Source organism: Macrotis lagotis, chromosome 2, assembly GCF_037893015.1.
Source record: "Macrotis lagotis isolate mMagLag1 chromosome 2, bilby.v1.9.chrom.fasta, whole genome shotgun sequence".
NCBI classification, from domain to species: domain Eukaryota; kingdom Metazoa; phylum Chordata; class Mammalia; order Peramelemorphia; family Peramelidae; genus Macrotis; species Macrotis lagotis.
In genome coordinates, this window is record NC_133659.1 from 102208119 (window position 1) to 102269066 (window position 60948).

At 41.9% G+C, this 60948-nt stretch overlaps 3 protein-coding genes across 6 annotated transcripts; all 3 read right to left on the bottom strand.

The window, feature by feature from the left end:
* Positions 1-13539: 13539 nt before the first annotated feature.
* Positions 13540-19775, bottom strand: LOC141512980 (tubulin alpha-1D chain-like). The gene is made up of 5 exons (XM_074222389.1): positions 19646-19775; positions 19269-19491; positions 17573-17721; positions 15932-16612; positions 13540-14766 (listed from the first exon to the last, which is right to left on the bottom strand). Exons 1-5 carry the CDS (start codon positions 19646-19648, stop codon positions 14473-14475), a joined length of 1350 nt encoding a protein of 449 aa, XP_074078490.1. The 5' UTR covers positions 19649-19775; the 3' UTR covers positions 13540-14472.
* Positions 19776-24277: 4502 nt separating this feature from the next.
* Positions 24278-28098, bottom strand: RABIF (RAB interacting factor). 2 transcript variants are annotated; one of them, XM_074222393.1, is made up of 2 exons: positions 27896-28098; positions 24278-25270 (listed from the first exon to the last, which is right to left on the bottom strand). In XM_074222393.1, the coding sequence occupies exons 1-2, from the start codon at positions 28019-28021 to the stop codon at positions 25025-25027; spliced, it is 372 nt and encodes a 123-aa protein (XP_074078494.1). In that variant the 5' UTR covers positions 28022-28098; the 3' UTR covers positions 24278-25024. The 2 variants fall into 2 exon arrangements, 1 of the variants encoding a protein (XP_074078494.1); XR_012475653.1 differs by lacking the exon at positions 27896-28098 and adding an exon at positions 27148-27484 and having other exon boundaries at positions 25182-25270.
* A 547-nt stretch (positions 28099-28645) lies between these two features.
* Positions 28646-60530, bottom strand: KLHL12 (kelch like family member 12). 3 transcript variants are annotated; one of them, XM_074222391.1, is made up of 12 exons: positions 56726-56815; positions 55723-55844; positions 47728-47881; positions 46102-46319; positions 43973-44122; positions 42226-42340; positions 38236-38342; positions 37424-37619; positions 34944-35105; positions 33227-33325; positions 31886-32072; positions 28646-31720 (listed from the first exon to the last, which is right to left on the bottom strand). In XM_074222391.1, exons 3-12 carry the CDS (start codon positions 47825-47827, stop codon positions 31594-31596), a joined length of 1461 nt encoding a protein of 486 aa, XP_074078492.1. In that variant the 5' UTR covers positions 47828-47881; positions 55723-55844; positions 56726-56815; the 3' UTR covers positions 28646-31593. The 3 variants fall into 3 exon arrangements, with proteins under 3 accessions (XP_074078492.1, XP_074078491.1, XP_074078493.1); XM_074222392.1 differs by lacking the exon at positions 55723-55844 and adding an exon at positions 60297-60530 and having other exon boundaries at positions 28647-31720; positions 34944-35102; positions 56726-56959; XM_074222390.1 differs by lacking the exon at positions 55723-55844 and having other exon boundaries at positions 56726-60077.
* Between the last annotated feature and the right edge of the window lie 418 nt (positions 60531-60948).

The window sequence follows — 60948 nt, forward strand, 5'->3', positions numbered from 1 at the left end:
AAATGGGAGGCTAGTTCTTGTAGTTGTACTGTCCTATAAAACTTATTTCTTCTTTACTCCTTTTCCCCAATTAACACCATGAAAAAAAGGATATCTTAACTGTCCTAGTTAAATAAAAAAAGCATTTAAAAGTATTTTACTATCTGAATTATCTCAATGAAATCATGGTTCTGGGATGCACAATGAGTTCTACAAATTATGGTGTTGGTATTATGATCATTGGCATTTTGATAGAGTCTATATATCATGACTGCATTTACTAGAGCCTAGACATTTGGGAATTTTTGACCACACTAATGATAGATTGCCTGACAATCCATCAAATGGAGTAGATGATGGCTTAAATTAGCTATGAAAGGACCCTCAAAAAAAGCAAGAATGACTTTGCCATTTTTTCTCCCTCTTCCCTTCTTCCCCTTTGTTTATCTAGATTCTGTCTGTGTTAATCCACAAGCAGCAAACTATTATGATCTCCCTAAACAGGCTCTTTGCTGCCAATTTAATATAAGTTCCAAGGAGCTGTTGTACTCAGCACAGTATGTTTTCTTATTTTGTGGGGAAGGGGGGAACTCAGGGCAATTTTCCTGTAGTAATTCTTTGAAAATGATGTCAAGGTTCTTTTCCTGATCATGACTTTCAGGTATTCCAATAATTTTTAAATTATCTTTCCTAAGTCTGTTTTCCATATCAGTTGTTTTTTCAATGAGATATTTCACATTTTCTTCTAATTTTTCATTTTTTTGGTTTTGAAGTATTGATTCCTGATTTTTGTTAAATTCATCAATCTCCCTGAATTCTATTCTTTGTCTGAAGGATTTGTTCTCCTCAGAGAGTTTTCTTATCTCTTTTTCCATCTGGCCAATTTTGCTTTTTAAAGCATTCTTCTCCTCAATAACTTTTTGAACTGTTCTATCCATTTGACCTAAGCTGGTTTTTAGCATGCTATTTTCTTCAGCATTTTTTTGGATTTCCTTGACTAAGCTGCTGACTTCATTTTCATGTTTTTTCCTGCATCTCTCTCCTTTCTTTTCCCAGTTTTTCTTCAACTCCCTCATTTGATTTTCAAAGTCTTTTTTGAGCTCTATCATAGCCTGAGCCCAATTTCTGTTTTTCTTGGAGTCTTTAGATGCAGAAGCTTGTGCTTCCTCGTCTTCAGACTGAGTATTTTGGTCCTTCTTGGGCTCATTTGCAAAATATTTCTCAATAGTCTTTTTTTTGTTTCTCTGCTTGATCATTTTCCCAGCCTGGGCCTGGTTTGGGGTGTTTCTTGAGTTTTTGGGACACTCCCACAAGGATCTCAGTGTGTGAGGTTCTGTCCTCCCTCCTGGTCTGTGAATGACCATAAGCGCCCCCCTCTGCCAAGGGGCTGATGTGGGGGGGGCTGCTGTTCTATGGGGGGGCCTAGACTGTGGTCAGGATCTGAATGTGGTCAGAGCCCCAGAGTCCTGTTCCAGGGGCAGAGGACAGAGCTCTGCAGTCTCTCTTCACTCCCCTCCCTCAGCTCAATGGGCTCATGCCCTGGGGGCTCCTGCTTACCGGCTCTGCCTGCTTCACTTTCCTGGATCAGGACTGGGGAAAGAAGATGCTGCTTGCTGTGCGCCCTGAGGGCTGGGCTCCACGTGCTCGCTCTGGCAGAGGTCCCCACTGTTCCCCCACTTTGTGCCCGGTGTTCCTCGGGGTGTAGCTCAGGAGACTCCCCCACTGCTGTGAGCTGAGACCCCCAGCGCCCTGTGGCTGCCTCCGGGAGGCTGAGGTTCTTTGGCTCTGGTGGGCCACCCCTCTGGCGGGCCGCCTCTCTGACCCCGGGGAGCAGAGCCTTTCTGCTCTTTTCCAGGTTACCTTGAGTAGGAGAACTGCCTCACTGGGTCCCTTTGTGGGTTCTGTCTCTCGAAAGTTTAGTTAGAGTCCTTAGCTGATGAATTATATCAGAGAGCTCCTAAGACTCGATCCCTTCTTGTCGCCATCTTGGCTCCGCCCCCAGAAATTAAGTGATATCAAGCAGAAAAAAGGTAATTGCAAACCATTACCCTCCTGGATCTGTCAATGATTTGGGAGGCAAGCAGAGTAAAATAAAAGATGCTCTCATCTAGCATTCTGCAAGAATGAAGAACAGAAGATACCAATGACAACAAAAGTAGAGATGAATATTATTTTTAATTTAAAAAAAGACTGGAAAAGAGACTGTGCCAAATAACTAAGGTTTTTTTGATTTAAGTAGGATTAAATATTGCTTAGGCTTATAAAATGCTCTCCTCACAACTATGTGTAGTTTTTACAGATGAAGGAACTGAGACTCAGAGAGGGTAACTGTCCCTAAATCCAATAAACTCTTTCCACTATTATATATATATCAAGACAAAGTAGCTTGCATTAGAGGAAAGCAACATGAGGATAATGGATGGTGGTGTACTGGACCTGGAGTCAGGAAGACCTGGATTTAAATCCTGTCTCTCTCTAATTCACTAGCTGTATGATCATGGCTGAGTCACTTAACTCCATTGTCATTGCTTTCTTTCTTTATTAAATGAAATAATGATATGTGAGGTATCTGCTTCTTAGGGATGTTATAAAATTGAAATAAGATTATAGAATAATATTAATAATAAAAATAGAATTTATATAACAGTTTAAGGTTTGCAAAGAGCTTTACAAATATCTTGTTTTATCCTCATGTTAACCATGGGGAAATAAATACTGTTATTAACTCCATTTTAGAGATAAGGCAACTGAGACAGAAGTCTAGTGACTCAGTCTGCGTTACTTATCAAGTAAGTGTCTGAGCCAGATTTGATCTCAGATCTTTCTCATTTCAAGTCCAGGACTCTCTATTCATATCATCTAGCTTCTCTTTGCAAACTTTAAGTGCTATATGAGTGTCAGTTTTTATTATTACCAGATTGCTGTAGAATTTATCTGGGTTAAATGTGAAAAAAGAACTTTTGTGTCTATCAAATTGGAAGTGGGAGGTAGTGAGGTCCTCTGGAGAGTTGATCAGTAGGGAAATACTGTTGTAGTATAGAACTGGTTATAATAGGATAGTAGTTTAGATGAAATGACCTTAAGTGCGATGTGGTCATCTATAATACTACAGGGGTAGATAACTGGATATAGAAATCACAAGTCCCAAGAGCCCATTCTGCTTCCAATTACACCTATGTGCAATTCTCCCAGATTCTGCTGAAAAGCATCCCTCAAAGAAGACAGGTATCCCACCTATCTCCTTCTGAAATTGTTTCCCTTTGTGGGGAACTAAGCTCAAAATTAATAGGGATGCACTGACATTTCAGAAGAAGGAAACTGGGGTTAGGCAGAGGAGAAACTATTTCTCAGACATCTCACTTGGAGCCTAGATATCCCTCCATCTCCAGCTTTTCTCTCTCTCCTTTTTCCTATTTCTAGGTGTGGAGACATTTTAGAAAGCTAGAGGTGAATCTCCCTTCCTTTCAGAAATAACTTCCATTTATTCTGTATCTTGTATGTTCCTAGTTATTCATCTCCCCATTAGAAGGTGTTGTCTTTAAAAGGGACTATTTTTGTCTTTCTTTATATCTGCCCCTCCCCCATTCACCCCTCCACTCCAACTCCAGAAATTATTAAGGATTTAACAAATGTTTGATTGGTTGAGACAAGGAATATATTGTCAGACTTCATTGATATGTTGAAAGTTGCCCCCTAATTCATATTTTAATTCCCTGGGAGACATCTATCCCAGGTTCCAGGTATTCCTAAAATTAAAATGTCACAAGCCCCCACTAATGTGTTTACTTCTCAATAGTCAACCAGGGGACACAATTAGTTCAAGGCAAAGACATTTAAAAAGAGTGGCAACAAACCATCTTCCCTTTAAAGTTGGGATATGATTCCGGGTGTACAAACAGCATCAGCAAGGAGAATGAGAACTCACAGAGGTTGGAGCAGGTGCCCAAGCAGGCATGATTTATGTGTGACCAGAGAATATGTGTGGAGGAGTAGATTATACCTATAAAGACTGCCAGTTATGAGTCTATTGATGTTTTTATGTGTTTCTTACTCAGTCTCTGATGAATGTTGATTCCCTGGTCTTCTCTCCTTGATGGTTAGTCACTGCTCAGCCTTCAGGCTTGTGAAATCGGGTTATGCAAAATTGTCAGTTAGGGTATTTCTATAGTCTTTTATTAAGAGCAGGAAACTTTGCAGAGGCAGCTAGGAATAAAGTAGGTCAGAGGTTAGGAAGACATGAGTTCAAATCAAGTCTCAGACACTTACTAGGTATGTGACCCTGACCAAGTGTCACTTTACCTCAGTCTGCCTCTGTTTTCACAACTATAAAAATGGGAATAATAATAATGATGATGATGATGATGATGATGATGTTATGAAGATAGGATAAGGTAAAGTTTGTGAAGAGTTTAGCACGGTACCAGATGCTTGATAATTGATTGCTTCCTTCTTTCCCTAGGACCAGTAGAAGTCTCCCTAGTTCTTTACTCTCCCAGAATTTATTTACTAAGACCTGCATTTCCTAAGCAGAAAAAGGGAGAGTAGTGTCACTCAGCAAGTTAATTACTTTAGGGTTAACCATTTAAATTTCTTTTGTAGGGTCCTGGGTTTCCTTTTTCTAGTTTATTTATTGCAATCATCACATACAAATTGTTCATCTCTGCAGAATGGGTTAAAAAATAGTTAATGGTGGGGCAGCAAGGTGGCGCAGTGGATAAAGCACTAGCCCTGGAGTCAGGAGTACCTGAGTTCAAAGCCGACCTCAGACACTTATTAATTACCTAGCTGTGTGGCTTTGGACAAGCCACTTAACCCCATTGCCTTGAAAAACTAAAAAAAGCTAAAAAAAAATAGTCAATGGTTATTTGCCTTTTGTTGTTGTTCAGTCATATCTGACCTCGTGATATGGCAGAAAGATACTGGTGTGGTTTGTTATTTCTTTCTGCAGTTCATTTAGCATATGGGAAAACTGAGGCAAACAGGGTTGAGTGACTTGCTCTTGGTCACCCAGCTAATAGGTGTCTGAGGTTACCACAGTAGCTGCCTAATTGCCCTGGCTGCCTACTAATTATCAAACAATTCTCAGGCTCAGGGGTTTTGCCTTCATTTGCAACCCCTAGTAATAAGCACATGATGCCCTAATAAATGCCAGTTTACAAGGTGGTTGAGTATTCTGAAGTTTTTAACTTCTAAATCTCACCCATTTTTTCCATGTAAATTAGTGGGTGGAGAAAAGGTATAGGAATTATCTATGCTCAGGGGTCAAGTTCAGCTTCCCAAACTGTCCTGCCACATTCCTAACCTTTTCTAATGTAAACAGAGTCACTAAAAATTTGAAAGAGATTTTTTTTTATGTTTTTGCAAGGCAAACTGGGTTAAGTGGCTTGCCCAAGGCCACACAGCTAGGTAATTATTAAGTTGAACCCAGGTACTCCTGACTCTAGGGCCAGTGCCTTATCCACTATGCCACCTAGCCGCCCCTCTGAAAGAGATTTTTGTTCCATTCTAAGGCAACTCCTAAATTCATTCAAAATCTAAACAACAACTTGTCACTTAAAATCTGAAAGGAGAAAATCTTTTCTTTTTTTTTTTAAGATTGGATATCTCTAGATTTTCCTCTGTATCACTAACTATTCTCCCTTTCAAACAGCCATCCCTTATTACAGAGAAAAAAGGAAAAGAAGAAAAAATTCAGCAAAACTTTTTAATACATTAAAAAAAATATGAAATGTTAAGGGGAACATCCTTTAGATTTATTTTCTCTGTTATTATTTAGCCAGCGGCTCCCTTATATCCTGCAAAGTCAAATGCTCCAAGACTGAAAAGGCACAATCTTACAGTTTTTCTGTAATTCTTATCTTGTTGTTTCATTTTTTTTTATTTTTTGAAACAAAGAATTCTAGATGAGTTAAAAAAAGGGGGGGAAGACATTCAGAAGTGAAGATGTACCAACAAATAAATAAGTAAAAAATTAAAAATATAAAGAAGAAAACTGAAAGAAGCCTTCAAGTTGTCAGAATATTGGAATTTTATTGTTTAAAAAAAATCATCAATTAGTGCTACCTAGATGTGAAAAAGAATCAGTAGTGGTCATCTTGTGACATCAAGCTTGAAGATGTCAAAGGAGGAAAGCCTCGCTTTCTGGCACCCTACAGTACTTTGAACTAGTTTTAGCTGTATGGAAGATGTTACTGTCTTAATTTGACTCTTGGCTAGTTCCCCTTGTTGCTCTAGATTCTGTCCTTTGGGGATATAAAGAAGAAATCTAATTCCTCTTTCATGTGAGTGTCAAGAAGTCACCGTTTGCATTTTCTCTTCTACTGGTTATACATCCCCATTTAGTGAAATTAATCCACATTTGATATATCTCAAGGTCCTTCACTAACTTGGTTGCCTTCCTCTAGAGGTTTTTTCAGTTTCATCAATATTCTGTCTAAAATGTGTCTTTAGAAACTGTACAAAATTGGCCAGATATGATCTGACAAGAGCAGCATATACTGGGACCATCACTTCCTTATTCCTGTAAGCTTGTCATCTTTTTACACAGTAGTTTTTTAAAATTGCTATGACACAGTAGATGCAGAAAGAGAAGGGGAACAAAGATTTACTATGTGCCTATTGCCTTCCAGATAGTATAGTAAGTTCTTTACAAATAGGATCTCATTTGATCTTCACAACAACTCTTCAAAGTATGTGTTATTACTTTTATAAATTTATCAGTGAGGAAACAGAGGTAGGCAAAGGTGAAGTGACTTGCCCAAGTCTATATAGTTAATAAGTAAGGTTGGATTTGAGCTCTGGTCTTCCTGACTCCAGGCCCAGATTTCTATTTACTGAGTCATCTAGTTGATAATTCAATTGATTTTTGCAATCCATTAAAAGCTCCAAATATTTTTCAAACTTCTGACCATGCTTCCTCCATTTTGAACTTAGTGATTTGATTTTTAAAATTTTAGTTTTAAGATTTTTTTGCATCAATTCCTATTAAATTTTATCTTAGCTGATTCAGCTCTATGTCTTTAACCAATCAAGAACGTTTTGGATACTGATTCTGGCAACCAATGAGCACAGAAAAAATTCTTTTACTATCCATATTTGTACTGAGTATCAATTCCCTATTAGCCATTTTTTGGTTCTGTTCTTTCCAATCGTAAAGTTATTTCCTAAGACGGAGAAGACCTAAATAAAGTGGAGAAACTCTCCTTTCTCCCTGTTGTCTTGTACCCCAGAGAAGAGGTCCTATCTTTCTTTGATCTTTTTTTAAAAAACCACACAGCTAACAAAAATTTTTTTGTTGTCCTTAGCTTTCTTTGACAATCACAATTCATTCTAAATTTTTGGCATCTTTGGCCCTATTTTATAGGACTGTGCCATATCATTTTTTAGTATTTAGTTTCTTTTTTTTTTTGCAAGGCAAATGGGGTTAAGTGACTTGCCCAAGGCCACACAGCTAGGTAATTATTTAGTGTCTGATACCAGATTTGAACCCAGGTACTCCTGACTCCAAGGATGGTGCTTTATCCACTACACCACCTAGCCACCCCAGTATTTAGTTTCTGTTACTAGTCTTAGCTTCCATTTTGTTATTGAGTTGAGTCCAACTCTTCATGACATCCTTTGGGGTTTTCTTGGCAAATATACTGGAGTGGTTTCCCATGTTCTTCTCCAGCTCATTTGAAAGATGAAGAAGTTGAGGCAAAGAAGGCTAAGTGACTTGCCCAGGGTCAACCAGCTAGTAAGTGTCTGAGGCCAGATTTGAACTCAGGAAGATGAGTCCAATGCTTTATCCACTGTACCACCTAACTACTTCTTCCAGCTTCTACTTGTCTTTTAAAATAATTCAAGTTGGTGGTTATCTCTGAAACAATTCTTTTCAAGCAACTCCCATTTTTCCTCCTCATATTTTCCCAGATTTCATTATGGAGATCTTTTTTCCTTTCTGCAATGACCACCTATTCTTCCTCAGAATTATTTAAAAATCCACTCTCCAAAATGTAGGATGCATGTCATACTCTGATTTTCCTCTGTCTCACAAACCTTAAGTGAAAATGATCATTTCTTCCTAAGGTTCTCATAGTTTCCACTCACAGCAACTAATAAAGAGAAATTAGCTCCTAAATAGAATTTACCCTTTGTTGATTATTCTATTATTTGAAGGATGAAACTAACTTTAGAGGAAATTAGGAAGCTATGATGTCTAATACCAAAGTTAATGGACTTTAGTCAGATGAATGCTGCAAAGTCAGCTCAAACTGGTTTATAAAAAGCTGATTGTTAAAATTTCAAAGTATGCATTTATATCTGGGACAAACATGAAGACAAATTAGTTGATTTATTGTTTTGTTGACTGCCTACCCTTGGTATCAGATTCAAATAGAAATGATCCTTGTTGGCTACAAACTGATTTGGAAAGCCCATAAATTAACAAGATCTATGTTACTTTTATTTCTACTTATTTTTATTGAACATTTCCCAATTATTTTTTAATCTGGTTCAAATGTGATGCCTTTGGTGTAGACCAGGGTAAACCCTGTCCCAAGAAGAGCCCAATCTGCCTGTTTCTGCAAGCTAAGAATGGTTTTTACATGATTAAATACATTTTTCATGTTTAAATAAAACCATTCTTTGATGGACCCCACAGAACCCTGTGGACAACTGGATTTGACTATCAGGTCAAAGTTTGGTCTACACTTAAGCAAATGATAGAGAAAATATTTATAAATTAGATTAAATTTCAAATTATCTTTTTTTTTTAGTTTTCTTGCAAGGCAATGGAGTTAAGTGACTTGCCCAAGGCCACACAGCTAGGTCATTATCAAGTGTCTGAGGCTGGATTTGAACTCAAGTACTCTTAACTACAGGGCCGGTGCTTTATCCACTGCGCCACCTAGCCTCCCCAAATTTTTTTTTTTTAGGTTTTTGCAAGGCAAAGAGAGTTAAGTGGCTTGTCTAAGGCCACACAGCTAGGCCTCCCCAAATTTCAAATGATCTTAAATCAATTCTTTTTCTTCCCTTTTTTCAGAAGGTCAGTTGTTAAACATTTATCAGCAGAACCCTGGTTGTAGTAGACATTGTAATGGACTTGGACTAAAAAAAAATTTTGCTTATTAATAAATGCTTGTTGACTGACCCACTGCAGGCTGAATCTAAATTTGTTTACTCATTTGTAAAACAGGAATAATAATGATTTAATTCTGGCTTCCCTGGGTTGTTTTGAAATTCAAATATATATATAAAGCATTATGTGAATCTCTGTTCCTTTATTAACCCATTCATATAATTTTAGGTGACTCAATGAATAGAGCCATATGTCTAGAGTCAGGAAGACCTGAGTTCAAATGTGGTCTCAACTGTTGTTTGACCTTGGGCAAGTCTTAGCTGCTCTTTGCCTTAATCTACTGGAAAGGGAAATGGCAAACTATTCTAGTATCTTTGCCAAGAAAATCTCATGAATAGTAACAATCCATTGGGTCATGAAGAGTCGGGCATGTCTAATCTACTGAATGACAATAAATTATTTTGGAGATGGAGAAACTGAAGCTTAGGTGGGGGAAAAGATTCTCTCTACTCCCACCTCTCTCTCTGGGCATAGCTAATAGCAGGCTCTGCCTATGAAATCTCAGTCTCTAGTTCAAGTCCCTGAACTACATTATGCTATCTTGCCCCAACCCCCAAATTATCTGGGGCAGGGAAGCTTGGTGAGTGGGAAGTCATTTCCTGATTCCCTCTCAGAATCACTTTCAAGTAAGCTCTAGAGTCTTCTCTTGGAAGATCTAGACTAGGTCCTCCTAGAAGTGACACTCCTCAGGCAAATGAGTCATGATAACCATTGAAATAATGAATTGATTCCTTGTGCCAGATGCTATTAGAGGCTAGAGAAACAAATATGAAAAGGGAGACAGTCCTTCCTAGGTGTTTCCTTCTAATAGGGGTAGATAATATATATGTGGGAGTGGTGGCTAAGGAGGCAATTTTGTCAGTGGGGGGTTGGTGATGGAGTGCTTGGTTAAGGGGGAGGGGAAGGACTTTTGGGAAAAGCAAATTGCTCCATAGGGTAATCAGTAGGCAAAGCCTTTCCAAAATCAATACTATTGATTTGATGACTGTCTTGAATAAGGAGGCTGGTAGTGTGCATACTGTTGTCAACAATCACACCATCACCAGACTTATGTGAAAACCAGGTTTATTACAAGAGATATGAACATGCATGTGGAACCCACACAGTTCACAGTCCTTATGGAAGTTTGCATTCTTATGACAGTACAGCAAAAGGAGAAAATAGGAAAGGGTATGGTATGGGACAGGGAGGGGAAAGGTGTGGTAACCCCTCCCAAAGGGAGGAGCAAGGTCATGGCGAAAGCTGCATTCTTTTCCCTAGGAAATGGCTAGTCTGAAGCTGGGAGGGTCCCCTTATTGCCATCTGCAAAGAACCCCAGTGGCATACACATTTTCCCAGCTTGGTACAGAAGGTCATGCTAATGCGGGTGTGCATGCATTCTGCCTCCAACCCTGTCCCTGTCTTTGCCAGACTGCCTACCCATCCCCCTCTGCCTAGAACTTGGGCGCTGGTGCCTATCTTGCCTCCCAGGGACACAGGGAATCCAACTTGGGGCGCAAACAAATTATGTCAGCTGGGGGAGGGGTTCATCCTTGACACATGCGTGCTCTGAGGACCAATATTTCTGAGAAAGTGGTGACTCAAAAAAGACAAGTGCCTACACTGCTGGAAGATGATTCAAATTCCCCTTCAGATACTTGGTAACCCAAGTCCCTGTGTCTCAGTTCCCTTATCTATAGAGTAAAAGGGAGGACATAAATACATTTCAGGTTCCTGGCGGCTTTAAATTTATGATCTTATAATTCTTTTATGGGCAGCAGCAAATAGAGGGCGCGGGGGTCTGGAGTCAAGTAGGTAAATCGTCCAGAGTTCAGATCTCTTACCAGTTCTGTGACCGTCGGCAGGCAAATCATTTAAAAAAGCCAACCCCTCTAGTACTTTTGCTAACAAAACCCCAATTGGGGTCATGAAGAGTCAGATATGACTAAACAATAAATTCTATTATAGCTGGTCTTGATCTAGTAGGAGATAGCTAGATATAGGTGTTAAGTAGGTATTGGGTTAGATAGGACTCTGGAGCTTATCAGCTCCCAGGGAATCAATTATCATTTCTATTTATGATTCCAGGTCTTCTTATCCAGACCTATTCTTTCTCCTAACCTCCAGTCTCTCATCTGAAACACAATGTCTACAACTGAACTCAGCCTCTTTCTGCCTCAAGACCCCTCATTTTCCTGATTTCCTCCACCCTTCTTCAGGTCACCCAAGTTGGCATCCAACAAGTCATTCTCTATTTCTCTCTCCTGGCCCCATAGCTAACCAGTTCCCAAGTCCAGTCAGTTCTACCTTTCCAGCATCTCCTTTACACTGTCCTTTTCTCTAATGCTGCCACACCCTGACTCCAGTCTTTATCATCTCACATCCAAAGGCTCCCTGTCACCTTCAGGATTATATAAAAATGCTTTGTCATTTCTTCCTTTGTAGTCATCTTTTATCTTATTCCTTCCACTCTCCTGTCCAGTGTCCCTCCTCTCCATACATTCTCATTATCTTATGACAATTTTCATTTTTGACCCATCCTCCTTAACTTCCTTAAAGAGAGCTACTTTCTCTTTTCCCAATGCTCTTAAACTTTAACTTTTCCTCTGATTACCTCCAATATATATATCTTATTTGTATAGTTGTTTACATCATCTTCTTCATTAGATCATGATTTGAGAGTCAGGACTTTGTTTTTGCAAGATTATTGATATTACTTAGGACTGTTTGAGTCTTTCTGAACCCATTTGGCAAAGTTGTTGGAGTGATTACCATTTCCTTTTCCAGCTCATTTTACAGATATAGAAACGGAAGCAAACAAGGTGAAGACACTTGTCCAGGTAGTTTTTGAGGTCAGATTTAAACTCAAGCAAAAGAGTCTTCCTGACTCCAGACACAGATTCTGGACTGTGGTGCCACCTAGCTAAAGGTCTTAAGTAAACCTATTTTCTCTTGTGCTCAGTAGGGACTTTTCTATTTGGATGACTGAAACCTCACAAGTCGTCTTCCATCTTACTTGGCTTTTGGCCAAGGAGAGCTTACTCAGATTGGTTTCAGTGCTATCTCACAGGTTTTTTTTTTGTTTTTTTTTTTGCCAAAATTCATAGAATCACTGCTCTGTGGAAATGTAACTCAGAAGTCAGGAGTCATTCTTCATTCCCCTCTAAGAACTGAAGAACAAGGCAGTTGATGGATAGTTGGCTTCAGTGTCAGAAGATCCTACCTATGATGTACCCTAGTTGTACAATCTGGGTCAGTCATCTAATTTCAGTGTCTCTAGGCTACTCTCCAAGGCCAAATGTGGTGGAACTTCTTTGGATAACAGAGTTTCTCACACTAATGAAATCACGGCTCTGACTTTTTCTGGGACACATGCCAATGAAGATAGACTTGTTGGAAGTACTTTGACATGGAAGGAATCAGGAATGATCTTCTACTTTCCCCTACATCATCACAACAGAGTTTTTTCCCTCTAAAAGAGAAGACTTGCATTTTATACAATTGAGTAAGAAAAGGAAGACTGAGTAGTTCAGTCTGACAGAACTCCCTAGGACCTTGGTGACAATGCCAATCTACTAGCTGTACCAGTTTTGAGCCCCCATTCCCTTCCTCCTTATCTTATAGATTAGGGGGCTAGGAAGTCATTTAGTCTGGCACTTCCAAGGCAGTAACTGCAGGTGGAATTTGAAATTCAATAAATCTAGGAGCATTTTAAGGGTAAATTATTTGACTAAACATAGGTAAATTTTGGTCCTTGGCAGAAAAAAGGTTCCCCATCCATTTTAGGCAATATTAACTTACAGGGCCAATGGGAATATTGATGTCAGTTATAAGGAAAGATCATTTCCACTTTCCCCAAGGGAGATGGAAAGGAAGAAATCTAACTGAGCCCAAAGGACTTGAGTAGTATGAGTTCTTGAGGTAGAGCTGAAAGGTACCCTCAGAGATCATCCAAGACAATCAAAACTTAATTTTTATGGAGGAGGGAGCCAAGGCCAAGGTAAGTTTAAGGAACTTGACAAGCCTTACAAATAGAAGGTCTCAGGTCCCCTGAGTCTGGAGCTAGTCTTCTTTCCACTATAACCTGCTGTATTTATCTATGCAGGAAACATTTCAGAAACCAATGGAAAGGAGGGGCAGCCGGTTACACAGGTTTGACAATGCATACACCACCTGTCAGGGAGATGGCTGCCAAGATTCTATAGGCAAAAGTAGATCAGACCTCCCTCACCTCTTTACATTTATTAAAAGCTTACTACTTGTCTGGAGGTGAGATGTTTCTCCAAATCATTTCCCCCTTGATCTGTCCTAATCCCAGGGATTCATCTTTGAGGAATGATGGTAATCTAGTTAGCTGGGAAAAACCTTGAGGGAAGAATACAGAGCAAGTGTAGAAAGACTTCAGTTGGCCAACACAGTATTTAATGCCAGGGGCCACATGGGTGGGTAATTCAAAAGAGTGGAGATATATATATATACACACACACACACACACACACACACACATAAAACAAGGAGTAATGGGTGGCTGAGTGGACTTGAGACAAGGGGAGAAGAGACCAAAGACTGAGAGGCTGAAGGTTCATTATGGATCAAGTAGTCATTCTTCCGAGGCATGTGGGGAAAAGTCTGACATACTTCATGGAAGCAGATTGATAGGAAGAGAAAAATAGAATTGAAAAGGGGAAAAACAAGATGGTAAAGGGGAACTTTTACTTGAAGCTTCACAAATTAATTGAGACATCCTCCTTAAAACTATGTTGAGTGACATAGGACTATACAATTTTGATTGAGAATTCCCTAGGCATGGGTAGGTTCTGATCCTACAGATAAAGGTAGCCACAGGTGGGACAAGCCTAGGCTTTTAACTATAACTATTTTGGAGCAGGAAAATCTGGTTATAAGGCAATCCTAGACTGCAGAACTGGTACGACACCTGATACAAACAGTCCCAATACTGAATGGAAGTAGAGGCACAAGGGAAGTTGAATTCTGTTCATGAGAAGACTAATCTAAACCAGAGGCAACTGTCCTGTAAGGTGGGACAGGCTTCTGACAGCCTCCCTCAAGGACCTCCAAAGACACAAGGAGAATGATCCATTTCATTGTAAAGATGGAGAGGCAATGGGAAGAAGCACCGGGTTCCATTTGTCCACCTTCAGAGCTCTCATCATTGTCTTGTTCTACTTTCACTCAAGTTAAAAGGGAGAGAAAGAATAAAAGAAAAGGTCAAGAAAAGTAGTAGCATCTATAAGCTTCAGTGGTACAGCCATGCCAAAAAAAAAAAAAAAGTACCTATTTATTGCAAAAAAAGAAAAGACTTCATTTTAGGGTGGAAAGGAAAGATAAAGATACAAAAGATTGGCAGGCCAGGTGAGTTTGCTCCCTGATGTCTTTTAGAATTCCTCACTTTCATCCTCGCCCTCTATAGAGTCTGTGCCCACTTCCTCATAATCCTTCTCCAGGGCAGCCAAATCTTCCCGAGCCTCAGAGAATTCTCCTTCTTCCATGCCTTCACCCACATACCAGTGCACAAAGGCTCTTTTGGCATACATGAGGTCAAACTTGTGATCTAGACGGGCCCATGCTTCAGCAATGGCCGTGGTGTTGCTGAGCATGCACACAGCTCGCTGAACTTTGGCCAGGTCTCCTCCAGGTACCACAGTCGGGGGCTGATAATTGATACCAACCTGAAAGAGAACCGAAGGAGAGTTAGTTTGGGCTGAGGGGTCCTCATTGCTCCCGCTGACTAGCCCTAACCTGGAGCTGTGTTGTGGTGGGTCTATAGAACATCCATTCTGACAAAACTACCATCAGACCTGACCACCTTCCTCCAACAAAATTTTTAGGATAAACTTGCTACTTTTAGGATGGTGAGATTCCACTTTTTTTTTTCCCCCCACAGTGGTTACTTTAAAGAGAATTGTTTCTCTGAGGAGGAGGTCAGGACTTCTCATCACTTAATTGTTCATGGTAGTTTTGACTTAACTTTCCAATAAGTCAAGAAGCTACACTTAGAAAATACTCTATTACACATTACCTCTAAAGTCCTAGTGATTAATTAAAGGAAGACAAATAGTAAAAAAAGATCCAAGGAGTCTTTTCCAAGGGCTTAAAAAGTAAGCACCTATTATTTGAGAGACTGTCAGTGGTGGTGGCAAGAGGCAACATGGTGGTGTTGGGGATGAACTCTGCATGGTAATGACACCACCTAGCTGTGATGCCTCAGGCCCAGAGAAACCTATTAGGTCACCAATTTTCTTTTCTGGGGGTTAGACTATATATGATTCAATTTCTTTTCTTTCTTTCTTTCTTTTTTTTTTAACAGAAATCAAGAATTCCAAGGTCTGGGTTCTAAAACATCTGAGAGTCAAGGGAAGTCAAAAGTATCAATCTCAGACTGGGAACCCTTGAACACCATGGGTAAGGGGAGAGGGGCATGAGAATTAAAGGGGGGAAGATTTTTTAATTCAATTTAATGAAATGCTAATATGTATGGAATACTGCTAAGCTCTGAGGATACAAAAAGAAGCAAAAGACAGGCCCGTGATCTCACTAATAACGTGACACCAATAACTCGCTATCTCCATCTCCGATCTATTTACCAGGAGACATCTAGCCTACCTTCTTGGTCTCCATTGCCCCAGATCAAAGGGAGTGAGTTTGATTCCCCGTATGCAATAACTTCTCTAATCACTCTAGAAGCTGAGTCTTCTTTTACTCCTCTGACAATGCAAGCTCAGGGAAGACAACTCTTTGGACTCTGGTTTATGTATCACATATTTAAAATGAGGGCAAATATTAAGAATTTTGGCATCACCCACTGTATTGTTCCCTCTGCTGCCTCCTACTTGCCTTGAAGCCAGTGGGACACCAGTCTACAAATTGAATTGTTCTCTTGGTCTTGATTGTGGCAATAGCAGCATTGACATCCTTGGGGACCACATCACCTCGATACAGCATGCAACAGGCCATGTACTTGCCATGACGGGGGTCACACTTCACCATCTGGTTGGAGGGGTCAAAGCAGGCATTGGAGATCTCTGCCACAGAGAGCTGCTCATGATAGGCCTTTTCAGCAGAGATGATGGGTGAGTAGGTGACCAGGGGAAAGTGGATTCGAGGATAAGGCACCAGGTTGGTTTGGAACTCTGTCAAGTCTACATTAAGAGCACCATCAAAACGTAGGGAGGCGGTGATCGAGGAAACGATCTGGCCAATGAGCCGGTTGAGGTTGGTGTATGTAGGGCGCTCAATGTCCAGGTTCCGGCGGCAGATGTCGTAGATTGCCTCATTGTCCACCATGAAGGCACAATCTGAGTGCTCCAGTGTAGTGTGAGTGGTAAGGATGGAGTTATAAGGTTCGACTACAGCTGTGGATACTTGTGGGGCTGGATAGATGGCAAACTCCAGCTTGGACTTCTTGCCATAGTCAACAGAGAGTCTCTCCATCAACAGAGAAGTGAAACCTGAACCTGTGCCACCCCCAAAGCTGTGAAATATCAGGAATCCCTGTAGTCCTGTACATTGGTCCGACTGGGGAGGGGGGGCAAGAAGGAAGAAAAAGGCATGTCAAGTGGAGATGGCAGGTGAGAATGAACACAAAATCTCCTATTGGTACAAGGATGACACCCCCCCACTTCCCTTTATTTGGGAAGTTAATTTTCTTTTAAAAAACATAAAAACATAGTCTCATCCCTCTTTTCCCATCTCACTAGTTTTTAGGGAAGAGATTATCTACAAAGTATTTAAATGGCTTCAGGGGGCTGTAGGGGCATGATGGAGAGAAACCATGGCTGTTGGCTGGATCAGTCTTTATTGGACAAAATTAATTACTATCTTTCTAGGCTGGTGAGTATTGCCCTGATTTCACATCTGGCTAAACACAAAATAATCACAGAGGTGTGGGGCCACTGATTCTACTGACTCCCATTCTGTAAGGAAGGAATATGGACTGTAAAACTTATATATGGGTCAAATAGACTTTCAAACTTGCCAGATCTAAGGTAGGACTGAAAAAAATTGATAGATCTCCCCGAGTGAGAAGAGAGCCAGTTCATTTTAACTTGAGATTCACATGAAAGCGAGAGAATTTCCCTCCTGGCAGGACTTAGCTTGGGAGTCCAAGTCAAAAATGTCCTGTGAAGGGATCCAAGAAACATGTGAAAGATGAAGAAGTCTTGTTCCAGGTAAAGGTTCTAGAGTTAGCTAATGTCCTTTAATCACTACCTGCAAGCATTCTCCTTCAAAAACACTTCTCCTTGATGTTGACCCCCCCCCCAAACGAGGGAAGACACCAGAAAAAATGACTGGACAGGTCAACTTTGAAGGAAGACTCTGGGCACCACTGGCTTTGGCAAAGGTCAGTGGAAATCTGGTTTCCCTTTAATGCCTACCCTTGAGTTCCAAAGATCTCTGAGGAAATGATGATGACAACCATCCAGGAAAAGAGAGTGGGAGGGAGCTAAGGAGAGAAACCAAGCTTGCCCAGCTCACCAGTTTTCTGATGCGCTCCAATACAAGATCAATGATTTCTTTCCCAACAGTATAATGGCCCCGGGCATAGTTATTAGCAGCATCCTCCTTGCCAGAGATCAGTTGCTCAGGATGAAATAGCTGTTTATAGATACTAGTCCGAACCTCATCTGTGGGGAGCAATAGATCAATCAATGCAAAGAAGGAAAGAAGCATTTTAAAATCACCTACTATATAGGAGACAAAATTAAAATGTTTTATAATTATTCTCTCATTTGACCCAACAATCAACAACCCTATTATGATTCCCATTTTGCAGTTGGAATATAGGAATTAAATGTCTTGCCCAAGATCACACAGCTAGCATCTAAAGCTGAATTTAAAGGAGTCTTCCTCAGTGGACTGGATTATGATTTGCAAATAATGGAGTAACCTAAAATTCTTAAAAATTTACTGTAGAGGGGTGGCTAGGTGGCGCAGTGGATAAAGCACCAGCCCTGGAGTCAGGAGTACCTGGGTTCAAATCCAGTCTCAGACACTTAATTATTACATAGCTGTGTGGCCTTGGGCAAGCCACTTAACCCCATTGCCTTGCAACACCCCCCCCCCAAAAAAAAAACCCAAAAAAACAACTCACTGTAGACAGAAAACATAAGATGGGAATAAAGAACCTAGTGGTAGGTAGTTGGGTGGCTAAGTGGATAGAGCATAGGATCTGAAATAAAGAAATTAATTGTATCTGGCTTCAGACACTTATAAGAGGTTGGCCCTGAACTACCTTAGTTTCCTCATCTATAAAATGAGGATAATAATAGAACCCACCTCCCAGGATCATCATGACGATAAAATGCAAGTAAAGCACTCAGATAACTTTAAAGGGATGTAAGTTTTTGTTTTGGTTTAGTTGTTTTAATCCTGTTAACTCTTCCAAGAGCCCATTTGGGGTTTTCCTGGCAAAGATACTGGAGCGATTTCCTTCTCCAGCCCATTCTGCAGAGAGGAAACTGAGGACAACAGGCTGAAATGCCCTGCCCAGAGTTAGCTGGATTTGAACCAGGGTCCTCCTGACTCCAGGTCTGTCTCTTCTTCCACCGGGCCACGCCCAGCTGCCCTTTTGGGTGTGTTCCCTATCATTAAGAAATGCCAAGGATTCTTTATGTGATGGGGCTCCGGAGGGAAGAACCGTCTCAACAAACAAAGCTCTAACAATCCAGGTCCCTGCTTGTTATTAATGCCGATAGTGGTCATAATAGACAGCAGGCTGACAGCTCCCCACCTTGACACCTGCTCTGCAGAGATGGCTTTGGAGCAGCGGGAGGTCCACGGGCAGGAGGCCAAGGAGGCCAGCCCGGGTGGCTAGTCCGACCCGGGGCCCGTGGGAGCCGAGCAGCCCGTTGCCCCCGGAGGAGCGACTCTAAAGTGCGTTTTCTCTGAGGGGGGCGGCATACCCACCTGCAGATGGGTACGCCCCCCGGGCTGGGAGGGATGCCCGGCCGCAGATGGCGCTGTTGCTCGTGGCCGGCGGACAGCTCAGATGCCCCGGCGGGCTCCTTGGGGACTGAGGCCCGGCCGGGAGTCCAGGCGGGGCGGGGCTGCCCCTCTCCCTCCTCTCCCGCGGCTCCCTTCCCACTCTTTAGGAACTCTCTCTCCCGTTTTGTGCTTATTCTCTACGGACGTTCCTAGTTTTGTCCCTTTGCCTCCCATCTTTGCCCCTTACCTATGACGGACGGCTCCAGGTCCACGAAGACGGCCCTGGGGACGTGCTTGCCGGCCCCGGTCTCACTGAAGAAGGTGTTGAAGGAGTCGTCCCCGGCCCCCAGGGTCCGGTCGCTGGACATGGTGCCGCTGGGCTGGATGCCGTGCTCCAGGCAGTACAGCTCCCAGCAGGCGTTGCCCATCTGCACGCCGGCCTGGCCCACGTGGACGGAGATGCACTCGCGCTGTGGGGCAGAAGCGCGGGGGGTACGGGTGGGCGCGGGTCGGGCCCTTCCTGCCATCGCCTCCCCCGGGGCCCCGCGGCCCGCCGCACCAGCCGGCAGGGGGCTGCCCCGGCCCCCCCAGCGCGCTGCCCACCCTCCCCGGCGCTGCCCTCACCATGGCGGCTGGGCGGCGAGTCCACTGCACGCAGGGAGCGGTGCCGGGTCCGGGCCCACGCGGCGAGTCCCGGGGCGCGCCCGGGCCGCGGCTTATCTAGCCCCGCCGGGCCGCCGGCCCTGCCCCGCCTCGGCTCCCATTGGGCCGCCGCCCGAGCCGGGCCCCGCCCCCCGCCCCTCTCACTGGCCCGGGCCCCCAAGAAGGCCGCCCCTCGCTGCCTTACTGGGCAGCCGCTTGTGAGACAGCGGCGCCGGCGCCGCTCATTGGACAATTCGTAATAGGGAGGGGGCGGAGGCAGGGGCGCCCCGGGACCTGAGCCTCTCCCCCGCCTCCGTAAAGGTGGGTCGGTGGGGGAGCTGGCTCCCCGAGTGCCCCCTGCCGATGGGCGCCCTTTTGACTCGAGTGCCCCCCCGTACCCCCGCTTGCGCCCGGGAATGATGTTTTTAAAGTAACCGGGGTTATCCTTTTCTTCTTTTAGGTTTGTTTTTAGTTTTTGTAAGGCAGTGGGGTAAGTGTCTGGCCCAAGGTCGCAGGCTAGGTGATGGTGAAGCGTCGGAGGCCACACTTGAACTCGGGCCCCCCGTCCTCTGCGCCACCTGGCCGCCCCAGGGTTTGTCCTTTTTCTTTTCTTTCTTTTCAGACCTTGGTCCAAGGGGCAGCCTGCACGCCACCGCGCCCCCTCGCAGTCCGGTCCGGTCCGGTCCGGGGGCGGCCCGAGCCCAGCTGTCCGCGGGCCCGCCCGCCCCTGCCTTTGGGAACTTCTCCAGCGCGTCTCCTCCGTCCCCAGCCCCAGCCCTCCTTAAAGAGGAGCAGACAGGTGTAAGGGATAGGCTAACTAAGGGCCTTCATTCATGGAGTGGGGTTCCTTTGGCCCAGGTGGGCTGGGGAACATTCAAAACATTCCCATTTGCCCAGAAACAGTTGTAAAGGCGCATCGTCCTCAAGCACCTCCAGGAGGTACGGGTCCCAGGACACTTGTACGTGTGTCGAGAAAAAGTCTGCAATGTTTCAAAGTCACCGCTGTGGTGAGATCCTGACTGTGCAAGTGAACATTGTGAAAGGGCTTTAGGTGGATAAAGTATGCGGGAAATGTGAGGTATTAGTGAGCCCTGGTGGCGACTACCAGGGAAGAAGAGTTCCCTCTCCCTCCCTCCACTTTTAGCCAAAAAAATACTTAATTACTATTTGGTGTGGAAGAGGGCTCTTCCTTCTGTGGAGATTAGTTGGCAACATTGATACTATTAACATTATGTCCTTCCCCGGTCTCTCTTGCACAATATTATGGTGTATGTTGCCAAATATAATTTAGTCATTCTTCTTTGTGATTCTTTAAGTTTTCTAGGCAAAGATACTGGAGTGGTTTGCCATTTCCTTCCCCAACCATCCAGGAATTCTCAATCTTTTTGGAACAGACATTTTGTTCCATTCTGGAACCAACTTTCCTAGCACTTTGCATCTCATGTTCTGTTCTGATTCCTATTAGGTTTTTAAGTTCCATAAGGGCTGGATTCAGGTCTTAATTTAAACTTTTTGAATCCTATACTAATGCAAACTACATAAATACCTAGAAAAACCACATGGTAACATCTATGTTCTATTTTGTTAAATATTTTTAAATTATCACTGGTTCAGATCTCACTAGGGAGTGTTGACAGCTGTGGGTTTTGACATGTGTTCTAAGGAGGGCCTCTAAGAAATGTTTGTTAAATTTAATCCGTCTTACAACTTTTTAAAGACAAGTGTCTTGGATTTCTTTCTTCATTCACAGTCTTATCCCATTCCCAAATTTAGTGTTTTACAAATTCAACCTCTTGTAATTTCTTTTTTGATTTTTGCAAGGCAATGGGGTTACGTGACTTGCCCAGGGTTACTCGGCTAGGTAATTCTTGTCTGAGGTTGGAGTTGAACTCAGATCCTCACTCCAGGGCTGGTGCTATATCCACTGCACCAACTAGCTGACCCAAAACTCTTGCAATTTCAACAATTTATATGTTTTCACATGCTACCACCCTGCAGGTCAGGTCACATTGAAGGAGGGTATTAGGGCATAGTGAACTGGACCAGGAGTCAGGGAAACCTGAGTTCAAATTTGGCTTCAGACACTTAGTTGTGTGACTGTGGGCAAGTCACTTTTACCTCTGTTTGCCTCAATCTACTAGAAAAGGAAATGGCAAACCAGTGCAGTATCTATGCCCAGAAAACCCAATGGACAGAATGGTTCAGTATCACGAAGAGTGAAAGATGACTGAACAACTAAACAGCAATAAATTGGGACATATCTGTTACAGAATTTAAAGTGGTACAAGGAGCTCCCTTGTATGTGCCAAATTGCTTCTTTTTTTTTAGTTTTTTGCAAGGCAAATGGAGTTAAGTGGCTTGCCCAAGGCCACACAGCTAGGTAATTCTTTAGTGGCTGAGACTGGATTTGAACCCAGGTACTCCTGACTCCAGGGCTGGTGCTTTATCCACTGCACCACCTAGCCGCCCCACCAACTTGCTTTTGAAGCAGACCAAGCTCCAGAGCCCTTTGAGAAAAGAGAAGTTGGAACCATTGTTTACTTGTTCCATACCTTTCTCTTTTGCACGACAAAATAGATACTGAAATGAAAAACACTGTCTAGTTCAGTTGAGATCAGAGTGAACTGAGATGGAAAGATTCTGGGAGAACAAGCATATCCTGTTCACCAAGAGGCTGAGTTGAGATAAAACCTTAAGACTGCCAGGCCTCTTGTGAGCTGTCGGGAAGGTATCTCTTGAGCTTCTGGCCCTTAGCCCTCATTCATCTCTAGATATATAACCTCTTCCACTCAAAAGGGAACATCTGAAAACTCTGCCATGACAGCCAAGGAATGCTCAGAAGCAAACCTGGGCTTTCCTTAAAAAAGTCCCAGCTCAGCAGTTATCAGCTTATTGTTCTCTCCAGCCTTAGCAAACACCCTTCTAGTCTGCTAGCTATCCTAGTCTTTGAAAAGCATACAAAATATTTTCTAGCCCTTCCTTGCAGACCAGACATCACTAGCATATACTGACCCAAAGGACTAAAATTTTTCCTGCAAAAACTTTTACATGTCTCAGTTTAATGAATATGCCAGAAAATATCTTTTAAAAGTGCAATAACTTTGGAATACTACAGAAAATTATTTTCTTTTGGAGATGACTGTTATAGAATTTTATCTTGTAATGTCCTTATGTCCCATTCTGCTCAATAAATCTGTTAACTAGCTAAAATGAAATACTAAGTGAAGAACTAAGTCCAGAGGGAAGAAGCTGGCTCTTGTGTAGCAGTAAAATGTACACTGTAATGCTGTGACCCAAGTGCCTTTATTCATATGATGCTGACATGATATATAGCAGCAGAGTAGGTTCAGCTCTCATTCTTTTTGGGATAGACACAACTTTCTAGTTGTAAAAGACCCTTGACCAAGCCAAATCACTTCCCAGGAACAACCACTGGGATCTGACCACAGAAATAAGCACAAATTGCTCTTTCAGACCTAGTGGAAGTGACTCATTCATACATTCAGGGACATTTACTTACTGCTATGTAGAAGGTATTGTGCAAAGCTATTAAAAAAAAAGTTTTCTTTGATCAAGACTGAGCACCAAGAAGCCAAAGCTGAGTTGAGGCTCCCTGATGATTTGAGAACCTGATAAGTCAGAGGAGGCAGGAAAACTCAAGGCCTAAGTGGCCTGATCTGTACATTGTTTCCAAGGATTCACTTGAGGTCTTTTAACCACTGTTCACATTTTTACAAATTGTCAGCAAATCATAAAAGACGAAACAGTAAATGTCTTGTATTTTTGGCTACTAAAGCAAAAACCACTTGTCAAGGTTTGGCTGGTGGTATGAGGGGCCAACATGCCACTAGATGTACTTACTTGGCTTTGTTTCTCTGGTCCAAGTGTGTTTACATGAATAAAAAAAATCCTTAGTTGTGTTCCTAGCAACTCTATTAGCAATGTATCTAACTTCTTGGATGTTCAGAAAATCTAGGTAGGCACCGTTCAACTCTACTAATAGCAGCACTTCAAGGGTTCACTTTGTGGGGAGGTGAGTTGGTTAAAGGTTTATGTACAATTTTTTTTTTAGGTTTTTGTAAGGCAAATGGGATTAAGTGGCTTGCCCAAGACCACACAGCTAGGTAATTATTAAGTGTCTGAGACCAGATTTGGACCCAGATACTCCTGACTCCAGGGCCAGTGCTTTATCCACTGCTCCATCTAGCCACCCCTGTACAATGTTTTTACCTCAAAGAGGGAGCTCCCTCTATAAATGTGTTAAAGGGAACAGGAGAGAGGGAAAGGAAGAAACGAGAATGGAACAGAACACCAAACCAAGTTGTTTGCACTTTGAATAACCTGTATTTCCTTTCCACCTCAACTTTTAGCCCCTGGAGTTGTCCCAAGAGACTTCCATAAACCTTACTTTATATACCATTTAAGAGAAGGTACCTTCACCTAGTTCAGTGGAGATAACAGAGTAAATAGAAACCACGGAAGAGAGTAAAACAAGGATGCCAACTCATTCATATTTAATGCTTCTTGGATCAGTAGCAAACCAGAAGGATAAAGAGTTTCTCTAGCAGTTAGGAAACATGAATTCACTTGAATAGGAATACAGGTAACCAGAGGGAAAGTTTGCATTTCTGGAATTTATTAGGATAGTGAGTGTTAAAAGGAAAATTTCATCTCACTAAATATTCTTGCCCTGCCCCATGTCCATTAGGCTTGGTAACTCTGTACTGATAATGCTTTCTTTGGTCACAATTCTTCCCATGAAGAAGGGACTCAGGTATCTGTTCAGACATGAGCCAAGCCTGTAAACTTCACACACCAGTTATCAGGGGTTCCTCCTTTGTGTTCTCCACCCTGATTCTCAAAGGAGAATCTTCTACACATCTGGTAAATTACTTGCCAGAAGGTGCTAAAAATATAATTCTCTACTCACATAAGTAAGTGTGAGGGGCTAGACCACTGATGAGAAGCCACATGAGATCTTCAAAAAACTAAAAGGGTCAAACAAATCAGAACAGTAAAAATCTGACTGTCAACCTAGATAGCACCTGGATAAGAAACATAAATACACAGCCAGGCCAGTGGATGAATTCTAGGAGGCACCTGGCTTCCCACATCACTCAAACCAGAGAGGGGACAAAGAGGAAGTATTGACCACAGGGAGAACTACTGTGAAATGTGCACTTGAGGTTTCAAGGAAACAAGTTAGGGTAAACCCTTTGTATGTTCAGGTAGACATTGTGGAACTCACAACTTTACGTTAGTATAAAGAATAAAACAGCAGAACAGTTAGATCAGGTTAGAATGACTGCTGTTTTGGGGAGATGTTTCCACCATGGGAAACTGTTGTTGAAGATCCCATAGTCACTCGTGGGAAACCCTCTCCAAAGCCACATAGAAACTATTTTTGTCATCCAGGCAGTGCCAGCCGATGGGTCCAATTTCACAATCTGCGCAGACCAGAAATTTGATGTTCCCCACGTCTTTGGTGAAGCCCACATTCTCAAATGTGAACATGTCATCAACCAGCCAGTGCTCTTGAAGGAAGTCCCCTTCTGGGTTGCTGTCATCAGCCAGAGCTGGTTTCTTTCTCATGGAGGGAAGGAACAGCTGCCATGCAAGAAAACAAAGAGTCACATGGGATCACACATCACCCTGTTTCTTGATCATACTCACTGCACTGCAACTTCATGTCATAATTCAAAAAAGGAACATTTGGCTTAATTTAGGATTTTAGATGGTTTGTGTACTGTTCTGGTGCTATTCTGGTATATCCAAGTTACTACTGATATCTCTGTAGGAGTACAGTTTCTTAGTTCTTAATCCCAGGAGTCCTTGAATAGACTGGATATACAACATTATATGAAGTGTTCCCAGGATTTAGAGGCAGCCCCAGCACTTGGGGCTCTATGCCCAAGAGAATTCCACCCTTTCAACTTTCAGGATTCACCATCAGCAGTCCAGAGAACCAAAGGGCCTTTTGTAACCAAAAAAAAACCACTTTTCCAATGTTGCCAAGTTAACTCTAACATCTGACCAATCCTACATGTCACTAAAGTAAGTTTCCATTCTGTCTCTCATCCTTATAGCTGCTCACTTCACCATTTCCTCTAGATTTTAGTGATCTCTTTTATAAAATGAAAGGATCAAACTCTCTAAGATCCCTTTTACATTTAAATTCCTGGTGTTTCTATGATCACCAACTAGTCATGAAAGAGGATAATAGCTTCAGTGTACTGATATGACTTTGGGAATGGCTGAAGTGGAAATCTTTATATGGCAGGTGATTTGACAATGTGGAGGGCAGGAAGAACAGGATAGGTAAGTTCATTCCAAAGTATAATCATGAATTGTGCAAAAGATGCTGATAACTTCCTAAGTTTGCATTCAGGAACCTCTGTGTGGAGAAGTGGAAGCATGCTAGTGACTACTTCAAGAGTTCTTTGGGAAAAATCCACATTTCCTAACCCTCCCCTGCCTCCAGGTACTTACCTTTAGTTCAAATAGATGTCTGTTTCATCCTAATATATATAGACATTTGCAAATTTGGTTCCCTGAAAATATTTTCTGGTCACACACAATCTTGTGGACCATATAACAATATGTAAAGGGGCAGGGCTACTGGTAATCTCAGAGATTTAAATTTTTGTCAAGACCTTTGATATCCACAGATTAAGCCATGATGTATAACAAAGGGACATTAGGGAGGTGATGCCAAGACAAGCCAGTGAATTGGATTTGAGTTGGGGGGGAGGGGTTGTGTTGAGTTATCAGTTTCACATTCTCCTACAGAGCTATCTTGAGTCCAGTGGTCCGGATATGGCTCAGAACAATTGAAGATGGCCCTGGATGAGAGGCTATCAGGGTTAAGTGACTTGACCAAGGTCACACAGCTAGTTAGAATCAAGTGTATGAGGCTGGATTCAAACTCTTGTCCTCCTGACTCCAAGGCCAAGGCTCTAGAACAATCAGTCTCATTTGTGGACCAATATACTGCAACTTTTCCTTGACTTATTTACTCTAGTCATATATATATATATATATATATATATATATATATATATATATATATATATGATAATACTGAATTTTCCAAGTGTCCATTCTGTAAGGTAAATTCTTAACTGAATGTTCTCATTAAATTTGTTTCCTTGCTAGTCAGGACTATCGTAAGTGGTAGTTATGGAGGAATATTCTGAACTAATTATTGCAATGTTAAAGACCTCCTTCAAATGCAAGCCAGGTAATGGCAAGCATATTTTTTTACTGGCCAGAGAGCTGAATCACCTGGCATCCAGTCTCTAATTGTGTCCAAAAAACAACAACCCTTCAGCAATCAAAAAACCTAGTAGCATCTTCCTCACAAGGATGCTGTGAAGCTCAAAAAAATACAAAAGATACTTTGCAAACCCTAACTTAAAATATAAAGGGAAGCTTATCTTCTTAGGGGAAATGATGCCTTTGGAATAGATTCAATAGAATCGTACCAGGGTTCTAGAGTTACTTTTGCATAGGTTAGAATATTCTCTTGGAAGCCAAACTCCCTTTGAAGTGCAAAGGCTGCCTTCTTTAAAAAGGTTTTTCCTAATGCCCGAGGTTAAGGCGTCTCCAGGTGATCATGCAGTTATTTTGCATGTAATCAGGCATTTACTTAGTAAAACGGCAGAAACTCTCCCATTTCCCCCAAGTCTAGCAGCAGACACTCGGCAGGGGACCCCGCTTTGCTTCTCTCTCACTTCTGAGACAACAGACTATTTGTGGCTGCGCTGAGACGCGCGGCCTGTGCGGCCCCGGCCCCGGCCCCGGCCCCGGCCCCGGCCCCGGCCCCGGCCCCGGCCCCGGCCCCGGCCCCGGCCCCGGCCCCGGCCCTCACGGGCTCCGGTAACTAAGCCCGGGGCGCAGCCCCTCCTGCCCGCCTGGGCCTGCCTCCGCCTCTGCCTGCGTGTGCGGCCCGTGTCCGGGGCGCGGCGGCTTCGTCACAAACGTCCGGATCACGAGCGCCTCGCGGGGCGCCGGGCGTGGCTGCGGGCCCGGCCCGGCCCGTTTCCCGGGGGCCGCCCCCGGCCCAGAAGCTGCCCCGGGGGGGGGGGGGGCCGTAGGCTGGGAGCGCTCACGTGACGGGGCGGGGCGCTCACGCGGCGCGGGCGGGGCCCGGGGGAGGGGCGCTCACGTGGCGCGGGCGGGGGCTCCCGACTCCGCGGCCGCCTCCCCTCGGCGGGCCGCCGCGCTCGGTACCTGTCTGCGTGAGAAGAGCGCGGCGCCGGGCTGCAGCACCCGGGAGCCGCAGCGCTGGCACAGCACGGCCTTTCTGTTCCGGCCCTCGGCGGACACGAGGTCGTTGGCTCGCTCCTCCGGCTCCATCGCGCCTTCGCGTGGGCTCGTCTCCGCCACTTCCCGGGGCTGCTCCACCGCGCAGGCGCAGAGCGGCCCGCGGCGCGGGCGCCGTGTTCCTCCAGTGCGCAGCCGCCGGCCGCGGGGCGCCGCTCGGCCCGTGACTGCGCAGGCGCCCTCCGGCGCCTCCCCACCCCCCGGGCATCCCCGGCTGGACCGGCGCTGCCCCTCCTACTTGGGGAAACCGCCACCAGCCCCGAGGTGGGCCGCCCGGCAGGACCCGAGCCTGGGGGCCGCCTCTGCCCGACGCGTCCACGCTCGCCGCTCCTGCGGGAAAGGTTGGCAGGAAGCCCACTCGGGACGAGCCGGGGCCGGGAGGCTGCCACTCGGCCCGGGCGCAGCTCCCGAGCCGGGCTGCTCGCCTTCCTCTGCCGCTGCCTCGCTCCGCTCCGCCCTCGAAGCCGAGGTGCCGCTTATTTAATTCTGGAACCGGCTTTGATTCATCAGAAAACCCCTTTTGCCGAAGCCTCTGCAGAGGTCGGCGGCTCCCCGCCCCTGGGCACTGCTCAGGCCCCCCACGCTCTTGTACAAAGGACGGGGTGCTGCGGGGCGGGAAGGTTGGCCTCCGCAGCCCCAGGAGGGTGATGCCGTGACACGCAGGTCACCTGGAGTTAAGTGAGGGCAACTGGGTGCTGAGCCTCCAGCCTCACTTTGTCCTCTAGAGCCACCTGGGCCCAGTGGCCGCATAGGGATCAGGCCTGGACATGGCTTCAGATGCAGCAGGAGACCGTGGCAGGGTCCTGCCCACTACAGTTTGACTGAGATAATATCCAGGGATGATTAGGGAAGGAAAAGTTGAGGAAAAGAAGCCAAGAATGACCACTTGAACTTTCTTAGTGATTAAGTTGGGGAAGAAAGAAAAGCAAGAGTCCAAAATGAAGGAAAAGTCCAAAAGAAGAAAAAGTCAACCCTGGAGGGTGAGACCCTTGGGGTTTCTGCCTAAAACAAAAAACAATTGCTATTTTTACTCACCAATCAGGGCTCAAACTATGACCAAGAGGGCTTAGCTTGAGAACCATTGTTGACCTATCCAGGACAGCCAGAGTGCTTGGCCTTGTAAATCCCAAGAGGGGGAGGCATAGGATCAACAAACGACTAAAATAATGAAGGGTTAAAGGAATGGCTATCACCTTACACTTCTAGTGTTTCCCACATGCATTATAGTTCATTTTAGCCTCACAGCAACCCTGTGATGTAAATAGGATAGTTATTACCTCCATTTTACAGAATACACAGATCTGAGTGATCTGACAGTCATCAAGATTTGAGGCTTTAAATCCCAATAAAGTATTCTTTGGGGAAATAGGAACTAAGCTGAAGTCGATTGTTCATTCACAACACTATGGCATACATTCTTCTCTGTTTACCTCTGAAACAACCAAACAAGCATTTCAAAACATTTTGCAGACACTTTCCCAGAACTGAGATCCAACAAGCAGGCTGTGCCCTGAACTTGGCATTACAACAATCCTTTGCTCTCTGCATGATCCTATCCAGTGGCCAACTATTGCTTTGATCAGCACCAGGTGTTCATAGAGGGATTTATGATTTTCTCTCTCAATATTTCCCAGGGGCCTGAGAGCCAACATCCATAGTATTTCTTGACAGGCTCACAACATCACACACCTGTTGCTGATTCTGTACTCCTTAATCATGACCCCCCAAACCTGAAGATCAACTTAAGAACTATTCCCACAAGATCCAGGTATGCCACGCAGGAGCTTGCCATGAGAACAGCAACTCAAGACCTAAAAAATGATGTTATGGTCTGACTACTTATGATTTATGAATGTAAACTTTGCCTTTTCCAGGGGAGGAGGGGGGTGGTTCTATGTGCAAAGGTCATTTCCTCTCTGAAATTGATCCTACTTGTGCTGGTCCCTGTCTGGTCTCTAGTCTGCTTTGTGCAGCTCTGACCATTCCCAGGTGAGAGGTTGCTCTGCTCCAGTTAACAGCATGTTTCTCTTTTTCTTCTTTGCCCTCCTTCCCCACTGAGTAAATTTCAATCAGGCAAATTCAGATTGAGTGGAGTGACCTGGGTTAGCAAACAACAGTAGAAGGCAATTCTCCTGGTCCCTATAAAAGAACAGTGGCAAGTCTCATTTTCTTTAAACTGTAGCAAGGCCTAATGCTCTGCAACAAGGAAGTACATAGGAGTAAAGAGATTAAGGTAAAAAAAAAAAAATCAAGTTCAAGAGAACACACCTAAAGCTGATCCTTTCCCTTTTTCCCCATAAAGGCCTCTAGAGTACAGTGAGGATCAGCCACTCAAGACATGTGATTTTTAATATTTTCATAAAAAAATACAAATGAAATGAACTCTGTGAGGAGTCAAACACAAGACTCAGAAAGGGACCCAAGTACGCTCTCAGGTCAAATATCAAGTGCATTCTTATTTCAGATGACTGTGTTCTCTTCCCCACCCCCAAAAGCAAACATTTCATTTCACTTCTCAGTGGGGCCCAGTCAGTAAATGGCTCAGAAGGCTGCCAAAGGTGCAGAAAACCTAACAGAACACTTCTGCTTATTCTTGATTATGCAGCACTAGGACATGGGGACACTGATTTTAGGGAGAGGTTGGGAACAGTGGAAGAAAAAACTGATAAACCAAGCAGCAGCAAGATCCACTCTGCAGGACCAGCCCTGCTGGAAACCAGGCTCTGTCTATTCCAGGCAAATCTTGCTATGGTGAGAAGGGGCCTGATATGGATAGTATATGAACTGATTGCAAAAATCACTGAACTTAGTTTCTTCTCTTAGCACATTCCACTTCCACAGTGATGACATTCCACTGATTTGATTTGTTTCTTCCAGATATTAGTCTCCAAAACCATGAGAAACAAAGCCCTAACATCACATACAACGGGGAGAAGGATCTAGATAACTAATATTCCAGGTCCAGTCATACTCTATATTAAATTGGATTCTTTTCAATTACCCTCTTTCAATTCAGCAGCACCCCATCCATAGGATGTCTGATGATCCCCAGTCCTCCAGCCTGTAGGTTTTGATGGAAAATCTCTCATTTCTCTGAGGTTATTAGTGTTCTATGGAATGAAACTTACAAGAGTTCTGCCAACTCCAGTTACCAGTGCACACTAAAATAGGCTTTTTTTCTTAGAAAAAAAGGCTTGGATTTAACCGATGTTAAATCAAATTGGCACCTTGTGAACTAGGCTGGTCACATCAAATACCCCATGCCCACCTCACTTTCTGGGAGACATCAGGCACAATGCAAATATTTGCTTTAACACAAGGTGGGCCAGAAACTATCGGGAAAAGGCTCCCTAGACTAAGGAGTGAGAAGACAGTGATCTCTCCCCAGTCCCTCAAAGTGCTTTCCCGTGCATTTCTGTCAACTACCCATTCCCAGGAGCTGGTGCTAACACAGGGGAGTTCAAATAAGTATAGCCATCACTGCACCGGTGCCTGTAATCGCCCCGTCCACACAGTGAGAAAGAAATTTCTGCAAGGGATCCTTGGCTCTCCCCCAACCTGCCCCTTGAACTGGTCAATGGCTCTGGCTGGTGCTCCACCCTTGGTCACTTTTCACGGAGGACACACACGCCCGCATCACACCGCTGGGTCCCCATAGATGTCACCACTTCCCAGCTGTCGATGATGGGGTCATAGCACTCGATGCTACTCAGTAGGGAGTTCCCATCATAGCTGGAGGGAAAGCAAAAGAGACCATTAAAAGCTCTGTTCCTTCCCCTGAGGAACCAGTGCTCAATACATAATATGTATTCCCCTCCAAAACCCTCCCCTTTTTGCAAAACAAGCCTGGGTCCCACACCCCAGGGACAGGAGTCTGCCTGGATCCTGAATCCTCACCCTGCAATGGCATAGAGCCTGCCCCGAAGCACTGTTGCCCCAACATAGCAGCGGGGGGTGGTCATACTGGTGACAGTTGTCCAGGAGTCAGTCCGGATATTGTAGGCCTCCACGGAAGAGAGGTGTGCAGTGCCATCAAACCCACCCACAACATAAATATGGTCATTGAGTAACGCTACTCCCGCACCTGCAGAAAGACAGGAATTACCACGTGCTGACTATAACGATGGGTTTTAATTAGATCATAAAAAATAAAGCCTGAAGACCCCTGCTTCTCCTTCCCCCTGGTTAATTCACCATGGAGCATCTAAGGATGTGGATTCAGAACAGACTAGTCCTAGAGGATCCAATCTCACATGGAGCCCTATTTTTGAGCAGGTCTGAGATAGAGAAAATTAGAAATGGAATGGTTCTATTTATCTTCTTTGCCTCCCACTTAAGTCCAAACTTGATTCAACCCTTCCTTTTTAACAGAAAAAGAAAAGCATCAAGGTGAGAAGAGCAATAAGAGATACCATGAAGAACAAAGACAGTTTTTGCTTTTCCTTTTCATCTTCAGCTCTTAGCACAAGTCTGGCATATAAGCACTTAAAAAATGCTTGCTGGATGATTGAGTACTTTTCATGAATTAGAAAAAATGATATGCAATTAAAGACTTTCATAAAGATTTAGAACACCATTCAAAATAGTTTTTTCTTCTTTGACTTTTATATACACTACTTTTAAAACATGTTCACTCAGTGAAAGAAAACAGCTAAGCTACTGCTCATAATATCCTATCAAATACTTGGAGCCTAAAATTCCACTTAGGACAAATAATACTTTTTTAAGTTTTTTTTTTGCAAGGCAAATGGGGTTAAGTGGCTTGCCCAAGGTCACACAACTAGGTAATTATTAAGTGTCTGAGGCTGGATTCAAATTCAGGTCCTCTTGACTCCAGGGCTGGTGCTCTACCTACCTAGCTGCCCCTGACAAATACTACTTTTAAGGAGAAAACAATGGCAAAAAAGAGGAAATGGTTTTGTATGTTTTACAAAAAAAAAAAAACAACATGTTAGAACTGGTGCATAAAACCCTTGGTTCAAGATTCCTAGTTTTTTTTTTGCAACACAAATGGGGTTAAGTGGCTTGCCCAAGGCCACACAGCTAGGTAATTATTAAGTGTCTGAGGACAAATTTGAATTCAGGTACTCCTGACTCCAGGGCCAGTGCTCTGTCCACTGCGCCACCTAGCCGCCCAAGATTCCTAGTTTTAAAAGGCCTTACCAGAAGTGGACAGTTACTTAAAATTAGCCCATCAGCATTGCTATTTCTCCCAATTCAAAACTGACCTTTCCTCACCTGAGCGTTTAGTAGCCATTGGGGTAACGTTAGTCCAGTGTCCTGTGTGGGGATCATATTTCTCAACTGAATTCAAAATATTCAGTCCATCATATCCTCCTGCAACACAAAGTAGGTCCAATTTGCAAGTTTTCACACTAAATGTTTCTATTTCCCCTTTTGTTCTTAATTCATCTATCATAGTTCCATAAATCTTGAGAAAAACATTGACTGCACCATATTCTTAGAAACTTGAATTGATCTTAGTAGAAGGTAGTAATCTATTTTATGAAAGCAGCACAATAGAAATGCCTGTGGACCAGCCTGTATTTTGGTGGAAAAGAATTCATATACAAAAAAGCAGGGTGTGATACCAAGAGAAGATCCAAATGGATACAGGATTTAGACATAAAAAACAATACTATAAGCAAATTAGAAGATCATGGATTAGTTTACCTGTCAGATCTATGGAAAGGAAAGCAGTTTATGAATAAGGAAGAGATGGAGAACATCACTAAAAACAAACTAGATGATTTCGATTACATTAAAAAGCTTTTGCACAGATAAAACTACTGTAACCAAGATCAAAAGAAATGTAGTAAACTGGGAAACAATCTTTACAACTAATGTTTCTGACAAAGGACTCATTTCTAAAATATACAGAGAACTGAGTCATACTTTTAAAAAAAAAGCCATTCCCCAATTGACAAATAGTCAAAGGATATGCAAAGGCAATTTACAGATGAGATCAAAGCAATCCATAGCCATATGAAAAATTGCTCTAAATCATTATTTATTAAGAGAAATGCGAATTAAAAGCTTCTCTGAGGTACCACCTCATACCTCTCAGACTGGCCAATATGACCAGAAAGGATAATGATCATTGTTGGAAGGGTTGTGGGAAATCTGGAACACTATTACATTGTTGGTGGAGCTGTGAACCCATCCAGCCTTTCTGGAGAGAAATTTGGAACTATGTTCAAAGGGCAACAAAAATGTGTATACTCTTTGATCCAGCAATACCACTACTGGGTCTATACCCTAAAGAGATGATGAAAAAGGGTAAAAATATCACTTGTACAAAAATATTCATAGCAGCCCTGTTTGTAATGGCAAAGAACTGGAAATCAAATAAATGTCCTTCAGTTGGGGAAATGGCTTAGCAAACTGTGGTATATGTATGTCATGGAACACTATTGTTCTATTAGAAACCAGGAGGGATGGGAATTCAGGGAAGCCTGGAGGGATTTCCATAAACTGATGCTGAGTGAGATGAGCAGAACCAGAAAAACACTGTACACCCTAACAGTAACATGATCAACCTTGATGGACATGCTCATTCCATCAGTGCAACAATCAGGGACAATTTGGGGCTGTCTGCAATGGGGAATACCATCTGTATCCAGATAAGGATCCATAGAGTTTGAACAAAGTTCAAGGACTATTCCCTTTAATTTAGGAAAAAAAAAACCTGATATCTTATTGTCTGATCTTGTTATCTCTTATACTTTGTTTTTTCCTTAAGGATATGATTTCTCTCTCATCACACTGAATTTGGATCAGTGTACAACATGGAAACAATTTAAAGACTGACAAACTGCTTTCTGTGGGGGGTGGGGGGAGGGAAGTAAGATTGGGGGAAAAAATTGTAAAACTCAAAATAAATAAAAATCTTTAATAAAAAAGAAAACAGGGTGTGAAACAGAGCTCCCCCATCTCTGAGTCCCAGGTTAAGTACCAAGGCAGTAGATCACCCCATTGGCCACTACTAGTCCAGCACCTTCCCGCGCTGTTTGCATGTCTCCCAACATGCTCCATTGGTCGATATTTGGGTCATATCTCTCCATGCTGGTATGCCGTCTGCTCCCATCAAAACCACCAGAGACATAGATCATATCTGCTAACAATATACAAACAAGAATAAGAATAGTAACTAGCAATTAAGGATTGAAAAGCATTCTACAAATATTATTTCATTTTAACCCCAAAATAATCCTGCTATTTTTATCCAAAATTTAGAGATAAAGAAACTAAACTGAGGAGAAGTTAAGTGATTTGACAAGAGTCACCAAACACTGTCTGAGGTCTCAGGTCCAAGGTCCACCACTCTACTACTACTACTACTACTACTACTACTACTACTACTACTACTACTACTACTACTACTACTACTACTACTACTACTACTACTACTACTACTACTACTACTACTAGTGCCACATAGGTTCCTCAAATCACAAATAAATAGGGGTGGGAGGAGGGGGTGGTGGTGGTAGAGTCTGATTGATGGAGGAGAAAAGGCCACTACTTGCTTGAGTTCTTCCCCAAACTCCTCTAAACATCTTTAATTATGCCATAAGACAATTTTTGAAGGGAACTGACAAAAGGATAACTGACAGAACTCACAAAAAGAGGAGGCAAAATAATTTTCCAGCTAAAAACAACTTAGAAGCTCAGCAGGGAAGATCCATCATACCCAGATGAGAGTAGAACACAGTCCAGTGCAGGCTGCGTCAGCACAGTTGAGGTCCCAGCAAACCAGAGCAGGCTTTGGGAATCACTGAATCAGTAGTAGCAGTGGCTGCTTCTGGAGCTCTCGGCCCACACATGGTAAGGGGTCAAACAACTGATCTGAAGGAGACTACAGGGTCTTTTTGCTGGTGCTTTACCCACATTCGCAGTCCTGGGTGGTAGTCCCCAGGTGAAAAGGAGCAGTAGTACACCAGAGATTATGGGACTAAGAGAGCAGGGATCTTCTTCATATTTCCAGGACAGAAAAGAATGTCTGCGGTCACTCACAGACCAGAACACTAGGCAGGAAGAGTAGTAAACATACCTCTCCTTAGTTAAAGCACCCTAAAAGAACTGAAAACTTCCATTTTTTCTAGAAGTATCTCTGAAAACAGCTGCACAAACCCCCCTGAATCTTGGATCAGTGCACCCTTCCACCCTGAAAGCAGAGCCCCACTTCCACAACCTGAAACTATACCCAAAGGGCAATAAAACTATGCATACCCTTTGATTTAGCAATACCAATACTAGATCTGTGTCCAAAGAGGTTAAAAAACAAAAAGGAAAAGAACCCATATGTACAAAAATATTTATAGCAGCTCTTTTCTGGTGGTAAAGAATTAGAAATTGAGTGGATGCCCATCAATTCAGGAATGTTTATTGTGATATATGAAATGATGAGCAGGATGCTCTGAAAAACTCGTAAAGACTTACACAAGCTAATGAAATGTACTGTCTACAGAGTATCAGCAATATTGTAAAATGACTGAATGACTTAGCTATTCTTAGCAATACAATGATCCAAGATTACTCAGGACTTATGAAAAATGCTATCCACCCCCAGATTTAAAAAACTGATGGTGTCTGAATATATAGACTGAAGCATAATTTTTTTTTTATTTTCATTTTTTTGCAAGGCAAACCGGGTTAAAGTGGCTTGCCCAAGGCCACACAACTAGGTAATTAATTAACTGTCTGAAGCCAGATTTGAACTCAGGTACTCCTGACTCCAGGGCCAGTGCTCTATCCACTGCGCCACCTAGCTGCCCCTGAAGCATAATTTTTAAAATTTTTCTTGAGGCATTTTTTTCTTTTGGTCTGTATTTTTTCCCCACAACATGACTAATATGAAAACATTTTTTGCATGACTACACATGTATAACCTATATCAAATTGCTTGCCTTTTTAATGAGGGAGGGGGTGGGAGAGAGGCAGGGAGAAAATTTGGAACTCAAAAGTTTAAAAGCAAATATTAAAAGTTGTTTTTAATTGGGGAAAAAATAAAATACTAAACCTAAATATGACAAATCAATGGAAAAAATAAACATTTCTAATATCTCTGTTCTCCTACAAATCCTGGAAGTAGTAAATGGAGAAACTCTTAAGATAAGAGGTTTTAACCAATGACTTGACAGTAGGGTAGAAAAGAATTCTCTAAGGCAATTCAAGACAAGGGGAAGAGTAAAATACAGTTTTTAATCCTGGTTTTGCAGCTAGGATATAGGGACTTGGATTAACTAGCTCTATCAATCATGACTGGTTTAAGGCTTCATTATACTCAAGAGACTGTAGTAAGGAGATGCCATTATGGTCTTGTCAGTGTTTTTCGGTTTCTCCATTTCACTCTTATGCCTAACAAGAGGAATAATACAATCTCTAAGTACTCAGCCATGGATGAATGTGTTTATTACCCTAAAACATGCCTACCTCCCAGAGTGGTGGCACCTGCTAGGCCTCGACGGACATTCATAGGAGCCACAGAATACCAGACTCCATCCTCATCAGCTGTGTAGTCCAGGCATTCCACTGAGCTGAGGCGGGAGCGGCCATCATAGCCACCAATTACATAGATTCTATCATGTAAGGATACTGTGGCAACATAACGCCTTTTCCGAGTGATGCTCTATATGTGGAGAGAACAAATACCAAATACTGGAAACTGGGTTCAAAGATATCTACCATATGCTTATAGAAGAAAAATCTTGAATGCTACTCTTTGCTATCAAACTTTCTCCCAACCTCTTCTGGAAGGCATCACTACCCACTTTCATGAGCTTCCATCCACACATGACTTGCCCATGCCTCCATTAAGATCTTTTTGGAAGACTCATCATTTTGCCATATCTTATTAGGTTCCTCATTTACTGTTTTGTTACCATATAGTCTCCTCTTCCTGTTGATTTTAGTCTCATGGAGCCTGGAGGAACATGATGACAGTTGTCTTGGTTGGGTTTTGAAAAGCACTTTGGCCACATTACTGCTCAAATCACATTCCCTCCCAGTCCTGAGAGTCTATTTAATGAATGATGAAAAAGAAAGTAGGTGAAAACACCAATTGGATAGTTCAGAGTCTTATTTACAGAGACTCCAACATTCCAGTGAGGTTGTGCTAAGTCCTAAGCTGAGATTGTCCTTACAGACAGTATACTCCTAAAGTAATAAGGCAATTTATCAGCACTCAAAGAGTGCTGGATGTAAACTGAAATGCTCTTCTCAGGGATCTTTTTACTACTTCTTACTGGCAAAAAGCTCCATTCCTGAGTCTTGGGATCATACTTCTCTACCACGTCGATGGGGGACTGCTGGCTTCCGAAACCCCCAATCACCAGAAGTACCTCATTGGCCCCTGAGGATAAAATGAGAAACGGATGGGTTACTTTTCATCCCTAGTTGGGGATACAGTCCCTTCTGCGGAAGTCCAGACAGAAACATTTAAGGGGTATCTATTCTCTTTGATGACTCAGAAGAATGGTTCAAAGTAAACAGAATGTAGGAATGCCTGAGAGAATATCATCTTTTCATATGGCCCCTGATAGGGAGGCCTGCATTTCTAATACTCAAAGATATTCAAGACAGACTAAAGACCCAAAATATCCCCTCCCCCAAATTCATAGATAAACAAACATACCACTACATCATAGATTCTGCTCACTTATAACAACCATAAAAGGACTGGAGTCAATGAGTTGTAATCTATAAGAACAGTTAGAGCCTGAAGGAGGGTATTCTTATCTCTCATTGTGTAAAATTAAAATCTAGATATAAGGGTAAGGGGAAGGGGAAAATTCTCTCACTTTAATCTCATCTCCCTAAAACAGCCAGAGACTTAGGAACTAGTGAAGAGATTTCTGTAGTTTCTTCTTTCTCTCTATGATACTACTTTCCTGATTTGGTTACCTGAATGCCTAACTCCTTACCAGTCAAAGTCTTGAGTCTGCTTGCTAGAAAAATAAAACTTGGCTATTTTTCAAAGAAAATTAAGAATAAAAAAAATCCATTTCTCAACAATAACCTTTTCTCTGTTCTTCTCAAGTACCTCTGGACTCATTCATTCAGTTTCTAAAAGGTTGTCACATATTGAACTATTATTGGTGCAGCAGTAAAACCTGAAATTGCCTTGAATCTGCCAGACAATTTATAGAGATCAGCCTCACTCTCTAAAGGCAAATTCTTTCCCAAAGAGCAAATAAACAAGTCCCTTTAGTTGGTCAGAGGTAATGATCACACCTCTTTCTTTGCAAAGTCAATCAGTTTTGACCAAAAGGACAGTTCAGAGCACACTAAACCTGTGAGATACTTCCACAGATTCTCTGTGGTAAGGAGGGCAGGATCAAGAGTAGCTTTGTCTCTTTCCTTTAAGCACTGTACTCATCCATTCTCATTCATACCACTTTCTTTCTGTGACTATAACAGAGAGAAAAGGGTGATACTTCCATCTAAATGCCATTGTCCTTTGCATGTGATGAAGCTACTGATAGCATATGATATGTGACTGAATAAAATTATGCTTCATCAATCAATAGGTCTTTTCACATTTTGCAAACATTAAGGTTGTCTTTTGCTTTGGCACTTATAGTCTCTGCTACTCTATATAACAAATTTTGCTTCATATTTCCCAGAAACTAAAGTCAGAAGAAACTCTTACCCTCTCTTTCTTTAAAGCATCTTTTGAAGTAAGAGATGTTCAGCTTTTTGAAGGATTGGCTAAATTGGCTAGCTAGAATGATCTATAAAACCCAGAGAAGTAAAACAGCTCTCAACAGGCTTCATCCTCTCAAATGGTCTCCACTAGTGATGGATTCATAGGAAAGTTAAGTTATAAGTCCAGTGGTCTCAAAGTTCTAAATGGCCTTGCCATGAGAAAGTCTGGCCAAAGTATAACTAAAGAAGTCAGCTGCTCTTCTCATTGTCCTTTGGTGGGAAAGATTTCATGCTTATGATACGAGAAGTGATGCTAAAAACTCACAAGAACAGATCAAATACTACATCACTAGAACAGATTGTAGCAGTCTCAATAGGCAGTACTTCTGAAAGTAAGGGGTTCAATTAACTGTACTTTCATCATGTACTAATATTTAGCTTGTATTTAACTCATAGAGAATAACTATTTTTGATGCTTACTCCCCACCCCAAGGAATACCATTTCTTTCTTTTTTTTTTCCTTAGGTTTTTGCAAGGCAATTGGGGTTAAGTGGCTTGCCCAAGGCCACACAGCTAGGTAATTATTAAGTATCTGAGGCTAGATTTGAACTCAGGTACTCCTGACTCCAGGACCAGTGCTCTATCCACTGTGCCACCTAGCTGCCCCATTATTTCTTTAATTTAATATCAATATTTTCTGACTGAGGGAAGCTAACAAATAAAAAAAAAATCAACCACCCTATACAATATACTTGAAAATAAAATTTAACTGCCCTAAACCAAGGCTTTATTCTAATTTTCAAATGAACTTCTATTCAGAATCACTATTCCACTGGTATATGTTTTAGTCACTTCTATAGGTAGAGAAAGTTGGAAAGGAATGAATTAACCCTCAGTCACCTCCAAATGGATGCTAAATTTGAAGCCTGAGTGGAGAGAGCCTCAGGGTCTCCATGCTACAACTTGTGAAAAGAAAAAAATTAAGAGTCATCTGGCTACTGATTAACATAACCTCAATCTCTCAATTAGGACAACAAACAAGGTTTATTGCCGATTTGGATTAGCTGATTTATCCTACAGAATATTACAAGTGCCTTGAGAATGCCTTCAGCTAAATCTCCAAAGGGGAATCTGCATTCTACAAATGAAAAGACTTGTAGAAAAGAGCACATTATCTAGGAATATGCTCACAGAAGTTTTTATTAGTAATGGAAAAACAACCCATTCCTGACAGAACACATCTATTAAAAAGTTGCATTTCATGTTGTGGCTATAATTCTTTACAGGTATAAAGGAACACTAGTAGAGAATGTATAGTTCTAGAATGTATGCTAAAATGATATGCCTTAGAAACAATTATTTTAAAATTTCATCAACTAAAAATAACTAAGGTTTGAATTGAGAAAGTCTCCTGGGTTTATCTGCACACAAAAAAATCCTCCCTCTCTGTTGCCTGCTCAGAAGATTATAGGCACCATGTTCAATGGAACCTTAGATAATGCAGTTAACCAGTTAAATTTTAGTTTCATTCAACAAATATTTACTGAATGCCTGCTATATATCTAGCGATGTACTCTAAGCATTATAGGCAATACCAGAGTGTAGTTTTAACACACATAATTTTCTCTTGGCTAATGGAATTTGGTGATAATTTTATTAATACAGTATAGTTAAACCATACTAAAACGGTTCCTATGGAACCAAGTGGATTGATTGTTTCACCTTTACTTGGAATTCCCCAGTATAGGAAAATTACACGATGGAAGGGACTTTTGTCTTTGAATCCCCAGTGTATAGCACTGTATCTTGCTTAATAAAATATATGCTGTCTTGGAATGATCTTTTCTTTGCTAATTTTAGCTAAGGTTATTTACAACTCCACATCCTACCATCTTATGACAAATCTAAGACAATGCCTTGCACAATGCAAGAACTTATTAATAAACGGTTGTTGAATTAAGTCAGTCATATCCCAACTGTTAACACAGTTGTTAGCTCTTTTTGGGTCATCTTCTATCCTGCAAAATAAAGGAACTGATAATTGGCCATAGAGGGTCTGGGTTCAAATTCTGTCTCTAAGAATTACTACCTGTGGAGTTTGGGTCTTAGGTTCCTCCTCTATAAAATGAGAGGATTTGATTAACTGGCCTCTGAGGTTTCTTTTAGCTTGAGTTCTTCTAGTATCCTAAGAACTCCAGCTGTATCTTAGAAAGCATCAGTCCCCTAAAGGTCAGGTTATTTCTCAGGACCTTTGTACACAGGTTTGGGAGTTGGCACTAAATCTTCAGTTATCCAAGGAGGGGCAGTCTATATGTTTGGAAAGCAGTTGTGCTACTGAAGGGACTATTCTAAGAAATTTCTCTGGGTTATAATTCAAGCCTAATACTGATTATCTTCATCATCAATTGGTGTAGAAGGGTTAAGTGACAGCTAAAGGAAAGCAGAGATGATGGAGGAGGGAATCTGATGATAAAAAAGACAAACTCCAGCTATTTCAGACCTTCCCAATTTACCTGGGATAGTCATGATCTCAAGGTTGTGTCTGTTCCTCTAGTGTCAACCATCCATTTGCCATACTTCATCCTTACCAAGTCGAGCTCTTGTTCTGGGTCCCTGCATTTGACTTCGCAGTTCTGGTCTGAGGTGGAACTTCTTTGCTTCATCAACCAGGTCCCTGCACTGCAAGCTGCATCTTATGAGAGGCTGGAACACAGCCAATGTTTAAATAAATCAAAAGCGATAAATTTTTCAGGGATGAGTAAATTACATTAAATGATAATTGATTTTTGAATATACAGAACTGGGACACTGGACTCTACAATGGCTGTTGAGCCCCATCAGGGCAGCTAGGTGGCGTAGTGGATAGAACACCAGCCCTGGAGTCAGAAGGACCTGAATTCAAAGCAGATCTCAGACACTTAATAATTGCCTAACTGTGTGACCTTGGGCAAGTCACTTAACCCCACTGCCTTGCAACCCCCCCCCAAAAAAACATAATTTCTTCTTCCTGAAACCTCAAAAGCATCCCATTTGTAGGAGAAGGCTTACATGTAAGGAGAAGACCCTGAGGCTGCAGTGACCTGCAAGGTAAGATGGAGAGGGATGGATATCCTTCTTGAGGCTATAGGCACACTCAGTTCCCTCACTTGCCTAATCATTCAAGGAATTCTAATATGAGTGGGACAGGAAAATGAACAATCCATTAAAAGCAAGGAGAGGTACCTGGGAAGGTGGTGTATATGGGAGTTGTGAAAGATGACATTCAGGATAAAGATAATGAGCTACAGTACTAAAAAACTTGTTAGTTTGTTGGCCTTTAATTCTTTCCTTGTCAAATAAATTTTAAAAAATAGTTAAAAGTTGGGTCTTTGTGAGAAAGGAGAGGAATAAACAACAAGGATAAGTAGTGGACAGAGTGCTGACACAGAGTTTGGAATACCTGAGTTCAAATCCAGCCTCAGACACTAGTTGTGTGATCCTAGATAAATCACTTTAACTCTTTTTGCCTATTTCCTCATCTCTAAAATGAACTAGAGAAGGAAATGGCAAACTACTCCAGCATCTCTTTGAAGAAGAGCCCCTAAATAAGATCATGAAAGTAGGAGACAATTGAAATGATTGAACAACAACAAGAAGAAATAAAACTGATACAGGAAGCTAACAAATGGGCTCAAAAATTGACTTTGTTCATGGCTACATTTTATACCATCAAGTTGATGATTAATCAAATGCATCAAATTAGAATGAGAAAATAAAGATTCTTTCAGTTAATTTATACACCTTGACTTCTCCAGGCTCATATTCATTACTGGTCAATTCTGTTTCCTATTCAACTGAAAATGGGATTCCCTTAATATGTATGAAATAGGAGCATGGCTTCCTGCCAGTGGCTGAGCCTTAGGAATGTACAGTACCAAGACCTTAGGGGTCAGCAGGCTACTAGGAAGATTCTGGGACCCTGAACAAGACACCGTTTTCTCAAATGTAAAATGAAAGAGCTGGAAAAGACTTCTATTGGCCCTGCAAGTTCTAAGTCTATGAGCCTAAATGACAAATCTAAAAAAATGATGTGTACACTCAATACATGTGGTACTAAAACCTTCACAGATAGAACTTCTGACTATAAAGATTGGTAAAATTAAATACGTTCTCCTAGTTCAGTTATGGTATTCAAGGATATGCCTTTTTTTAGCACCTTCTAATCTCAGCTTCCAGGCTAGGGAGGTCTCTTAGGAAAATTCTACATACATACATGGAAATCTTATTCAGTGTTTGTAGCAGAGATACAGCAAGACCAGAGGTGGTGGTAGAGTCTAGGTATCTCCTAGGACCTACCTCAGCATCTATCACATCCGTGATGTACCTGGGAGTCAGCAGGGGCATCCGGACATACTGTAGCAAGTCAGGCAAGGATTCCTCCCTCTCTTTTTTGGCATGCTTCACCCAGTTGATGACAGCCTCAAAGACTGGCTCTTCAGAATCCACCTACAAATGTTTGAGAGAGAAGATGGGACATTGCTATTCAATTCAGTTAATGTTCTCTAGTTACTCACAAGGTAGATGAAACTTTGTTATTCCTCCAAACCCCCTTTCATAAGTGGCCCATCCCCAGGGAACAGTTTCCTATGCTATGATTAAAGTCAGGTCAGATACAGAATTATTGCAAATTGTTAAGTATATACTAGCAACAATATAACCAATTGGCGCTAAGATATCCATTTAAATTTTCTTTTTTCTTTTTTCATTTCTTCCTCTTTCTCTCTCTCAAGTTTCAGAAACTTGACATCATTTGTTACCATTACCTCAAGACTGGGCCTTAAATTAACCTTTCATTCATAATTCTTCTTTACATAAAAGGCAGCTTCTAACAGACATAATAGTCCAGAAAGTATGAAATAGAAGCCAGGGAGTCTGAGTCAGGCTATTTGGAAGACAGGTAAAATAGAAGCAATTCATTGCCCCTAGACAGAGACTTAGGTTGGAATTCTGTATTTTTTCCAACAATCTTTGACACTTTAAAATCAGGGGACAGATAGCACTTTTATCCATTCATTCTATTACAAGGACCTTCCCTATTAATTTTTTCCTGAAATTTAGGCTATTGAATGAAGCACATGTTGAACTTTTAGTAATTATGACTATTAAAGTGGACATAGCAGAAATCACTGGAACAAGAGTCACTCTAGATTCTAATTAACATCTCTGAGCTAAAGACAGCTCCATCTAGCTCAGTTTAAACTGTAAGGTTTCTCAGTCACATATATCAGCCTTCTTAGAGGTTGGCCTGGTTCACAATTTATGAAACTCCAAAGTTCAGTGAACATATCTACTGTACAAAGTAATATGCATAATTGTAGAAGGTGCCACTTGCTGCTTTTCTTTTTAGGCTTTTTTGCAAGGCAAATGGGGTTAAGTGGCTTGCCCAAGGTCACACAGCTAGGTAATTATTAAATGTCTGAGACCGGATTTGAACCCAGGTACTCCTGACTCCAGGGCTGGTGCTTTATCCACTGCGCCACCTAGCTGCCCCCACTTGCTGCTTTTCAATTAATCTTTGAGTACCCACAGAGAAAATAACTAGTCAGTTTTAGTTGACTAGTTAAATCAAGAAAGTCAATTTTGGTAAATTATTTGCATTGGTATTTAGGACTGGGATTGGTCTTATTACTTCATTTCTTACTCAGTCATTAGATGTATTAGGGTAGCAATGTAATATCATTTACAGGTAGTTCTTGCTTTACATAAATTTTTTTAATGCAAATTTGACTTTATGTAAAAAAATTCTAAAAGAAAACTACATTCCAAAAAACCCACCTAACTTAACCATACCATATTCCTGCCCTTTGGCTTGGCACTCTGAGGCCTCCTACTGCCTTGGCAAAACAAAACAAATAAACCATGAGTGATAGTAGAAGAAAAGCTATGTGGAAAGTTCCCACCACTGTGGTCAGGTCAGGAGCTTAGTTTGAGATCTCCATCTCTGTCAGAGAATACCAAGCCTTTATGTTTGGCTCCTGTATGCCTGCCCTGGCCCCCTTATGTTATATGATATCTCTTGCCTATGCATGAGCTTGGTCCCACCATACCTGCTTCCTATGTTTTCTTCCTTCAGTTCCAGCTAAGCCCCATCCATGGGGCTGGCCCTGGCCCCTGACTGTTCTTCCTCTTGCTCTCATTTCTCTGTCCCAGACCCTATACAGGTATGCACCAATCTGCCCCCACCCTCTCCCTTCCCTGCAACCTTTTACATGACGTAAAAATCACTTTGCACAGAGGTCTGCAGAATGTTCCATTTACATAAAGCAAGAAAATGCCTGTACAAAGAGCTACTCTCTTCTGCCAGAATTAGTTTATCCCAATATTGAAAGAAAAGTGATTCCCTTAATAGTCGCTGGTAAGATTTTGTGGCTAAAACTACCCCAGAAAGAACAGTGTGAGGTGGAACCACCAAGTTACATCCATACCTGAATTTCATCACATTTGATCAACTTCTCCACCTCTCCCTGGCTCAGAAGAATGAACTCTTCATGCTGGACTACTTCAGGAAAATGCTTCTGACTGAAGACTTCAGCTGCCTGCATCAGGTCAACACAGTTGTGAGTCTCAGCAAAGTCCCGGATGCCCAAGCAGTTGGAAGGGTCCAATTGGCTTTCGAGAAATTCACAGCAGGCCTGCTTAACACCTATGGCAAACAACACCAATGAGAGAGACTTCCAGACCCCTTGGAAGGCCTGAGTCTTCATTATTGGATGAGGAAAGCTTGAGCCCATGGATGAAGGACAGATTGAAAAACTAAAGACAGGAAATTCAAAACTTGACTCTCTGTTTAACCTTCATCAAGGTTATTTAGCTGTGAATTCATTCAACCTTTCTGGAGAGCAATTTGGAATTATACCCAAAGGGCAATAAAAATGTGCATACCCTTTGATCCAGCAATACCAGTACTGGGTCTATACCCTGAAGAGATGATGAAAAAAAGGTAAAAAACATCACCTGTACAAATATGTTCATAGCAGCTGTTTGTGGTGGAAAAGAAATGGAAACTGAGGGAATGCAATCAATTGGGGAATGGCTTAACAAACTGTGGTATATGTATGTGATGGAACGCTATTGTTCTATTAGAACCCAGGAGGGATGGGAATTCAGGGAAGCCTGGAAGGATTTGCATGAACTGATGCTGAGTGAGATGAGCAGAACCAGAAAAATATTGTACACCCTAACAGCAACATGGGATGGACTTGCTCATATCAACAGGGCAACAATCAGGCACAATTTTGGGGAGTCTGTGACAGAGAATGCCATCTGTATCCTGAGAAAGAATTGTGGAGTTTGAGCAAAGACCAAGGATTATTACCTTTAATTTAAAAAAAAAAGTTGTTTTATTATATAACTCTGCTATATCTCATACTATATGTTTCTTCCTTAAGGATATGATTTCTCTCTGCTCACATTCAACTTAGATCAATGCATACTATGGGAATGATGTAAAGACTAACAAACTGCCTTCTGTGGGAGGTGGGGGGAGGGAAGCGAGATTAGGGGAAAAATCATAAAATTCAAAATAAATAAAACCTTTCTAAAAAAAAGGTTATTTCACTTTTCTATACCTCATTTTAAAATAGAAAAATTAATTTAATTTTCAGGAAGGTTGGGAAGAGTGCAATAAAAATTTTTGCAAAGGTCTTGGAAAACAAGGTTAAAAGCTTTTACATAAATTATTTAGTAATCTTAATTTCATTTGCATTTAAGTCTACCTAACAAACAAGGCCTAGTTTTGAGGCAAAGAGGGAGTTGCAATCTCTCATAAAATTAAATCTACAAATACATGCAAAAGCAAAGTCATACTAATGAAGTTTGCTTTGTCCACACTATATAAACACCTCTAAACACTGAAATGAAGTATAACCAGCGACTAAGGAAAAAATGGAATAGGAGGAGGGTACTGTATACAACTCCATTATAGTTTGGAAATCATGGTCCCCAGGAATTAAAAGCCCCTGTAGCAACTGATATTCCTCATCTGATATGTTTCTCTAAACTGGGAAAAAATCTTCAGAGATGTCAGAATTATAAAAAGCAGAAACTTATACCTTTCAGCTGAAGCAGGCAGGCTGCAGGAAGCAGTTCCTGTACATTCTCCACCGTCACATGCACTGTCTCTGTATACACAAAGTCCAACAGGATTTCCATGGTGGAAGCAGTCAAACCTTGAATATCAACGTATGGCTTCCCCTTTTCTGAGAGCTGCAGATTCAGAAAGTAGTAAACTGATTGAAGTTCCAAAGGATACAGGTAAAATCTCATCTGATGAAGGTCTAACAAAATTACAACACTATTATCTATACTAGGAAAACAGAAGCCATTAGATACAGTGTATTAAAGAGGCATCCTGTATCATTTTTCCTATTCATTGATGACAATACATCAAATGTAGAGCAATACAAAGCCTCCTTAGTCAAATCCATTAATTTGACAGCGATAAGAAATGTACACAGTATCCCAAAACATACCATGTATTGCAACTTATTTACTAAATTTCCCAAACCCCTGCAGATGATGCTATCTTGGAACACTGCTTTCAGCCCTCTAATAAGATATTTGTTGAATTAAATTGTTAACAAAAGAAGAGGATGAACACTTGTTACATGTTACAGAATGCATTCATTGATCAGGTGCTATTCTTTGGTTGGGCTGAAAATCCTAGAAATCATGGCTAAAGAACATGAAGTGTCAGGCAGGAAACAGAAACCCCTGGACCCAGGTGGTAGATGCACCATTGCTGCACACTGAAGGCAAGGGCATCAGAAGAAAAAGGCAGATTTTAAGAGCTGGTTATGAAGATAGTGTCTGACAATGTGATGGCTTAAAACAGGCAGAATAAAAAGCAAAACTTGTCAGTGTCTACCAACAACCTATAGAAAAAGAGAATAGATGAGGAATTTGGGAAATGAATCATATCTAGAGTAGGGATGAGATTTTAATGATTAAGAAAGCCTGTTGGAGTTCTCTCTCTAGCAAAAACAAAACAACTAATATTTAACTGCTTGACTTGCTTTAATAATAATTATTTCATCCATCAAAAATATAGAAGTGCCAATGTGAATAAATTCTATTCTTCATTAGATTCTTACTGACAAAGAAGAAGAAGCAGATTGGTGGCCCAGTGGAAGAGTGCTGGTTAGGAAGACTCATCTTTCTGAGTCCAAATCTGAACTCAAGACACCTACTAGCAGTGTAATCCTGGGCAAATCCTTTAACTATTTGCCTCAGTTGCTCATTTGTAAAATAAACCAGAGAAGGAAATGAGAAGCCACCCCAGTATCTTTGCAAAGAAAACCCCAAATGGGGTCACAGAGAGTTGGACATGATTGAAATGACTCAACAAACAAAACAAAGAAGAGCTGGCTATTAAGGTGGAAATGCTAAGAACCTCAGAAGAAAGTGACCACTCCATATTGTTACAAAAAAGAAGCAAGTCAGATGAATTCTAACATGGCTCCCTGATTTAAGGAGAATAGGGTTCACAAGCTTTAGAGGAAGGATGGATGGGATGCTATAGAATAACATTCTAGTCAATTCATGATTAATAGGAAACTCTCAAGAATGAAATCCTGAAAATACAAAGAGAAATAATTTAAACACATACACATATATACATCTTACTTTGTACATAAAGATTTCCATTTATCTATATAAAATCTTTCTTATATCTATTGATACTTATCTATATCAACTTTATATATATATATGTATATGTGTATGTGTATGTATATGTGTATATATATATATATATATATATATATATATATATATATATATATTTAGGTTTTTTTTGCAAGGCAAATGGGGTTAAGTGGCTTGCCCAAGGCCACACAACTAGGTCATTATTAAATGTCTGAGACCGGATTTGAACCCAGGTACTCCTGACTCCAGGGCTGGTGCTTTATCCACTGCACCACCTAGCTGCTCTTCTGTCTATCAAGATAATTGAAGCAAGTGCAGAAAATAGCATGTGACATGGTCCTATAATGTCAAGAGTTTTTAAAATTTTTTTATTTATTTAAGGCAATGGGGTTAAGTCACTTGCCCAAGGTCATATAGCTAGGCAACTGTTAAGTGTTGGAGACTGGTTTTGAACTAAAATCCTCCTGACTCCAAGGCTGGTGCTCTATCTACTACTGTGCCACCTAGCTGCCTGCAAGGTCGAGTTCTATAGTAAATAAGCTGAGGATGGTAAAGCTAAAACTATAAAAAAACTATAAAAAAAAACCTTTTTAAAAAAGCTATACTGGGGGATGGAGCTAAGATGGTAGCATGAGGGCAGGAATTCCTGGAAACTTGTTCTTCCAAAAACTCCAAAAGCTGTCAAATTAAGATTGGCCCAAATTTAGAGGGGCACAACCCACAGGAAAGACTGAGTGATACAATTTTCCAGTCCAAGACAACTAATAAGTTCCCCTGGACTGGTGGCTAGAAAGAGCTGCAGAGTAGTTGAACAACAGTGCAGCTAGGCCAGAGCAAAACTGCTCCAAGTCTTCCATGAACAGCCTGTGGGGCACTTGGGTCCATGGCAGAGGGGATGGTTTCTAGACCTTTAAGCCCAGGGATCACCAGGGACAGTGTATAGGGGTGAGAGAGAACTCTTATGGCACCACAGAGAGTGTGGAGCCCTGGCCTTAGAGCAGCCCTGCAATGGAAACCTGCAGTAGGAATAGGGAAAGCCAGCCTGCACCTCCAAAGTGCAGTCCACATACAATAACGAGGTCGGGGGTGATTGCAGAGGTCTCTCTGCTCTCCCTGGGGCGGGACTCTGCTGTTTGCCAACACTCAGATTCAGGTTGCAGTTTGGGCCCCAATACTACCATGGTTGAGCAGGGACCCTCTTCACAGCTCCAGGGCAGAGGGGAGCGTCTGTGGTCATCCATATACCAGAGCACAGGCAAGAGAGCAATCAGAGAGCCTCTCATAAGACCCTGGAGGAATTAAGGTCTTGTTGTCCCAACCCCCTCCCCCCACAAAGGCTTGGAAGTACAGTAAGGGAGGTAGAGGAAAAATTGGGAGGAGAAATGAGAGCAATGCAGGTAAATCATGAAAACCAAGTCAGCAGCTTGGGGAAAGAAATACAAAAAAATTGCTGAAGAAAATATGCTAAAAACCAGTTTAGGCCAAATGGAAAGAGCAACATAAAAGGTAAATGAGAACAAGAATGCCTTTAAAAAGCAGAATTGGTCAGCTGGAAGAGGAAATAAAAAAGCTCTCTGAAGAAAATAACTCCTGCAAATGTAGAATAGAACTAAAGGAAGCTGATGACATTGTGAGAAATCAAGAAACAATAAAACAATAGCAAAAGAACAAAAGTTAGAAGAAAATGTGAAATACCTCTTTGGAAAAACAACTTACCTGGAAAACAGATCTAGAAAAGATAATTTAAAAATTATTGGGCCACCTAAGAGTCATGACCAGGAAAAAGAGCCTAGACTTCATTTTTCAAGAAATAGTGTACCTGAGATCCTAGAAGCAGACCAAATAGAAATTGAGGGAATTTGCCGATCACCTCAAAGAGATCCCAAAAGAAAAACTCTGAGGAATATTATAGCCAAATTCTGAAACTCCCACATCAAAGAAAAAATACTAAAGGCTGCCAGAAATAAACACTTCAACTACCTTGGCTCTATAGTCAGGATAACACAGGATTTGGCAGCATCTACATTAAGGGCCCGTAGGTCTTGGAATATAATATTCCGGAAGGCAAAAGAGCTTAGTTTACAACCAAGAATCAACTACCCAGCAAAACTGAACATCCTCTTTCTGGGGAAAAGATGGGCTTTCAGTGAAACAGGGGACTTCCAACTTTCCTGTTTAAATGACCAGAGCTGAACAGAAAGTTTGATCTCTAAGTACAGGACTCAGGTGAAGCATAGAGAGGGTGGATGAGATAAGACTAATCATGAGGAACTTATTGATGTTGAACTGTGTGTATTCCTGCATGGGAAGAAGATGCTGTTAACTCATATGAACCTTCTCGTTCATAAAAGCAGTTAGAAGGAGCACATAAAAGGCACAGAAGGGAACTGAATAAAATGGTATAATGTAGTATAAAAATGGAGTCAATGGGTGATAAAGCGAAGTACTGGGAGGAAAACAAAGGAGAGGAAAAAGGAGCTAAGATATTTCAAGTAAGAGTCAAGAAAGTTTTTTTCAATGGAGTGGAACGGTGGAAGGAGAGGGGGAATGAGTGAGCCTTCATTCTCATCAGAAATGAATCAGAGAGGAAATATTATACTTAATAGGGAGAGGAAATCTATCTTGCCCTAGAGAAAAACATGAGAAGGGATAGGATAAGGAGGGAGGAGGGAAGGGGGAATAGAAAGCAACTCACCCCAGAGACAGAACCATTGAAATCTGAACACAGACTGAAGTACAATTTTTTCCCCTCTCTATTCTTGAGGTTTCTCATCTTGGGGGAGAGGGGTTATGTTTACTCTTATGACACATTCAATTTACATCAATGTATGGCATGGAAACAATGTAGAGATTATCAGAGAGCCTTCTGTGGGGAGGGGTTTGTAGAGCCTTGCAAAAAATGATGGGTAAGTATTACTATTGTATATAATTGGAAAACAAATAAAATGTTGAAACATCAAAAAAAAGTTTTAAAAAGTGAACATAGAATGCTCTGCTCTGCCTTCAGACTCCATAGTTTTCACCCCCTGGATGTGGATGGCATTTTCCATAGCAGGTTCTATGAATCTTTTAAAGACCAGTTTCTTCATCTATAAATGTGGATAAATAAGATCATGAAACCATAGATTTGGAACTATTAGAAATCATCCAATTCTCTCATTTTATGTATGAGAATGATATTTTAAAATTTTGTGGTGATTGGAGATTGTACAAATTATCTCCTTTGGAAAAAGATGTGGCATTCCATCCCTTCTTTATCATTCTCTTTCCCCCAGTATAGATTTTTCCTTTTATAGTTTATTTATTTTATCTTTTTACCATAATCTTGTAGTGGAAAAAAACATAAACCCTCTCCCCGCAAAAAAGATAGAGAAACCTCAAGAATATTGAGAGTGGGAAAAAAGGTGTACTAAATTTCAGGCTCTATTCAGATTCCAACAGCTCTGTCTCTGGGATGAGTTGTTTTCTTTATCATAAGTCCACCAGAGAAATCGCTTCAATATTTTTCCCACAGTTATTATTGCTAGTTGTATTTCCCTCCATCCTATTCCTCCCCACTCATTTATTTTATTCTTTCTCCTTTCACCCTGTGTCCCTCCTTAGAAATATGTTGTATCTAACTACCCTCTCCCAAAAATCTTGTCACCTACTCCTCCCGTCCCCTTCCTCCCATCCCTTTCCTCTCCTTTTTTCCTCTACAGTAAGATAGATTTCTCATTCCCCCTTACTTTCCCCCTTTCCACTCCATTGGAAAAGCTTATTCTTGAGTAGCATTTTTTTTGCAAGGCAAATGGGGTTATGTGGCTTGCCCAAGGCCACACAGCTAGGTAATTATTAAATATCTGAGGCCAGATTTGAACTCAGGTACTCCTGATTCCAGGGCTGGTGCTCTATCTACTACATCACCTAGCCACCCTGAAAAAAGCTTTTTCTTGACTCTTAAGTGAAATTTCTTAGCTTCTTCTTCATCTCCTTTCCCTTCCTCCCAGTACTTTCCTTTATCACCCATTAACTCCATCTTTTTCCTATATTATTGCATTATATTCTACGCCTTCCTAGGTCCTGTCTATATATGCTCCTTCTAACAGCTCTTATAAATGAGAAAGTTCATGAGTTATCAATATGTTCTTTCCATGCAGGAATACAAACAATTCAATATCATTAAGTTCCTCATAGTTAATCCTTCTCTTCCACACCCTTTACGGTTCACCAGAGTCCTGTACTTGGAGATCAAACTTTCTGTTCAGCTCTGGTTGTTTCAATAGGAAAGTATGAAAGTCCCGTTTCACTGAAAGTCCATCTTTTCCCCTGAAAGAGGATGTTCAGTTTTGCTGGGTAGTTGATTCTCAGTTGTAAACCAAGATCTTTTGCCTTCTGGAATATCATATTCCAAGCCCTACGGGCCCTTAATGTAGATGCTGCCAGATCCTGTGTAATCATGACTGTGGAGACTCAGTAGTTGAATTGTTTGTTTCTGGCAGCTTTTAGAATTTTCTCTTTGATTTGGGAGTTTTGGAATTTGGCTATAATATTCCTGGAAGTTTTATCTTTCGGGATCTCTTTCAGGAGGTGACTGGTGAATTCGCTTGATTTCTATTGTATCAACCTCTGCTTCTAGCATCTCAGGGCAATTTTGGTGTATTATTTCTTGAAAAATGAAATCTAGCCTCTTCTCCTGATTGTGGCTTTCAGATAGCCCAATAATTCTTAAATTATTTCTTCTGGATCTGTTTTCGAGGTTGGTTGTTTTTCATATGAGGTATTTCACATTTTCTTCTAATTCTTGGCTTTTTTGGGGAAGAGTTTTATTTCTTCCTGATATCTTGCAAAGTCATCAGCTTCCTTCAGTTCCATTCTGCATTTCAGAGAGCTTTTTTATCTCCTTTTCCAACTGGCCAATTCTGCTTTTTTAAGGCATTCTTCTCCTCATTTGCTTTTTGTTTTGCTTTTACCATTAGGCCTCAACTGGTTTTTAACATATTATTTTCTTCAATATTTTTTGTATATCTTTCACTAAGCTTTTGATTTGTTTTTCATGATTTTTCTGCATCGCTCTCATTTCTCCTCCCAATTTTTCCTCCATCTCCTTTAATAGCTCATCCATAGTCTGAGCCCATTTTCTATTTCTCTTGGGAGGTTTTGGATACAGAAGCTTCGATTTTGGCATCATCTGAGTATGTGTTTTGATCTTCCATGGGAATAAAGTAATTCTCTATTGTCAGATTCTTCTTTTTCTGTTCACTCATTTCCTCAGCCAAAGGCAGCACTTCCAAGGCTTTGGGTTTTTTTTTGGGGGGGGGCACTCCACTGGGACCTTTATTCCTCCAAGGTCTTATGCTCTCTTACCTGTGCTTTGATATGTAGATGCCCCCCATTTCCCTCTGCCCTGGGGCTATAAGGAGGGATCCTGCTATCTTAGTATGGAAGCCCAAACTGCAACCTGGGTCTGAGTGTAGGCAAAGAGCAGAGACCTACCCCAGGGAGAACAGAGAAAGCTCTGCAGACTTCCCTTACTGTCTTTGGGAGTGCAGGCTGCTTTCTCCAGATTCTCCCTGCAGATTCTATGGCTGGTGCTCCTGACTCCACACTCATTCTGGTGTAACAGAGTTCTCTCCCTGCTCCTTCAAGCTGTTGCTGGTGATCTCTGGGCTGGGCTGGGCTGCGCTGCAGCCATGGCTTTTTTTCCAATCCCCGGTCCTGGTGAAACTTACCTTTCCCGTGGAACTTCTAAGTTATCTTGGACTGGGAAAATGTATCACTCAGTCTTTCTGTGGGTTCTGCCCCTCTAAATTTTAGCTAGAGTCATCATTTGTTTGTTTCTTTGGAGTTTGGTGGGGGGGGAGGGAAGGAGTTCCTGGAAAATGCTGCCTTTGTGCTGCCATCTTGGCTCTACCTCCTGATTTTTTTCTTTCTTGATTTTTCCCCTTTAGTTCTAATTTTTCTAACATGACTAATATGGAGATATGTTAAATATGACTACACATGGACAAGGAAGGGTGGTAGAAAAATGTGGAAGTCAAAGTTTGCAAAAGGGCGAATCTTGAAAACGATCTTTGTACATAATTGGCAAAATCTTTTTTAATAAAAATAAACAATAAAAAATGGGGTTCTTAGAATTAGAGAGCTAAGACTAAAATTCAATGAGTTTTTTGGGGGGGCAAGGCAACGGGGCTAAGTGACTTACCCAAGGTCACACAGCTGGGTAATTATTAAGTGTCTGAGATTGGATTTGAACTCAGGCCCTCCTGACTCCAAGGCTGGTGCTCTATCCACTGCACCACCAAGCTGCCCACAATGAGCTTTCAAAGACATCATATTGCCTTTGTGGATCCTTACCGGCTTCAAAAATGTAGTATTGTTTTCTACTTCTCTCTTATTCTTTATACCCTTAAAATTCTAACCTTTACTTATCTTTATTTCATCTCTTAGATATAACAACATAATGTAAAAGATGCTTTTGTGAAGTAGGAGAGGGAGAATTCTTTCATAGAACAACTTTACATCATAATTTTCAGGTAGATGCCTGGAGAAGAAAAAAATAAATGGATAAGAAAGAGGCTTATGTTCTTCAAGCTGCCAAAGAATAGGATACACACTATATAATAAGCTGTCAGCAGTTCTAATTCAGTGTTCAGCAGCTGAGGGTATACTCTCATAACTATCTCAAGGTTTAATCATTTGATTCTGATGTTCTCATACATACAATTTGTCGATTTTGTAAAATAAGACTAGATCTAGTGGAAATGCACTTCAGATTTTTGTATTTCTCTTATTCCAAAAATATACATTAGAATTAGCCCTAGATTTAAAAAGTAGTCAGATTTTAGGCAATTAAGAAAGTTAGTATGTAAATAGTACAGCCCACAGTCATGACACTGTCTACTCTGACAATCAGTTTGTCTTAAAGTTTGATGATTGACTATTAGGGCCAGAGGATCAGATTCTGTGGTCAGCATATTCTCTGAATCTCCTTACAATTCATTTCAAGCCGTGAAACAGAAAAACTCTTTTGTTCAGTTTTCCACACACATTACCATTTATGTAACCCACTTATTCAGATTTCAAGGTCCAATGACAATGGCTCCTTTCTTACCTATAGATTCTCTCCATTCTCTGTCAGCCATCCCATTTGTTGTCATGTAAACGTTTTCTCAATCTCTGTTACTTTTTTCCACACTTTAGACCACACTTCATACCTTTTCCCAAGCTATCCCACACATCTAGAACAGTCATCTACATTGTCCTCAAATACAAGGTGAGAACTAATTTTTCTCAAGACTATAGCCTAAAAATTGCCATAGAAAATTTATCAGACTCAGAACAAGCCTTTGCTACTTGAATCGCGTGGCTGAGAAGCTCCAAGTAGGAGTTCTGATCCTTGGGAAAAGCGAGTGTTCTGCTTACCTCACTAGTGAACATGGCACAGAAGTAGTCACTACAAGCAGCCAGCACAATCCGATGGGCAGGGAAGTCCTTTTGCTCCACTTTCAATGTAACATCACAGAGGGTATTACTTTTCCGGAGAGAGTTCATTGAATTGAGGATGGACTTGGCATGGGAATTAGTCATTATGTCTTTGGGAGCCATATTGCTTCCCCCCAAGCAATATGGAGACAATGAAAAAGGGGTCCTGGGATTCTGCAAGGGAAAGAGGTAAAATGCTAGGTTATTTCCAGAAGTCTAGGAGCCTGAGCCATTCTCTAAGAGTTTCAGAAATAAATGATGCTGGGTTTTTTGTTTTATAATGCTGTCTTCCCAAGGGAGGAGACTATCACTTAACTCAGCTAGGTGGTATAGTGAATAGAGCACTGGCCTTGGAGTCAAGAGGACCAGAGTTCTAATTTGGCCTCAGACACTTGAAGCTAACTAGCAAGTCATTTAACCCTGACTGCCTCTTATCTCTTGTCTTCCTGATCCATATCTGGCTGGTGACTTAGCACAAACCCCTCCCTCACTCAAATCCAAATCATGTGTTTGTCAATGGCAACACTTCCTAGATGTCACGATCTTCTCTGAGAATGAAGGATAAACATTAGATTATCCTTTAACTATTTGAAAGTTTATCTCAAATTTTCGGTGATAATTCTAGTATTAAGAAAAGGCAAAATGATTTTTGGACAACTCTTGAGAACTTTAATGTAAGAAAATATAGAACTTAATGTTATCTGAACTTCAGTAATGATTTAAGTAATACTGTCATTTTTTTCTGTTTCTTCTATTTCCACTGCCATCATCTTAATATAGGCACCTTTAATATTCTCATATTTGCACTATATTTCATTTGTCTTCTAACTGGGAATTCAAGATATATTCTTTCTCCTGTATTCCAAATTATATATCAGTATCTTACACTTGTATATATCTGTGTCTTATTTCCCTTCCTGGACTGACTGTAAATTCAAAGGTTGGAACTCTACTTGTTTTTTCTTCTTCTTCTCAGGGTCCTGGGTACAGAGTGTTGAATATTGCTTAATAAATATTTATTAACTTAATACAATTTAGGGAATGTATACAAACTTCAAGGAGCTCTATCTACTAACTATGGCCCGTGTCAGTGAGTAGCATAAAACATTTATATATTAGCACAATGCTTATAATATTCCTTGTAAATTAAATGGTAAGATTCTAGTTGGTAGAAAGTGCTGGTTCTCAACTTGTAAAAAAGGTCTTTAGCATTCTTTTGTTTGAAATTTTTAGTCACTGTATTAATTTTTTAAAAGACACATTTATCAAATATGTAGATGATATAAAACCATGAGGGAAGGTTATAAGCTGTATGGAAGACTTGAAAATTTTTAAATAGACGAACCCTAATGGGCTACATTAGAAAAAAATGTTATTTAGTTCAACGTTGGACTAAGAACCCAGGAAGTCCTAGGTTCAATCTGTCTTTGCTATGATTGAATTAACCATGAACAGCACTTAACCTCTCTGGTCTTCACTTTTGTCATCTGTAAACTGAGGATAAGTGAAGCACCTATTTCAGAAAGACACTAGAAAGCTCAAATGAGATTATATAAAGGTACTTTGCAAAGTTCAGAATACCAGTGAAACTTCAATTATTATTACTGCTTGCTGCATAATGATTTTTATCTATATATTTATTTTGTTGAATATTTCTCAATTATATTTTAATTTAATTCCAGCAATAATGAGGCCACCTGCTTGACGAAATTATGATTCTATTGACTTCACCTCCTGACTTCCCTACAGGTCTTAGCTAAAATTCCACCTTTTATAAGAAATTCCTACAGATTCCCCTTAAGGCTCAGAGCCTTCTGAGACTATCTTTAAGTTACCTGGTACATTCTTTTGCTTACATTTGTTTGTTCAAAGTGAGCTCCTAGAGGGTAGGAAGTGTTTTTGTCTTTCTGTAAATCCTTAGCATTTTAACACCAGTACCTCACTCATTGAAGTGTTTTATAAATGCTTGTTGAGATTTATTGAATAAATATTTATAAAAGTTTCCTGGGACAACAGCTTGAGTGTAACAGTGCAATATTATGGAAAGAATTCTAGCTGTAAGCTAGAAAAGCTGGGTTCTGAATCTAATTCTGCTGTTGTATGACTTTAGACAAGTCTCTTCAGGTCTTAGTTCTCTTAACTGTGAAATACAAGATTTTGATTACATGATTTCTACAGTTCCTTGCAAAACTAACCTTTTATAATTTTATTTATGAAAGGGCATCTCTGTTATTGGGTATTGACTGACCAAAGTTAAAATGCATCAACATACAATTAGAAAATATTTCATGAAAATTTTTCAACTTAACCCAAGATCTTAAACTGGGGCCCCTGAACACATGGAAACCTACCAACTTAACTGAGAAGCAAAATCTGTTATCTTCAATGACAGTAACTCATGACCATGGATTTAACAACAGTTACAATTTGTTAAATATGCTAACTGATCAAACTTTGAATCAGTCTACTTTTTGAAACTGTAACGTTCTCTGTATGAAAGAATGGGAAAGACTGACAATTTGCCCCAATTCTTAGGTCATAACTTTAATACAGTTGTGTAATTTTTGGGGGGGCTGCATGTCTTCATTTATAAAAAGTACTTTTGCTTACAGCTGTAAGACTGACCAGCAGACAACATTGTCATATCAATAAACAGGGATCATTGTTGTACTGTGGGATTTTTTTCAATTTATGACTACATTCCTCTTTTTAGATTAAAAATGTGTAGTCATGAAAAACATCACCACAATAACCACATTGCTCCCCCATTTTCTTTAGTCTAAACTCCAAAGCTTTCCAAATGATCAAAAGAAGATGATGAAAATCAATTTCAAATCTTTAATAACTTACTCTTAACCGTCATTTTTAATCTCAGACAATTCCAGGTCATTCGTTAGTAGCAGTATACCTATTACAATTCTCTCATTAAGTTGTTTAAAAAAAAACCCATGGCAAGATGATCATTGTTCTCACTGCTAAGAAACATGCAAAAGCAGGATCCATTATAAAATCAAGGCCTCCTGGGTTATTAAATGCTCTCGATTTCTTCTATTGGGGGCTGTTTCCCATCTGCAAAGGGAGAGGGGGGCCTGTGCTACCAGACGAGTTCACATTCAGTCTCAGACAGGCACTAACTAGGCGACCTTGGACAAGTTGGCCTCAGTTTCCCCAACTGTAAAATGGGGATAATAGAAACACCTCCCTGAGGGGGCAGCTGCTGAGGCTGGAGCGAAATACTTGTTTTTTAAGAAACGTGCTTGGCGGGGTCCCCGGGGCGCTCCGCCAGCCTCGGGCGAGACCAGCCCTCCAGGGCCTTCCAGGGTGGAGGCGGCGGCTGCGGGTGCCCAAATGCCTCCTCGCGGCCCCCGCGTCCCGGCCCGCCGCGGTTCCCGGGCTCCGGGCCTGGGCAGGACGCGAGGCCCTTCCCGGCCCCTGGCGGAGGCCCGGCGCCCCGGCCCCTCCCCGGCCACACGGGGGCGCCGACGCGGAGGGGCGCGGAGGCCCAACTCACCTCAGCAGCCCGCCCCAGCCAGCCGGGCAGGGCGGGCCCCCCACCCGAGGGGGCGGGGTGGGGCGCGGGGCCCGCAGGCGGCTCGGGGGGCGCAGAACAGCCGCCGCCGGCGCCTCCCTGGGCCGGAGCCGCCAGAGTCGTGGTCGTCGTGGTCGTGGTCGCCGCCGCCGCCGCGCGACGTGATGACGCAGGGACGCGAAGACGGGCCCCTTGGCCGGGAGGCGGCACGTGACGGGGTCACGTGGCCCTCCCCGGCGGACGGGCGGGCGGGGGAGGCGCGGGCCTGGGGCTGCGGGTCGGGGCTGCGGCTCGGGGCTGGCCCTGCTCGGCCGCGGCGGCCCCCTGGGCAGGCGGGGACGCGGCTCAGCGCGGGCAGCAGCGCGGCCCCGGCTCTGCGCGGCCTCCTCCTCCTCCTCGCCCTCCGCGCATCACAATGGCCCCGCGGCCCCGCCGGGGAGCTGCGATGCTCGGACGCCCCGGCCCGGCCCGGCCCGCCACACCGGAGCGCTTGCTGTGCCGCAGGGAGGGCGCCCAGCCCGTGCCCGGGCTCGGAGGGAAGGCCCCCGTGGCTGCCGGAGCGCATGGGTGACGCCCACCCTGCCCTGATGAGCCCAATATTCCCCCTCCACCGGGTCCAGCAGATTTACAGTGT

Bases quoted from the DNA above. Each gene is read 5' to 3' on its own strand.
- RABIF (XM_074222393.1), bottom strand. From the start codon at position 28,021: ATGGAGCCGGAGGAGCGAGCCAACGACCTCGTGTCCGCCGAGGGCCGG. The intron at 25,271-27,895 runs GTACCGAGCGCG...CTTGCATGGCAG, and splicing joins CGCTCTTCTCACGCAGACAG to CTGTTCCTTCCCTCCATGAG.
- LOC141512980 (XM_074222389.1), bottom strand. The intron at 17,722-19,268 runs GTAAGGGGCAAA...TGCTCCCCACAG, and splicing joins CCTGGAGCCGTCCGTCATAG to ATGAGGTTCGGACTAGTATC. The intron at 16,613-17,572 runs GTGAGCTGGGCA...CCCCCTCCCCAG, and splicing joins TGGAGCGCATCAGAAAACTG to TCGGACCAATGTACAGGACT.
- KLHL12 (XM_074222390.1), bottom strand. From the start codon at position 56,908: ATGGCTCCCAAAGACATAATGACTAATTCCCATGCCAAGTCCATCCTC. The intron at 47,882-56,725 runs GTAAGCAGAACA...CTGAATCTGCAG, and splicing joins GTGCCATGTTCACTAGTGAG to CTCTCAGAAAAGGGGAAGCC. The intron at 42,341-43,972 runs GTAGGTCCTAGG...GCTGTGTTCCAG, and splicing joins CGGATGTGATAGATGCTGAG to CCTCTCATAAGATGCAGCTT.